This window comes from Chrysemys picta, chromosome 1 (assembly GCF_011386835.1).
Source record: "Chrysemys picta bellii isolate R12L10 chromosome 1, ASM1138683v2, whole genome shotgun sequence".
Classification (NCBI taxonomy): domain Eukaryota; kingdom Metazoa; phylum Chordata; order Testudines; family Emydidae; genus Chrysemys; species Chrysemys picta.
The window spans coordinates 39,494,147-39,566,235 of record NC_088791.1 but is presented as its reverse complement, the minus strand read 5'-3'; the positions used below and the strand labels follow the sequence as shown (position 1 = coordinate 39,566,235).

At 44.6% G+C, this 72,089-nt stretch overlaps 1 protein-coding gene and 1 long non-coding RNA gene across 7 annotated transcripts; both read right to left on the bottom strand.

The window, feature by feature from the left end:
- Positions 1 to 26,165: 26,165 nt before the first annotated feature.
- Positions 26,166 to 52,834, bottom strand: PANX2 (pannexin 2). 6 transcript variants are annotated; one of them, XM_065555113.1, is made up of 5 exons: positions 50,630 to 50,974; positions 49,802 to 50,123; positions 41,875 to 41,945; positions 30,202 to 31,653; positions 26,166 to 28,017 (listed from the first exon to the last, which is right to left on the bottom strand). In XM_065555113.1, the coding sequence occupies exons 3-5, from the start codon at positions 41,885 to 41,887 to the stop codon at positions 27,656 to 27,658; spliced, it is 1,827 nt and encodes a 608-aa protein (XP_065411185.1). In that variant the 5' UTR covers positions 41,888 to 41,945; positions 49,802 to 50,123; positions 50,630 to 50,974; the 3' UTR covers positions 26,166 to 27,655. The 6 variants fall into 6 exon arrangements, with proteins under 6 accessions (XP_065411185.1, XP_065411190.1, XP_065411197.1 ...); XM_065555118.1 differs by having other exon boundaries at positions 41,875 to 41,942; positions 50,630 to 50,663; XM_065555125.1 differs by lacking the exons at positions 49,802 to 50,123; positions 50,630 to 50,974 and adding an exon at positions 52,788 to 52,834.
- Positions 39,271 to 39,950, bottom strand: LOC103306437 (uncharacterized). Its single transcript, XR_010589942.1, has 2 exons — positions 39,811 to 39,950; positions 39,271 to 39,364 (listed from the first exon to the last, which is right to left on the bottom strand). It is a non-coding gene; the product is annotated as an uncharacterized LOC103306437 (long non-coding RNA).
- Positions 52,835 to 72,089: the final 19,255 nt, after the last annotated feature.

Here is a 72,089-nt window from a genome sequence, read left to right as displayed (position 1 = left end):
GAGGATGGAAAGGGGAGTGGCCAATGCTCTGTATACTTTGGAACAGCTCATTGCTAGCTGGGGGGAAGCTATTGGAAATTAGAGCAGCCCCTTTGGACTGTTGTGATTTATGTACAACTGGAGGCCACAGCCTTCCCCCAGAGCAGTTGAGAATCTGGGAGGCTGAAAGGTGGAATAAGCACAGAATGTGGCCCCAGCAATCTAATCTCTTTGTTGGCCCAGGGAAGACAGCCGCAGTGCCTTTTTATATAAACCAGTATTTACTGGTATGATTATATTCTGTCCTAGTTAAATGTTAGGCTCACTGTAAAACTAGGAGCCCAATCAACAGTTCATTATGAGTGAGGAAATCAGTAAGATAAAGTAAATACCATAACTCCAGGATCCATTCTGGGGGGGAGCTGCTTTTCAGATTGTTTATCTGTGATTGAGAGCAGCACTGTCACTGGGTCTAGATAAAATTTGACACCCTCACAAAAACTGGAAATAACATTAATTCAGATGTTTCTTAGTGAGGTTTAAACTCACTAGGAGAGTCATCCAGGAAACACCCCAACCTTCTGTAGTGATGAGGGGAGGTATTTGAAGGCTTGGAGACTGAAGGGCAGGGGCTGTTTAATTAGCAATAGGGGATATGGCAGGCAGAATTTAATTAATCATTTAATTACTTCTGAAAGTAGACCCTCTCCAGTTCCAGGGGGAAGTCACTGGTCACTGCCACCCCAACACACCCACTTTGCTTTCCTCCTGCCAGGGCAACTGAAGGGGATTATTGTCCCCTTGGGAACTAAACTCAAACAGGGAACTCAGGATGAGTTGTGTTCTCCCAAGAAAGGAGAACAAATAGAACTGTTTTACCTTAAGGCCACTGGAGCAAACAAATGAGTCCGATAGGCTAGGAAAATATCTCCCAGAAGAATGGGTTACAGGATACAAGAAAAACATCATCGCGGGGACAAAAATCTAGCCTGCTAAGTTTAATAACCTTTTCATAATGCCCTTATGTAATGTCTTCCTGATTCATTGTTCTTTTCTATATTTTCAACAAACATGTCACTTAAAATGCATAATTACAAGCCTCACACACATCTTATTTCTTTCAGAATCAACAGGATTTCACACCTGACACTACAAAGCTCCCTGTGTAAAGGACAGACAAACCAATTGTTCACTTACCTCCCCGTCATTTCATTTCTGTACAGAATGTCTTGTGTGTTTTGTAATTTTGGCTCTAGGAAAATGTTTGCATTGTGACAGAAGCTTGAGCACTTGGCAGTGATATTAGTGACATTTCTGGCAACAGGAATGGTATGTCTGTATGTCCCACTCCTGCACATCCTCACACTGCATGGAGGCACTATGGTGGTTCTGTGAATACAGTCAATGGCTCCAATTAGCAGGCAGGTCTGCTGTGGCATAGAAACCTTTCTGTATTGGTTGTGATTCAGGGGCCTGAAAGCTTTTTGAAACAAACTACATTACTATTTGTTGTTATATACCTATCCAACCCCCCAAAAGGCACAGGACGATCAGAGGTGGCACGGACTTGACATTTGAAGGGTATAGTTTTCTAAAGTCATATGAGCTGGAACTATTTATATAAAATTTCTGAGCCTGATACATTTGCTGAAAGGTAAAAATGAACCCCAGGCCCGAAAGACAAGTGCACCCCCCCACACAAACGCAAGCAGGGGCGTGGGGGTGAGGGAAAGCAAGAGCCACAAATAATAAAATGAAAGTATAAGAATAAAACTTTAAAACACTGACATACATGGGGTAGACAATGCACGCTTTGTTTTGTGTGGAGCTAGAATACCCTTTTAACTCCTTGCAGCTGGGGAAAAACAGTTACACAATTGGGTAAGATTTTAAACACATATATTGTATTTTATTCAACATCTTGCTTATTATGACATTCAACTTCTGGCTTCTTCCTTTGATACATAGTACATGGTACAGATTAAGCAAATTGGGCCTGATTCACCACTGAGTCACTCCAGTTGTACATCTTTGAAATGAATGCAGCTGCAGTGTACTACTGTAAAACTGGTATAGGAAGGGGAAGCAATATAGTCTAGTGGACTGGGAATTAGGAGACCTGGGGTCTGTTCCTGGCTCTGCTACTGAAATGCTGTGTGACCGTTAGCCAGTCATTTCACCTCTGCTTCCCTTTTGTCTGTCTTCCCTATTTACAGTAGAACCTGTATTGCATCTTAAAGGTAGGCAGATCTACCTCAGGAATGGAGGTTGTCTGTAACTCTGAACAAAGCGCAGTTTGGGCTCCAGATCCAGCAGCTGACACTCCAGGCCAGGCTTCTGAGCTCCCTCCTCAGTGCAGGCATGAGTTTGGGCAGGGGTGGGTGTGTGTGTGTGTGTGTGAGAGAGAGAGAGAGAGAGAGAAAACAGTATATGTGTCCCCCGGCAGGGGTGGGGGTGGGGGGTAAAAACAGCACGTCCCCTTCCCAGCCTGGGGAGGGGCTGTGAAAGTGATCAGGGCCGGCTCCAGGTTTTTTGCCGCCCCAAGCAAAAAAAAAAAAAAAAAAAAAGCCGGAGTGCCATTGCCAAAGCAAAAAAAAAAAGTGCCACCCCAAAGGGCTGGAATGCTGCCCCTTGAAAAGTGCCGCCCCAGCACGTGCTTGGGACGCTAGTGCCTAGAGCCGGCCCTAAAAGTGGTGCAGACCCCAGCGCTGCTCCTGCTCTGCTGGCTCCAGCTGCCTTGGGCTGGCAGCCCCAGCATCTTGCTGTCATTGGCTGCCCTGCATGGGGGTGGGGGATAAGGGGTGGGGAAAGGCAGCCCAGATCTGCCCACCTTTAAGATGCAATACAGGCACAGTACAGTATTTGCTTTTCTTTTTTCTCTGCTGCTGCCTGATTGGTTACTTCCAGTTTCACGTGGTGTCCGGTTGACTGGTCAGTCCGTAACTCTGGTGTTCACATCTTTGAGGTTCTACTGCATAAGTTATTTGGGGCTGGCAGTGTTTCCTGCAGAGTGCCCAGTACCTAGTACAATGGGGATCTTTTGAGGGGCCTCTCGATGCTACTGCAACACAAATAAATAATAACAAACAATCAATTAGGCCCATTAAGTCCAGCAAATGATTCAATGGCCCCCTAAAGAGTGAAGAGTCAGAGCTACAGGGATTCCGCAGCCAACAGTAGATTAAGGAACAGAACTGCAGATACCATGTAATAACTGATGAAATAATTCACAATACTTGCAATTAAATTAGCCTTTAAAATAGACTCATACACATGTAGTACAACGAGCTGAACTGACAGCCTTGGAGACTAAAGGTCTCTGCTCTGTTTGTCTAGAGAAGAGGTACAAGTTCTTAAAGGAGATTCCCATACATACTTGTGGGCACACCAGGACCGCTGACTTTGACTCTTCCTGACTGCTAACACCATAAAGCTCTCTGAAAAGCCTGTATTACAAATGCTTATTATAAGCTGAATCAGAATTTTTTCTCCATGAACTGATGGCTCTGTAATGCTGCACCATAAGCATATTCTTGTTTTAATGACCTTAGGGCTGATAAACGGCTCCAAGAGAAAGACTCTGAGTTCATGATTCACAAAATCCTAAAGCTGAAGACAAAGACACTATTAATGTCAGGAAATTTTTATGGCTGCCATGCTTAAACATGACTGTGTAGACCAGGGGTGGGCAAACTATGGCCCGCGGGCCGAATCTGGCCTGTCAGGCTTTGGATCTGGCCTGCAGGATTGCCACCCCCATGGCACCGTGGGCCCCGCACCGCTCCCAGAAACGGCCGGCCCCTCAGGCCAATGGGAGTTTCGGGGGAGGTACCCACAGGTGAAGGCAATGCATGGAGCCCTCTGGCCCCCCTCCCCCAGGGGCCACAGGGCTTCCGGGAGTGGTGCGGGGCAAGGGCAGACAGGCAGGGAGCCTGCCCTGGCCCGGTGTGCGCCACTGTCACCCTGGAGCCACTCCAGGTAAGCCGCACCGGGCCGGAGCCCGCACCCCGAACCCCTCCTGTACCCCAACTCCCTGCCCTGAGCCCCCTGCTGCACTCCTCCCTGCACTCCTCCCTGCCCCCCTGCCCTGAGCCCTCTCCCGCACTCTGCATCTCCTCCTGCACCCCAACTCCCTGCCCTGAGCCCCCTGCCTCACTCCTCCCTGCAGTCCTCCCTGCCCCCCTGCCCTGAGCCCTCTCCCGCACTCTGCAGCTCCTCCTGCACCTCAACTCCCTGCCCTGAGCCACCTGCCGCACTCCTCCCTGAGCCCTCTCCTGCACTCTGCACCTCCTCCTGCACCCCAACCCCCTTCCCTGAGCCCCCTCATATACCCTGCACCCCTCCTCTGCCCCAACCCCTTGTCCTGAGCTCCTTCCTGCACACTGCATCCCCTCCCACATCCTACACCCCCACCCCAACCCCCACCCGAGCCCTACATTCATGGCCCTGCATACAATTTCCCCACCCAGTTGTGGCCCTCGGGCCAAAAAGTTTGCCCGTCCCTGGTGTAGACTGATGAGGTTTCTTATTCAAGTGAAACTCATGCAAAAATGACATAAAATATTGCCATTCCTAGCATATTTATGAATCTACAGAACATGGGCTTAATCCTCCAGCCTCAGGGCTCCCCATATTATCAAAATATGCAATCATACTTTATGTTACCAGAAGTTAAGATGGTGGACAGGCACATTTTGATAGAGGGCCCACGGAGACATGACGTGAAAAGCTAAGATTTGAGATACTTGCCCTAGAAACTACAGGGACGACCCATGCCACTGTTGATGCAGCCTCTGGCAAAGTCCTTCCAGTTTTTGTGCTTGAAAAATAATCTCTGTTATCTCCCTCTTTAGAGCCAATGAGCATACACGATTTTTGTCCGCTCAAAGAACAGACAATTTTTCTTATCTGTAAATGGTATTTCTCCACTAGACAGGGTCAGCCACTAACAACGTTTGTTTATTACAGCTGAATGATGTTTTAATGCATAGTCTCATTTTCTGCAGTGCTATTCATTTAGATTTAAAATAATAATAATAAAAAAGATGCCTATCCATGGCTCTGGGCACCTTAGCACATTGATAAGTTATACAATACAACGAAATACCAGCAGCATGAAATAATCATTCAGACAGGAATTAGCCAGACAGACACCTACTGAGACTCCATTCCCTTCATTACTGTGTGAAGCAAAACCACAACCCTCTCAGACAGAGGCAGCATGTCCGGAAGGTCACCAAATTCAAGCTATTTCAGAGGCAAGGGAGCAGTAAGCCCCAGTGTCTCAGAGCCCTCACAAAGAGCACCCTGCCACGGAGAGGGATCCAGCCTAGGCACCCCTGCTGACCACAGCTGTGGTGGAATTGCTTGGGGAGAGAGGTAGTCCCTCAGGTAAACCAGTCTCAGTCCATTAAGGCTTTGTAGGTCATGACAGGGGCAACAGAAGCTCCCTAAAGGTGGGGGGGCACCAGAGCCTGAACCGTGGCCCCAACCCCTGCACAACCCCTTCCCCCGGGACCCTGCCCCTTCCTCCCAAGATCCTGCCCCCTGCTCACTCCTCTCCACCCCCTTTATCCCCGTTGCTCACCCTTACGTCAGGTAAAAAGTGATGGGCCATGGCTCCCTGCCCCCCATCCACCGTTCCAGGGCCCCTGGGTCATACTCACCACCTTAAACTCCACCAGAGACCAATGAGCAGCTCATGCAGATTCCAGAGTGCTGGGATTATATGCTCCAGCAAGATGCGCCGATTAGCGAGTAGGGCACTGCCTTCTGCACCGGATTCAGAATGATTTTAAGGTGCAACCCCCCAAGTAGAGAAATGTCTTGCTCATTGTCCCAGTGTATTTTCCTTGTATAGTACTTTTTCTGTTTGGATAACAGGCTTTTCTGTTTCATATGACTCACGTAGGGGTCTTTCTGCCTTTACATTTAACTTCAACCGACCTTTCCATCTCAGAGATAAATATCTTCTCTTTAATGCTCTGGCTTTTCTGGTACAAGTTAAAGCAGCCATGGGGCTGCCTAGTACGGTTCCTTAGGGTCTTTTCCATTTGCTGATGTGACCCCTAGGAATCCCTCATTGTTCTGTAGCCCCTGACAGGCCAGATAAGCTCACAGCACCCAGTACTTTGCTGGCATACTATTTATGTCATGTGAGAGCTTAAATGAAAGCCAGGATCCTCATAATGATTGTGTGAAGTACATATGGATGACATTTAAGAAGTTGTGTATCTGTATTAAAACATATGCCTACATCAAGGCAGGATTGACAAGCAGATTTTGAGTCACACAAAGGAAGTTGATCCACCTGTTTCACTAGCAGCTATGTAAATTAAGCACTGTAGGCCAATACAGTGGAAGCGAAATCTGCATAGGGAGTAAACAGGAGGATTGGAAGACAGTGGAGGCTAAATCATAGGGAGTTATCCAGACTCTGGGGGCAACACAATGAACTTTGGGGATATAAAGAGGCAGCAAAAGGACATATCTTTATACAACACTGAGGGAACAAAAAGGACAGCACTTTTCACATTCATGAGACTGATTTAAGTGAGAAACTACTGTAGACAAAGATTTTAGTCTAAGTTTAAACTCTAAGAAGCATGTTATACTTTTTGTTTTATATGTAAACATTTCTGTTTCCATTATCCTTATTCAGTATCTCTTAAAACTTAGTCTTTGATAATAAGCGTATGATTGTTTTCACTATAAATGTACCTCAGTGCTGTGATGTTATAGGATGTGATCCTGAGCTGTACAAGTCAAGCTGTGTGTATACTGTTCCCTTACGTACAGCAAATGTGGTAATTCCTGTGAGTGTCCAGTGATGGGGCCTGGACACTATAGGGGGACACGTTCAGAGGGGCTCAGGGTCTGGGTATACCTATTGCTGACAGAGCCCTGAGGAGATTATTTGGATGGCTAACTGTGAGGGCCTGTAACGTGGTTACTCTGGGCTCTGACCATGGGATCAGATCAGAGCAAGGGTCATGGTCAGGAGTCATGCCAAAGATCACAGCCAGAATTAGAGTTAGAAGCCATGCCAAGGATTAAACCAGAGTCAGAGTCATACCAAGGGTCAAGCTAGAATCAATAACTGGATTTAGGGCAAGGCAGCAGTAACAAGGCCATAGACAGGAACTTGGTCTCAGAAGTCTGATCAGCAAGGCCTAGAAATTAGTTGTTCAGACAAGAGGTGTGTCAGGAACAGGAAGCTTTGTACTAAGAGGTGTCCAATCAGCAGTCTGCTCTTAGGCAGCTGATCCTGCTGAGTCAGCAGTTGTAGCCCGTTTGTGGGGTATCAGGAGCAGTTGCCTTATCTGGGCTTGCAGCACAGCGGGTAAGGCTTTTGCTTAGCAACCATGTAACCCTGCATTCAAGTCCTGCTGCACTTAACACTAGCAGACTGGTGGTATCAGGGAGCTGACATCCTGCCAAGCCCAAGCAAGTCTCTCTCTCACTGAGTCAAAGGGATTAACAAGGTGACATGCAGTCCTTGGCATCCTGAAAAGCTGTCACAGCTGGGTATTACAGTGTGTATCATGCTCCAGCCACTTAGAGGGGGCCAGGCGGGATGGGTATTTAGACAGCTCAGGATTTCTTCACATTGAGGAATCTTGAGTTTCCCTTTAGAGAAACACAGTCACTTTGAATCACTGGTGGAACAAAATGACCTTGATGAGGCTAAGGATTTGGCCCACAAAATTCAAGTGCTTACGTGCCACAACAATAGGGTCCATAGAAATTGTAATATATAACATATAATGCAGGACACCAGCTCTATTCTTGGCAAAAATGCTGTAAGATGTGAAACCACAAACAAAAAGAACAAAGTTAATTGATGAGCATAGTACAAAAACCTAAACAAATAACTCACTTGTGCCTGTTTATCGGCAGTCTTAGAAATCAGAGTTTAAAAGACAGATATTCTGCTGCCAAAGTTAATTTGTTGCCGATTCTTTGTTAATATGGTACTTATATAGAATTTCTACAGCAGCTATTCCCATGGCAGCAAAGTGCATTAAATGCAGAGATTAAAATTAAATCACCAGAAAACTGATAATCAGAAGCTGAAGGAAATAAACGTGCCTTGTTCAAAACGTCTTTATTATTAGTTACATTTGTTAAATGTCCTATTACGTTTGATGCACTGGAAGGCAGATGTTGAAAATATTACAAGGGGAAAGAGCAAGGGACCCCGCCACTTACCAAAGGATGGTTAGAGTTCTGTCGTATTTTTCTGCAACAGGTGATGCTAACCCTGTTTAGAGCAGTTCGGCATGACTAAGAAAAAATAAGCTATTTCTAAAGCTTTTTTCTATTGTTAGTTGAGTTGCTGCCAAATTTGTACTGGCTAAAATGCAATTTTACCATTTTGGCTTGATCCTGCACCTACTGAAGGCAATAGGAGTGTTGCCATTGACTTCAAGGGATCCAGGATCACACCCAAAATACTAGACAACATTAACTTTAGCATCAGTCAGTGATTTTAACACTTCCAATTTCTGTTTGTACATTGATAACTCAGTTCTGCCTGATAATGTTAACCACAAATTAAAACCAATTAAATGTTATTAAAGACCCCTAGCATGCATGACAAAAGGAAAGTTGTTAATCCTGTTATCCTGGCTAAATTTCAGATGGTGTAATTACATCCTGATCTTTCTGTACTCCCCCTACAGATCCAAGTAGACACAATATTGTCTGTTACTGTAACCTCTTAATCAGCTGTTGCATCCCATTCAAGGTGGTTGCACTTCAGAAAGTGTAAAGTGATTCCTATATGGGTAGGGTTGCCAATTTTGTAATCACACAAAACTGAACACCCTAGTCGCGCCCATTCCCTAAGGCCATGCTCCCTGCCCCACCCCTTCCCCCAAGGCCCTGTCTCTCACTCACTACATTCCCCCTTCCTTGGTGGCTTGCTCTCCCCCACCCTCACTCACTTTCACTGGGCTGGGGCAAGGGGTTGGGGTGTGGGCTCTGGGGTGGGGCCAGAAATGAGGGGTTCTGGGTGTGGGAGGGGGCTTTGGACTGGGGCAAGAAATTGGGATGCAGGAGGGGCTGACTGCTCTGTCTGGAGGTGCAGGCCCTGGGGTGGGGGATGAGGGGTTTGGGGTGCAGGAGGAGGCTCCAGGGTGGGGGGTGGGGCAGAAGGTTTCAGGATGTGGGAGGGGGCTGTGAGTTGAGGCAGAGCATTGGGGTGTAGGGGAGTGAGGGCTCCATCTTTGGGTGTGGGCTCTGGGGTGGGGCTGGGGGTTTTGAGGTGCAGGAGGGGGCTCTGGGTTGGGGGGAGCTCAGAGCTGGAGGTTGGGGCTCAGGACTCGGGCACAGGCTTACCTTTGGTGGCTCCCAGTTAGCGGCACAGCATGGGGGCTAAGGCAGGCTTCTTGCCTGGCCTGACTCTGCACTGTGCCCCAGAAGCGGCCAGCAGGCCTGGCTCCTGAGTCCTAGACAGAGGCACAGCAGGTGGCTCTGCACACAGCTCTCGCCCACAGGCACTTCCCCCGCAGCTCTCATTGGCCATGGTTCCCAGCCAATGGGAGTGCGGAGCCAATGCTCAGGGCGGGGACAGCACGCGGAGCCCCGTGCCCCCTCGCCTAAGAGCCAGACTGGCTGGCTGCTTCTGGGGTGCAGCGCGGAGCCAGGTCAGGTAGGGACTAGACTGCGTTAGCGCCGCAGCACTGACATCCAGTCGGCGATGTTGACAGGAGCCACCAGGGTCCCTTTTTGACTGGGTGTTTGGGTCAAAAACCAGACACCTGGTCACCTTATAATAATATGCGGCTTGCAAAATGCTTTTGGATGAAGGATTTATATAAATCACAGCTGTTACTGTAGTCATCTTGGATACTGTGAAATAAAAGTGTTAATCAACTAAGGAATAAGAGACAGGGATGGAGAATTAAAATTGCGTGTGCGAGAGAGAAAGCCCTCACTGATGAAAGAAAAAGTAAAATATTTCCTATTTTCCCAAGAGCCACCTTCTTTCCCACTCTGTGACTCAAATAACTACTACTATATTGTTTTCATTGCAGCACTATAGAGAGTACTTTAAATCCATATAATAAATTAACCTATGTATGATATGTGGCAATCTGGAAATTGATTCCCAGTCCTTCTCTTGCATCATTAAGGTTTATATAATGAAGCTGTAAATGAAGTATCAGAAAACAGGTGTAGATGTATTATAAGTGACTTCTGAAAGCAAAGGTGTCAAAACCTCACCACCACCACCTGCTGAAAGAATGTCTTTGTTCAGAAGACTAGAACTAAGTTTGTTTAGTAAAACCAGAATTTCTGCTCTGACTTTCACTGAGAGTAATTCAGATCTTATTATAAAGACACAGTGAAAACAGGTTTCCCCACTTCTGTCATTTATAGTTGGAAGGGTTTTAAATTTAGCTTTAAATTCTTAATGTTTTCATTTTATTATAGATTATGACAAAACGATTACTGATCTTGAGATATGCAAAATCAGGTTGCCTGGCATACATAGTTTCTATGGAGTATAACTAGATGGGAACATGAGCAATAATTTCATAGACAAGCATGAATTCCAAAATATAAATTAAGTAATCAGTTCTGAAAATTACTTGTAAGTTCAATGTTATGATTCTCCTTCAGCAGTAAATTGCATATAGGTAGCTTCAGATTTCAGCTATTAGTAATATTTTAACTGATAGTTAACTCTCTGCTTTCTTCAACTGAGGTTTATTATTTTAATTGGTGTGATTGTGCCAAAGTAAATATATAATTAGTCCTTCTTAGAAATTATTTAGAAAGGCTGTTGTTGATATCAGTCTCTGGATACAATAGCCAGTAGCTAACAAAGATTGCAACACATACAAAGAGACAGTCCTTGTTCATGATTGGCTGAAAGTAGCTGTCAAATGGGTTAATGTGTGTCAATGTTTTATCTTCTTAAAGGATAACAATAATGAAATTTGAAACAATATTCATCAGTTAGATTGCACATTGAAATGAATATATCCATACTGGTTTATAGTGTAGCCATTGAAATCACACATGGAAGTATCTGCTTTCTGAATTGTTCAATAGAGGTAAGTTCCTCCCATCCACCTTAACCTTTAACTTTATTACCCCTTCAAAACAGTGGTTTACAATCAATTACAATTTTGAAGTTAATTGACATAATGGAGATATTTCTACATATTTCTTATGCAGCTTCTTTCAACAATATTTACTTCCCAGGTTAATAAACCATGTTTTGTTCATCAGAATCTTGTTCTTTTCTTTTCTTCACTACATTTGTCAGGCATGATGCTTAGAAAGCCTTCCATATTGCTAGCAGTTTTAGATTAATGCTCAGACTGTTTTCTAGCTTAAATCAGGTTCCAAAGAATTCATGGCCCTGAAAATAAGCAACCAAGCCTACTTTCAAGGCCTTGGTCTCTAACAGAAAAAGATGCCTTACCCTAATGTTACACCAGAACAAAGAAGTGCATTTTAAACAGCTGTCACTTAAGAACACAAGACCTATTAAATGCCCAAACAAGTGAGTAAAAATAAATTGCTAGGCTTGGGAACATGACTCTCTCTTTAAATGAGCTATGACTTTTCTACATGGGGGTACAAGTTGTGTGCTTAGACAAGATTTTGGCTTTCCAAATAACAGGGCGTGGAAGAGCACAGTACAAATATTTCTTCAGTGGAGAATAGACATGCAGAATGCTTCCCTCTGAAAAAGCATACAGAGGCACAGTCTGCTACCCCTCATAGCAGGTTACACTCTAAGGCAGTAGTTCTCAACCAGGGGTACGTGTACCCTAGGGGTACGCAGAAGTCTTCCAGGGGGTACATCAACTCATCTAGATATTTGCCTGGTTGTACAACAGGCTACATAAAAAGCACCAGTAAAGTCAGTACAAACTAAAATTTCATACAGACAATGAGTTGTTTATACTGCTCTATATACTATACAGTGAAATGTAAGTACAGTATTTATATTCCAATTGATTTATAATTTTATAATTACGTGGTAAAAATGAGAAAGTGAGCAATTATTCAATAAGTGTGCTGGGACACTTTTGTATTTTTGTGTCTGATTTTGTAAGTAAATAGATTTTAAGTGAGGTGAAAGTGGCCTTGCATGAAAGTATGCAAGACAAATCAGACTGCTGAATGAGTAGATTAGTCTGGAAAGGTTGAGAGCCACTGCTCTAAGGTGCTTATACAGCGCCCCCATTGCCACAGTATCTCTACTGCAATCACATCTCTGACTGCAGTGTAGACATGCCCTAAGCAACTTGTCGAAGATCACACAAGAAGTCTTTGGCAGAGTAAGGAACTGAAGCCAGGTCACCTGAGTCTCTGGATAGTATCGAAGCCTCTAGTGCAGGGGTAGGCAACCTTTCAGAAATGGTGTGCCAAGTTCACTGTAATTTAAGGTTTCACGTGCCGGTAATACATTTTAATGTTTTTTAGAAGGTCTCGCTCTATAAATCTATATTATATAAATAAACTATTGTTGTATTTAAAGTAAATAAGGTTTTTAAAATATTTAAGAAGCTTCATTTAAAATAAAATTAAAATGCAGATCTTATCAGTTTAGTGTGATCCTTGCCCTCGCTTTTCCTTGCTGAGTTTTCCAATGTGGGCTACAGCAGGGGGTGACTGACGAGCGCTGGGTCGAGGCCAGGAGCAGAGCCCTGGGCTGGCTGCCGGTACCCCAGGCTGGCAGTGGGCTGAGCGGGGCTGGCTGCCGGAACCCCAGACCAGCAGAGGGATGAGCCGCTCCGCCCACTGCCAGCTCGGCTCAGTCCGCTGCTGGTCTGGGATTCCAGCAGGAGTGAAAGTAACTTAAATTTCTTACAGGTACTGTCATATTGCAACCCCCCTGGGAGGGAGAAGCTCAGGGGCTGGGGATGTGTGGGTGTGGGGGGGAGCACTCAGGGCAGGGGGTTCGGGTGCGGGGGGCTCAGGGCAGGGGGTGGAGATGTGGATGATGTAGGATTCAGGGCTGGGTGCATGGGAGCTGCAGGAGTCAGGGTTGGGTGGCATGAGGGGCTCAGGGCAGGGGGTTGGTGTGTGTGTGTAGGGGGGAAGTCCTGGGGGGGCGGGGGCAGGGGCTTGGGGCTGGCCTGGGACAGTCCCGGTTGCAGCCGGGTTACCTGGATGGTGGATGGGTCCCTGCCCCATGCTGTTCCTATTCCTGCCAAGGGAGCTGTGGGCCAGCTGTGTGGGGGCACTGCATCTGCAGACAAATGGGGGGCCTTCCCCTTCCCCCCCCCAGGGGCCGCAGCTGTGCACGCCGCAGGGACGGCACGTGCCTGCAGTGCCCTGGTATCCAGGCACAGTGGCGAGAGAGGGGCAGCAGGACAGGCTGGGATGCAGACACCTTCACCGCACCTCCCGCCGGCCCCTTTCAGTTTCCTGACTGCCTGCTGCTTAGTCCGGTGCAAGGGGCTGCCAGCGCCAGCCTGCAGGAGAGTTCCGGCAGCCAGCAGGACCCCAGCTGGGAGTGCGCCACACGCTGTGCCTCCACCCGCAGCGAAGCACCCCAGCATCGTCCGGCTCCGAGCGTGCATGCTCCGCCTTACTTTCACTTCTAGGTTCCAGCTGCCGGACCCTTGCCAGCTGGGATCCCAGCGGCCAGGACCCCAGCTGGCAAGGGGCTGGCAGCCGGAACTCCAGAGCAGCGGCGGGCTGAGCGGAGCCGGCAGCTGGGACCCCAGAGTGGCAGTGGGCTGAGCGGCTCAGCCCGCTGCCGGGCTGGAGTTCCATCCGTCGGCTCCTGTTAGCCGGGGTTCCAGCTGCTGGCCCCGCTCAGTCCACTGCCGGCCTGGGGTTCCTTCCATTCAGGCCAGCAGCAGGCTGAAAGGGACTGGCGGCCAGGACCCTAGGCTGGCAGTGGGCTGAGCGGGGCCAGGGCTGGGGTTCCGGCCACTGGCTCCTGCCAGCCGGGGTCTCAGCTGCCGGCTCTGCTCAGCCCGCTACTGGCCTGGGGTTCCCTTCACCCAGGCCGGCAGCGGGCTGAGCAGGGCCGGCGGCCAGGACCTCGGCGTGCCATTAAAAATCAGCTTGCGTGCCACCTTTGGCACGCGTTCCGTAGGTTGCCAACCCCTGCTCTAGTGCCTAGTAGCCATTTCCTGTCTACCAGCCCAACGCTGAAGGGGATGAGGACATTGGCTAGTTGTGCGGTGAATTCAGCAACTGCTTGGATGAGCAAGGAAGAGAAGGAGGGGCATTAGTAGTTTGGTCTTCTATTTTGCCATTTAGTATGGAAATATCATACACCTACATGTATCTGTTTTACTTGCTGAGAGAGCAAGTGAGTAAGTTTCTTACAAGGATTGTTAAATAAACAATATACAAGCTGGCTTGGTGCTGTATTTACAGAATGTTAACTTTGTTATTTGAAATCCACAGAATTTTTTAATGAACGTGGTCTTTCCTCTAGTTTTGCAAATTTCTTTTCCTGTGCAGGTGTCTGGTATTGTCCTTCTACCCCATATCAGCATTTGCACCGGAGATGTAGATGAAACATTATTTGGATTGAAATATTTCAGACATGAATCTTTATTTAGTAATTTTTTGGTTTGGTGCTTTTTTTCCTCCTGCCAAAACCAAATGTATTAACTGAATGCAGGGCCGGCTCCAGCGTTTTTGCTGCCCCAAGGGACTGAGGGACCCACCACCAAATTGCCGCCGAAGAGCCGGATGTGCCGCCCCTTTCCGTTGGCCGCCCCAAGCACCTGCTTGCTGCGCTGGTGCCTGGAGACAGCCCTGACTGAATGAGCTCCCATTTATCTCTAGGTAATGTTTAAAATCGTTGTTAGTGATTTACAAAAAACATCCTCGTGGTTCATGAGTGAAAAGGTGTTTTACTGGGTTCCCATCTGAATTCCTGTGTTCTGTAATTAAGGGTTCAGTTATGTCATTTCACTACAGACTTTTGCAAGGGGTGGTGCCTTGGTTGACTGGCTTTGCTGGACAATGCATAGGGGGATGGACTAATGGCCAGGAACCCCCAACTTACTAGTGAGTGAGTACCCCCTGCCATCTCTCCACTGAACACTCATATATGGGGGGGAGGGATAGCTCAGTGGTTTGAGCATTGGCCTGCTAAACCCAGGGTTGTGAGTTCAATCCTTGAGGGGGCCACTTAGGAATCTGGGGCAAAATCAGTACTTGGTCCTGCTAGTGAAGGCAGGGGGCTGGACTCGATGACCTTTCAAGGTCCCTTCCAGTTCTAGGAGATGGGATATCTCCATTAATTTATTTATTTATTTATATGGGACAGGCAGAATATGGCTCTTAATGTTCAGTAGATCATTATTTGGCAGTATAGCACCAATATGTCTAGAGTTACACTAGCCCAACCCCATTGATTTCACTAGGACCGGACCAGTGTAAGTGAGAGAACTGAACCTGTCATATTTTAAATTTTCACTTATGAAGTTCCTCTCTGAATTATTGAATTGAAAGAGGAGGGATACATTTAATTGACATATGTGAACAAATAGATGCTAACATTAGCAGATGCTTAAAATGGGTTTTGAGAGGAAAATATTTGAAGAGGATCATTTAGAGGGGATGTATCAGTTCCCACTGACAAACAGCGGAGTAAACAGTATTGTTGTTGTTTGTGGAACAGAATGAAAGACTGTTTTTAGCAAAAAAACATATTGCTAATATTTGCTAAATATTAGGGACTGTTCCCCTGGGGGTGAAAAGGGGCAATTGGCCCTATATTTACATTTTACTTAGTGGACAGGTGAACTAGCTTAGCTGATTACCAAGTTTCTATCAGCATCAATGTTACATTTTTCATAAATTTGCTGCGTAATTAACATTTTCACTTATGGAAAAAACAGCCATAAAATACCCTATTTGCATTCAGTTATAGCTATTCCTGTCATAAAACCTTTATGTATCAGCCATCCATGCTAAACAAGTCTTATCAACGTGCCTCAAGAGCCAAGCATTTCTGCTTTTGTATTCCTGCTACAAATCCACAGATGTAACATCATCAAAGGGAGCTATTTGTGGAGGCACTTGCTATGCCCAGGCTGACAGGCTGCTTAGCACAATTACATGTTATTTGGACACATCTGGTGTCACTTATCAAACCATCTTTGAATATCCTATGCATGTCCCTCCTCATGGTCCCTGTTATCCCCCCCTCACTTCCTACACATCCCCACACACAATTATTGCAGGCAGTTGAATCTCTCTGACATCCCCTGCTGCTGTCTACATATATTACAGGCTGCAGTTTCATATGCCGCTCTCTCAATGGATGTACAATCAGGCCTATAGAAGCAATGCAGTATCTACCCTCTCTAGTACTATGATACTGTTTGTTCTCATAAGCCAATCAAATTTGGGCTGGGTCAGTTCTTTACCTCCAAGGAACACCTCCGTACCACAAGAATCGTCAATGGAGATTCAGTAGGTGCTACTCATCCTTTTGAGTTATTCCCCAACCAATGGGATGGAGGTGCCATGTATTTGTCATTCTTTGTGACGGAAGGTGCCATAAAAATGTATAATCATAATGTTCTACAAAGTAATGGCACAATGGGGTTCTGGTCCATGACTAGGGTTCCTACATGCTACTACAATCCAAATGAATATTAATAATAATAAATACTAATAAAGCAGTTTGCCTTATAAGAATGATGAAAGTCTCCTGTTTCTCATCTTTTCATATGCAAGCTGTACTTCTTGTGTCTCAAATTGTCTAATGGGTTGCTAATAATTGCAAAAATTAGATAATATTTCATGGGTTTTCCTTTAAATTTGGTTGCAATGCTTAGGGTAAAAAAGCAGATATGGATTACTGAAAAATGAAATAATTCATTTTTGCCCAGAAAGTCAGTACCACTCAAGCACAACATGATTTTAATTATTAATATATGTATGATCTGTGGCCAGAAGCTCCAGCGTGTTAAGAGCTCTCCACTCCCTCTATTGGTGAAAAGGAAAAAGTGCTGCCCAAGAGAGCTGCTTTTCCCTAGGCTACCTACCAACAGTTCCTCTAGTGGCATTTGTGTCATCACCATAATTATAGGTGAACTTGAATGTTTTTGGGGGGAGGGGGAAGTGAGCTCCCAGAGAGGTGCAGGGAGTGGACAGTGCTCATTTCCAAGCAGTCAGGACTATTCTGAAGGGTCCTAAGTGATCTTGGCCCCGCTCCTGTGAGAAGCAATGCAGACAGATGACTTTGCCATGAGGACTGTCACAGACTAAGGACTTTGCAACAAGAGATGACCCAGAGGACTTCAAGGTGAGAAATGATGCAGTGGACAGCAGCAGAGCTGAGTGGACTCTGGTGAGCCACTGCCTACCCAGCAGCTTAATAAAACTGATTCACTGACCTGGGCTGAGGAGGTGGCATCTCCAGACAGGACAAGGCAAGCAACTCCATTGTGGCTGGAGACCAACCTGCAAAGAGACACATGGGCCAGTTCTACTCACTGACCCAAATTGTGGGTGGGGTTTGGTGGATGGGTGAGATGGTGCAGCCAACAGGGTATTACCTGTGGAACTTTCTCGCCAGCAGCCTGCAAAGTACTTAAACTCATGCTTAAGTTTTAAATACATGAATAATCCCATTGACTTTGATGGGATGATCTGTGTTCTTAAAGTTAAGCATGTTAGTGATTTGCTGGGGAGGCCTAAGGGCTATCAAGGACTGTTATAGGAGGGTAGACAAAGAACTGCCAAAGTTAGCAGAAGGGGGTATTTTATTCTTTGCTTGCATATCTATTCTTCTGCTGTTTTCCCGAGGTTATGACTGTGTTCACTCTCCCCTAATAAAGGTTCTTTTGTAGAGTCTCCCAGTGCCTGTCAGTAGGGAAGTTCTGCTTGTTAAGGGTATCTAGGGAGCGTATGTTTAGTTTTTCCAGGTTCCTGGGTGGGGGCTGGAGCCAGTTTAGTTATCTGTCAAGAGGGACCCCTAGATACATTGCACCCAGCCCTTTTTGATGCTGTTAACCACCTGACAGAAGAGTTACATATGTGTTATGTCAATATGGTCAAATAATTTTAGTGTGAGTTTTGTATGTTAATGATATTTGTTTTATATAGAGGATACGTTGAAAGGACTTTTTGGGACAATATGCATGACATGGATTTCCTAGGAAATACCTGGGGATGAGGGGAATGCAAAGGATCTACTTCAAATCCATCCTTTTGAAGCTCTGCTCTGTGGAGAGAAGTCAATTGATTACCGATTACCTGCTTCTGAGAACTCCAAAGATCCCACCCTGTATACAAGGAGGAACTAAACTTTTCGTGAGCGTGCCAGTCCTGAGCTAAGGTTGTTATGACCTTGTGACCACAAAAAGAGATCCCTTTGGAGGGGTTTGAAGAACTCAGCTGCTAAACCCTCTATTGGAGACAGTAAGCTTACTAGCATGTGTGTAGATTCTTTCATTTTTTGTTAACGTTTTCTCTGTAATGCTTTTAGCTTAAAAATAAAAGAGGCTTGCACAGGAAGTGCTGAGTGGTAACTTATAACTGTTGGCAATTACACCGTATACCCTCTCTGAGCAGTGGCAGATTAGCCACTAGGCCAATGGGGCCCATGCCCAGAGGCCCCAGCCAACTGGGGGCCCCTGGAAAAATGGGTGCCCCCACACCCCAACCTGCTCAGCACTCCTGCCGGGGGAGCAGGGGAAGTCCCCATGCCCTGATGCTATCAGGAATGCAAGACAAGCAGAGAGGGCAAGCTCCCATGCCCCAACCGCTTTTCCCCAGTAGGAGCACCAGAGGGGGGTGGGTGGCGGGGGGACGACACCTGCAAGCAGAAGGGGTGGGGAGGGCCCCCCCCACTTGTTTTGGCCTAGGGCCCCATAAAACCGTAATCCATCTCTGTCTGAGGGGAGACATGAAGCAGGCTGCTTATGCAGGCTGCCTTTTCCTGGGCACAACACAGTGAAGGCAGGGAGTAGTTGAGCCTGGAAATACCCCAGCTGGGGGTGGGGGTGGCGGGGAGAGAGGGAGAGTTCTCTCTCTCCATAGATATATATATAACAGTTAGGGGGCCAGAAGCCTGAAAGTGGGTGCCATTGCTGGACCACTAAGGGGAAATAAGGTGCAGTTGCCCTGAACTGTGACACCCAGTAAGACCACATGTATGTTGTGGTCGTGAATCTCTCCCTGGTAGGGCACCCCCTTTAAGCTATGTGAGGAGTGCATGCACAAGTTCAATTACACCAACTCCACCCAGCAGGTGCCACAGGGCATCTTCCTAGCAGGGCAGTGCTCACCTTCCAGCCATGGCCTCTCAACAGTATCATCCCCTAACTGCAGCCCCAATGATGCCACCAAACAACATAATCAGCAAAAGGGGTTAAACAAAAGAAAGGCAGAAAAAAACCCTGTAGGCAGCTCCTTCCAGGATATGGGCCTCTCTCACTTCAGAGGGGACCTATGAATGTCAGTGTCCACCTCAGAGCTCACTGGTTTTGGTACCAGCCTCAGGTCTTTTCCCTTCAGCTCAGGGGTTCTACACTCTCCTGCTGCAAGGGCAGAGGTCTGCAAGTTGTCAGGCCTCCCTTCAGACTGGAAGAGCTTCAGCAATTTGTTCCCTTCCTAGGGCTGCATTCAGCTGAGTGGAGTTCCCTCCTTTTAACTCCTACTCCAGCCCTGGCATGATTTGCAGGTGTGGCAGAGCAGGGCCACTCCAGCCCAAATCAGCTCCTTTACCATCTCCATGATAGTGTGGGATTTATGTACCCCTCACAGTTGCCAGTTGGATTGAACAGAGAGTTCTGTCGGCCCTTAGATTTAAAGAAAAGTGCTTCTCGAGCCAGCAAAGCCATTAGATCGGGGGCAGGCAAACTTTTTGGCCTGAGGACCACATCGGGTTTCCGAAATTGTATGGAGGGTCGGTTAGGGGAGGCTGTGTCTCCCCAAACAGCCAGGCGTGGCCCAGCCCCCTATCTGACCCCCCCTACTTCTCACCTGATTGCCCCCCCAGGACTCCTGCCCCATCCAACCCTCCCTGTCCCCTGAGGCCCCCCTGGGACCGCTGCCCCATCCACCCCTCCCTATCCCCTGACCGCCCCCGGATCCCCCACCGCCCCATACAACCCCTCCTCTCATTCCTGACTGCCCCCCCCCCCCCGGGACCCTTGCCCCATCCAACCACCTCTTCTCCCTGCCCCCTGACCGCCCCCAGAACCCCTGCCCGATTGCCCCCTGCCGCCCCATCTAACCCCCCCCTCCTTCCTGACTGCCCCCCCTGGGATCCTTGCACCCATTCAACCCCCCGTTCTCCACTCTCTGACCACCCCAACCTCTATCCACACCCCCACCCCCTCACCACCACCCCGACCTCCTCTGCCCTTTATCCAACCCAACTCTATCCTGCTCCCTGCCCCTTTACTGTGCTACCTGGAGCACCAGTGGCTGGTGGTGCTACAGCCGCGCCGCCCAGAGGACCAGGACAGGCAGCTGTGCTGCCCGGCTGGAGCCAGCCACAGCACTGTGCAGCACAGAGCACTGGGTCAGGCCACGGATATGCAGCTGCGCTGCGCAGCAAGAGTTTGCAGCCCTGCCGCCCAGAGCATTGGGCTGGCAGCGCAGTGAGCTGAGGCTGCGGGGAAGGGGGAGTAGCGGGGGGCGGGGGCTAGCCTCCCAGGCCAGGAACTCAGGGGCTGGGCAGGAGGGTCCTGTGGGCCAGATGTTTGAAAACCTCTCCTTGAAAACCAGCAGGAGTTCCATCTCCATTGAGTCCTTCTTTCAGATTAAGCTGTCTACGGCTCTGGCCATACTAATTCCGTAAGAGAATTAATAAAGCAGTAGGGTTCTACTTCTTTCTAGATGCTGAACACCTGCTGCAAGGTGCTGAGCACACTCAGTCACCACTGAAGACACTAGCAGGGGAACAGCATCTCTTAGAATCAGGTCTGCAGAGGGCAGAAATTTCTATTAGTGCAGCCGACTCATTTATCATCTTTTCTATTTGCATACTTTTGCAAAGTGGCTCGGAAATGCTTCTGAAGCCATTCAGAGGGCAGCAGTCACTGTAAATTTGCTGCCAAATGGCCTGTAAAAAATAGAAATAAAATGGCTTTCATGTCATTAAATTCTGCTTACAGGCAGACTGGAGAGTCTTTCTGAAGATGCCAAGAAAAAAAAATTGGACAGCGGATGGCTGCTCACAAAAATAAATGTCCCTTTAAAAATCCCTGAAGTATTTTGCATATTATATTTTATTTGCATGTTTTGAATACCAAACCCTTATTTCTGTCAGTAAATTCAGTCAGTAACCAATTTTCCACAAATATTTCACTGACCTAATGTTTTCTAGAAGAAAAGCAATTTATTGATCAGAGCATCATGCCTACAGATCTAGATAATCTCAATGTACACACCTTCTTATAATAGAAACCAGGACAGTGCAATGGATAGTGCATAGGGCTGGAGTGGCCAGGAGACCCCCATGGTCTATTTGTAGCTCTCTTACTATGTGACCTTGGACAAGTTGCTTCACTTCACTGTGCCCAATTTCTCCATCTGTAAAATAGGGGCCATAGTGCTTATGTACCTTTAGACAGATTACTGAGCTCTGTGGGTGAAATGTGCTAGCTGGAGTAAGTGCGCGGCCTTATTAATGATCTCTCCTCAGTTTGTTTCTATTCCAGAGGACAAATTTTATTTTTCCTGCATGAAATGCTAAATGAAGAGCAGTTAGGGCCCAATCCAGCTGCTACTGATGTCAACGGCACAATTCTCATAGACTTCAATGGTGCAGGATCTTTCCCTTTAAGATTAAGAACTCAATTAAGGGGTGCGTTATGACTCCTTTATGCTGGTGTAAAGGTTCTGTAAAGATTTCCTAAAGGCTACAGTAGGAATATAATCAGTGCAGAGGGAGTCTTTAATAGGTGTAGGGCTCTCACACAACTCTGCATGAGCCCTGGGTAGAGGTGTGGTGGTTTGGGTATCCCTAAGCTATTGGTCCGAAAGGACTGTTATTATCTGGGCACCAGTTAAGGTAAACTTCAGGCTGCTCTAACCTGCATCAAGAGACAACCTGAACTTTGGCAGCCTTTTGCAATGTTCCCTTTAATTTTTTCCACCCAAGTGCGGAATAAATTTTGTTATGTGCACTAAGGTAATGTGTGGATGTGTACCACCAGTGGAAACAAAAAACTTAGATATAATTATATATTTTTAAAAAGTTACCATAGGGATAATTACTCCAGCTAGGATAAGTTAGGCATTTTAGAACTCACTACTCACAGAATTAAATTTAAGTGTAAGAGAGAAATAAAAATTATGAAATTCATAAACCACTCAAAACACTAAAATAACACTTGGAAAGCATAAAATGAGTGAGAATATATGTGCATTGCAGGAAGTACGAAGAAGTAACACCACCACACACATGTGTTGGGAGATGTGTGACACAGACAATGTGCGTGACACAGAGACTGAGAGAGAGACACACACAGAGACAATATGAGTGTATGTGTGACACAGAGTCTGTGTGCGCGCTGGCTGCTGGGGAAGTTCTTGAGAGATGCCATCTGCTGTCTCTTTAAGGCACTAACTGAAAGCTCTCCTCCTCCTGAACCATGTCCCTCCTTCCCCTCTCTGCAGAGATGGGGTACATGGGCGGGGGGGGGGGGGAGGGAGAAGAGAGATTATGTGTGCTAGCTGCTGGGGAAACCTCAGAAACCGTGCACGCTCTCATTAAGGCACTCACCAGGCTCGTTCAGACCTTAGAGCTGCTCCAAGTCCTGAGCCCTGTCCCCTCTCCCCTGCTCTATGGAGATGGGGTACAGTGGCTTGGGGAAGGGGGACACCCTGACATCAGCCCCCTGCTCTGCACAGCTAGCAGGAGGATCCCAGGAGCAGCTGCAGGAGCAACATGGCTGCAAAGCAGCAGGGGGAGGGGGCAGCTGAACACACGCTGCGGATGTACGCGGCTCTGCTAATCAAGTGCACGGCCCTTGAATCTCTCCTGGGCGGCTGCCCAACTGCACAACTTAGAGGGAACACAGTATAGAGGCAGCACAAAGGTGGTGTAAAGTTACTGGTCCCTGCACCAAACATTACCAGTGTAGGGATGAATTTTTCCCTTAGGTCCCGAGATCCTGCAAATGTTAATTACAAGTGCATTGTGCTCAATAGCGTTTCCAGGATTGGCCCTCAATTCACAATTTGAAAAGCTAACAAGCAATGGATCTGATTCTGCAAGGTGCTGAGTGGCTTCCATGAGGTGCTGAGCACCTGAAAATTCCAATAAAGCTAAAGAGATGTACAGTAAACTGTATGATTGGGCCCAATGTCTCCTACTGTGAAATAAACAGAGCTCATTATTCTCAGTTATGAAACTGAATATAGGAGATGCACTTACACTGTGAAAAAAAATCAGCACGGCCAAATGTTGGAAGCATCAATGTTCAAAACACACACACACACACACACACACACACACACACACGCTGCCAGATGCAGAGTGCTGGCCTCTAGCTGGGAACAGGGGAGGGACAGGATCTAAAAATAGCACAAGAGATGCTTCTGCTACAGTTGCCTTTTCTGTTCCAAATTCTCATTTCCATTCTGTACAAGTGAGAAAAAAAAAAGAAGAAAGGAAAGAAAAAAAGGTTTCTGTGCTCTTTTAGGGTGTGTCTACATTGCAATAAAACACCCTCGTCTGGCCCGGGTTAGCAGATTTGGGCTCAGGCTACAGGGCTATAAAACTGTAGACATTCTGGCTGCAGCCCAGGCTCTGGGACCTTCCCCCATCCAGAGTTCCCAGAGCCTGGGCTCCAGTCCGAGCCCGAACATTTACACGGTGATTTTATAGCCTCACAAGCCTAAATCGGCTGACCGGGGCCAGCCATGGGTGTTTTACTGCAGTGTAGACATACCATGAGGCCGGGTCTGATCTTGCTCCCAGTGCATTAAATAGCAACCCACCATTGACTTGAATGAGGCAGAATCAGGTCCTTAAAGCATGCCGGTAGACTGGTGTGGCAAATTGAAGACACTCCACCAGTTAGTGGGCAGATACAGAGGCTAATGTGATTCATAATTAGAGGGAAATTTTAAAATGTGGATGTTTTTCGTGTTTCAAATCATGTAGTGTGAGACTGGTGTTACCACAAACCCTCTTATGGGACAGCCCATTGGTTGTTCTCCCTTTGCTACAGAGAGGTAATCATTTATAATTGGTCCAAACTGCTACCTGCCCTGCCTTGAACCTGTCAGCTGTAAGTAACAAGTGAGCTCCATCCACTGCCCGCCCACAGGCTCAGGAGAGTGGGAGGCATGGCACACAGCCTGGGCCACAATCTGACCCCTAAAAAGGATCCCGCTCTCAGTGGGCTCAATTGTGAGCTAGCCTATACATTCAGCATCTTCCACACCAGGAAGAAGGCTGGTGCAGCTTACTTCCCACACGGTGCAATGGGGAAATATGATCTGAATTGTGACTCTGTGCCAGAGATTATTCCCTGTTCTGCTCCTGGGGCAGCATAGCTAATCGCTGCTGCTTCTTTCTCAGGCAGATTGCTGGATACCTGTTTAGCCCATTGACAGTCATAGGAATTTTTATATTAACGTCAACGGGAGTGGAAGCAGATCCTAGGTTAGTAAAATATGTTTTCAGACCCAGTGACATCACTGAGAGTTTTGGGTGTGCACAAATGCAGACTGAAGGGATACAGTGGCTGAATAATATGGGGAATTTGCAATATTCTATTGTTACAATGTGGGCACTTCAGTGGTTTGGGGTTTTTTAAATGATCAGAGTCAAAATGGACTATGTACACTTGTCCTGCAACCTAGTTAGATTGTCATATTTTAAGTGTGAGAACTGAGAAGCCAGCAAGCACACACACACACACACACACACACACACACACACACAGAACCTCTATCAACAGTCACCTGTCTTTCCAATGAGGCATTGTAATCCCACTTCTCCTTTTCTGAAAGCTGTATAATAGAAACACATGTGCAAGTTATGTAGGAAAGTTAACACTTTCTCTTATGCAAGAGCATGGATGGAACTTTTTATTTTCAGATTTTCTTAGGCAACAAGAAAATACAAAAACTAAGTTGATGAAAAGGTAACACCTGTCAATTTCTCTGAAAATTGGAACATCTACCAATATGGACTGATCATGGCCATTCCCAAATAACAAGGGGGAAAATTAATTACCGGTACATTAAAAAAAAAACCTCTTTATGAAATATGTAGATACATATCACTAAAGTCCCAAGCCCACATTCCTTGCCTACTGAAAATCCCCTCCAGTGAACTTGCTGGCCCTTTCAGGTGTGTCTGGAATGTTGGGTCAGGCACTTAATTTTTGTTTAGACATGGTACACGAACACCTTTTGACCAGAGGCTGACAGGTTTGACATTCCATTCAATATTAGGTATCAAACTAATCCAAAACATCACAGAATTTTATGTGTGTGCATAATACTGTCATCTAACCCGTGAACATATGGGAAGACATTCATTTTGCTGGTTAAGTAGTTGCAACTCGAGTGACTGCAATGATCTCCTTAAATTGGTTGTGAATTTGGCCCATGATGCATTCTTTGATTGTGTGTTCATTAATGAATTCTGGATCTTTTGAGACAATGTTCCATAATTTCTCAAATTCTTCACTGGCATGCAAGACCCAGTGAAACTAGAAAGATTTTAGTTTGGCTGAAAAATATTCCTTTTAACTGCTACCCACTGTATTGCATACATCCAGCAGAATGTGCCTGCAATGCTGATGAATATAGCAAAGCAGTGCATTTGTACTTACCAGGGAAGTCCTGATGTGCCACTGATTTCAGCTGTATGTGAACAGAATGCAGCAACTCAGCAGATAGAGTGAAGAACCAGCTTTGAAGTAGTCCCCAATTAAGTCCCCATTCCTGTACAGGTAAAACTTCCTATTGCATCAAGTTTTACCTAGATAAGGGGTTCAGAATAAGGTCCTAAATATGCAACTGGACTTTTATTACTTAAAAACTGCAAACCAGCTTCTCAGCCATCAAGTCAGTAAAGTCAAATGTGCAAGGTGGAATGGGGACATCCACATCAAAATCATATTTAATAGATTTACTAAAACACAGGGGATGGCTAATTTACATCCTCTATCCACCAACTGTATCTAGTTTCGTTTTTTTCTCATTTTGTGGTAGAGGTGGGTCATTTAGCTATAAAATACTACACATTAAAGATATTCAGAATAATGTTTATTTATATTCAGTGCTATAGTTCATTAAATACTGGTATCATATATCCATGTCTGAGGTAATATAAATTAAAAAATATATTCAAGATTTCAGTCCCATACTTGTGCTCTCTCTATTTTTTCTACCATCATACAGAATTTTGAAGCAAACATAGTAGTTCATAGTTTTGAATGCAGCTGTGAATATCATTTTAATATAGTCTTTTCTTGTCTGACTATACTTTTGAGGAGAATGGTTATTGCAGGATACATTTTTAGTAGATTTTTTTTCTTATATTAGAATTTTCTCATAAAATCTCACATGTACAAGTTATAGGATGAATGGGTATGAGGATGTACTTTGGGCCAAGGAAGACAGACTTTGAATCAGAATGACAGCACATGCTGCAGTATTATTGTCCGTATACATTATGGCCCAGATCCAGAAAAGCCACTTAAGCATGTGCTTAACTTTAAGCATGTGTGTATTCTCAAGTGACTTCAGTGGGATTACTCACGTGCTTAGTTAAGCATGTGCTTAAGTGCTTTGCTGGATCAGAGTCTAGGAGAGACTGCAAACATAAATTAACAATCCTCTTTAACTCTGCATTGTTTGAAAACATTGCTGGTTTTACACTGCATCACCACTGTAGGATTTTTTCATATCAGTGAAGCACCTGTGAAAGTTTCTAACTTGGTTCATAAATAGACTATACAAAAATAAGCTGCTAGACTGACCCTCTTCTCTCCATTTTGATAAAAGCAAAACCTGATTTGAAAAGCTATTAAAGTAATTTTTCAATGGTAAAATATATTTAAGAAAATAAACTCTTCATTTCATCATCTTCCATTGACATATAAGCTTGTTAAAGGGCAGGGCATACCTCTCACTCACAAATTCAACAGACAGAAGCATTTCAATCCTTTTTGCACTATATGCTGGTGTTAGTAAGCCCTTATCCTAAATCTCCATCAAGCCCAACAAAGAAACAAAAAAAATATATGTTTCTTGTATATGTCTTTTTCATAAAGTCCATGGAGAAAAAATATATTTTCCTCATTATTAAATTCTTATTTAACTCCTGCCATTAAAATAGAAGATACACCTCACCAATATCTATTTAACTTTAACTAGCCATTGTAAATACAAAGGATACAAGTGCTCTGTAAAAATCACTGTGACATGCCATCAAACTCTTTTAGTGTTTCAAAAGTTGTATTGATCCATATTTAAATTGATGAAGCTAAAGCTAACTTTTTGTGCTTGGGTGCTCTTGGAGGTAAAGGTGTACTTTCATCCCATTTTTTTTTATTATTCTATTTTGCAAACTAGTGACAGTGGTGATGATACGATCCTGAAAAATCAATTTGTAGTATTACCAAAGCCTACGGTCTGTATTAAAACTCTCCATGCTCATGCAGTGAATTGCATTGTTGAGGGTTCCATTACAGTGGTACTGGATCTGACCACCAGGTTATATCCATGCAGCACTATATCTTTAGTACTCCACAGAACTCACTATTGCCCTTGGTTCTTCAAATGTTGCCATCATTATGTGCTTTGGGGTAGGTATGGAGAGTATTTCCCCTGCTTCGGTTGGTGAATGAATACTGTTGTCTGTAAGGTTGGAAACCTCTTCCTCGTGATCTTCATACAGTGTATTGACGTTCAGCAGAGGGTGAGTAGGATTACGATTCAGTGCAGCTGTTGGTTCTGGTTTGACATGGCTCAGGGTTATATTTGTTGCAGCAGCAGTTGTTGCTATATGATTGTGATTGCAGGAGAGGTAAGCCCCAGCAGCAGGGACAGTTCTGCATGTCTCAGAGGAGTATAGAATCTCTTTCTCATGATGTGGGATGACTGAAAGAAAACAGAATATAGAGTAAATCACCGGCTAGTCTATTTTTCCCCACTAATCCGCCACATAGCTGTATCCTGATCCCATAGAAGTCAATGGGAGTTTTGCCACTGATTTCAATAGGAGAAGAATTGGGCCCAATACACAAGTTTTAATTGGACTCTGAGAAATCTAAGACTACTTCTTCATGCGAGCTTTGACTTTTGAAAATTCTAGTCCTAGAAGCACATTACAGTGTGACTAATAAGTTTTGTAAATATCACTTAAAGCTACATTTTTAAGCATTTCCTATGTGCAGGGCCGGCTCCAGCATTTCTGCCGCCCCAAGAAAAAAAAAAAAAAAGCCGCAATCGGTGGCGGCAGTTCAGCGGCAGGTCCTTCACTCCTAAAGGGAGTGAGGGACCTGCCGCCCCCGAATTGCTGCAGGTGCCGCCCCTCTCCCTTGGCTGCCCCAAGCACCTGCTTGTTAAGCTGGTGCCTGGAGCCAGCCCTGCCTATGTGAAATCATCCTCATTACACACATCATAAGCCGCTATTCTAAATGAAATAGCTCAACAATGCGTAATCAATAAATGTTTCTTTCCAGAACTTGCTCACTCAAAAGCATTCTTGGGTGGGGTTTAAGGTGGGCATAAAAGCAGCTGTTGTAATTATTTTGTACTCACAACTTAAAATATCCAAACACTTGTTTAAATAAAGATAATCGAGACCAGAAACCCCTAGTAGCTTCAGGGAGTTGGAGTCAGAACAGGCTACTGGATTAAGAATGCTTTGGGAAGTCCTGCACACATATACTGGGGAGTTTGAGGACTCCAAAAAGGAGCATAAGGATTTGGAAATGACAGAAATTTTTAGAGCTCAAATCACTTTTCTGCTGGGCAGGGAGGACACAGTAGCTGTCTGTCTGCTGAGGTCCAGAAAGGTGTGTGGGGGGGAGGTCTTTGCTTATAAGGAACCATATCTTTAACACAAAGTTTTCTATAACTCCAACTGCACATTTCATCTTTTATATTGGTCACTTATAGTAATAAATAAGTAGATATCTAGCTATGGTGCCCATCACCATAGCATCTCAGCTCCTCATGATCACTTGAAATATTTGTTTTCACAACACCCCTCTGAGCATAGGCGCTGACTTTTATTTTTCCCCAAGGGTGCTCCACCCTCGCTCTGCCCCAAGGTCCCACCTGCAATCCACCCCTTCCCCTAAGGCCCCGCCCCTGCTCTGCCCCCTCCCGCCCGCTGCTCTCCACCCTCCCCGAAATGCCTCCCCCATCCCCCAAACAGCTGATCAGTAGCACAGCGAACAGCTGTGGCTGGTGAGCAGTCACAGAGTCGGCCCCTATGCTTCTGAGGTAGGGAAGTACTATTATCCGCATCATACAGGTGGGGAACTGTGACTTGTCCAAGAACACAAAGAAGTCTGTGGCCAAGCTGAGAAATGAACCTGAGTCTCAAGGGGTGCCTTTCACACAGACCAGCCTTCCTTAAAGCCAAGTAAGACAAAGGGAAATTTAAATTTATATTAAGGATTACAACTCAACAATAATCTGAGTTTTGGAATCCTCAAGATTCAGGGCATAAGCCAGCCTCTAACAAAAGGGGAGTAGGAAGAAACTTTCCTCTGGGCAGACTATGCCGTAACTGCCTTCTGCACAGTTTCATGCACCTTCCTCAGCAGCTGGCACTGGCCCATCATACACAGATACTGGACTAGATGGAACACTGGTTTGATTTAGCATGGCAGTTCCTGTGTTACTGGAAAATGAGTGATGTCACTTACAATGAAGTAGAACTGAGAGATAGGAAAGGGTGGGGTATCCTGGGAGCCAACTCTTACCTCTTTTCCCGGCAAAAGTGGTGACATTTTGCATAAGGCCAAATTCAAAATTATGTGGAAAAATCTATCAATACTACAAAAAATATCTGCAAAGCAGAAGGACATGTTGCATAGCTCGGCCTTGCCACAGATCTACTACTCCTTATCACAGACCTATATTGAGAAATTCTATCTAACCCATTTAAGAAGCCTACTTGCCCTTATATTATCAGCTGCTTAGAAATTTAACAAGATAGAGCAAACAGATCAGGTCATCTTTGAGTTCAACCTACAGCAGACAGCTACTCCAAATTCTGGCCTGTTCAGTTTATCACTGTTGAGATGGTACTGCAATGACATACTGTACCTTTGAGAGAAGAGGTGACATGAACTACGACATTTTCCTCTTGGTTTAAAAATCCACCCTCTTGGCTTTTGGATGTAGGCATTGAGGCAATGGCTTGAATCTCTGGCTTGGGTTTTTTACTACTAAGTATATATGGGTGAACATCCAGGGAAAAGTGCCGTGTATGTTTTTTCTCATTGCCTGTGCTGGAGATGGGGTTTGACTCAGTTTTATGAGATGATGATTGCTGTGAGGTTTTTGACGTGGACTCTATCAGAGGAGCGATAAGGCTATCAGTTGCTGTTTTCCTGCGCACTGGCTTCGGCTTTTCAGGTTTGTGGTTTTCAACCTTCATAATAGCTAACTGCTCTTTGAATGGCTGAGGAAGTGGATTGCTACTTGGGATCCATTTCATTTTCTTCCTAGGTCTCTTAATGACGAGCTGTTCATTGGCATCAATGTCTGCTGGATCGACACTGGGGTCTATAGTCTGAATCCCTGAATCGCGCATGGTTGGTGTGACATCATGATTAGACTGGGCCAGCGCCGCCAGCAACTGGCGCACCACATTATCATACATCAGATCACTTTCATTTGTTATAAAATCCAAGCGATTCAGGGATTTTATATGGTCCCGATTTTCATTGCAAAACATAGCTAGAATATTGATGTCACAAAACTGAGACTTTTGCCACTGTTTCTTGGTCTTTATTCCAACCTTGTTCAGTTTATCAAATATGAAGTTAGACTTGCGGAATATGAAAAGGTGAACTAAGTTGATGAGAATGATCAAGTTCATAAAGCAGAGGAGGACAATGTCTACTCCAGCTATTATCCGTTGCAGCTGGACAGCTGGCAGCTTGCAGTTCACCCGGATGTGCAATTTGGAGCTGCTCGTTTTGTCAGGAGGCTCTCCTAGTGCACACGTAAACTCATTTTGCTTCTGCGTAGCATAGTAGGTGGATAAGTATGTAATTGGTATAATGCTTAAAAATATGATAAATAAATGTCTCGCAAGGTAAAGCTTAGCTAAAAAGTTACTTCGCCCTCTTCGTTCCAGGTATTTTTCAAACAAATTCTGCTCAGGGCTTTTTTCCTTTTCTGCATTCTCAATTATTTCTCTTTTCTCCCTCTCTGTGATCCCAGGGCCTTTGGATTGTATTTGTTTCTCTATTTTCGGTGCACGCCCTTCTGCTGCACGGTGGTAGCAGTTATCAATCTCCTGAAGCAAAAAATTAAGCTCAGAAGTCAGTCTGGTGGAGGCCAGAAACTCCCAGCCAAGAGCTGGAATGTACATTATGCCAGCAAAAGCCAGCAGTGCATAAGGAAGGAACTTATGCTCAAACAAGGAGGGCCAATGGCTGGCATCAACTCCTGGCAAGGCATCTATTAGTTCTGTCCAACAATATCCTCTGGCATACAAGGCTTGGTCACGGGTGAAGTTGTGGGGTGTGTAACAGTATATTGGCTCCTCTGTATAACAGAGAGAAAAGTCACTGCTGTGCATTTAACCTACAAAAGGAGCTCTGTAAAATAAATATTTCAAATGATATCAATGTTCTTTTACTGTTTCTTTACATGGCCATCAAGCCCACAAAGATTTAATATTAGTTAGTTATGACCCGCACTGCCCACACCCCAGGCAAAACTATCTGCTTGAAGAGCTTTAATAAACCTCAACTAGAAATGTTAAAACAAAAGTTTTTATAAATTGCGTTGGCTACCACTTCCAATGTAGAACTCCACACTGAACTCTGGACAGCTAATGAACAGGATATCCTTAACCACTGTACAGTAGCTGAGACTGTAATATCAAAATACATGGCTTCCCTATAGAAATAAGCATAATATATGACTCACCTTAGTGAAATATTTTTTCATTAATAAAGCCAAATTAGTTGTAGTTGAAGTCAATGAATCTAATCCTGTGCAAACTCACAGTAACAAGGACTACTGTACTGAACATGACAGAGAAAATTTAAACTTAATATCATCTAGATACTGGGTCAACTTCATCTCAAGTGTCTCTTTGATTTCAATGGCGATACGCCAACAATCTGTCCAGTTAACAGTCTCTTTAGCACTGTAAATATTTAGTTTTACCTTCAGATATTTACTATTAAAGATTTTGCAATAAAATATTCTAGCAATAAAATATTCGATAAGAGTCTAGTAAAAGTTGGAATATTGTTAGTTACTCACAATGACGACCTTGACCTAGACATGCTCTTAGAGGAGAAAGCATGTACTACATCCCTGTCAGCTCAATTCTATGTCTCTGGAGATTACTGGATATGGAGTAAATTTTAATAGTGTTCTGACAGGCATTACAAGAAGCAGTTGCTAAATCAGACCCATGTTAAGTAAATATTTTTCTTCTTGAACGCAGAATATGCCAAGAACACCAAGCTTGTTTCCATTATGTACACACAACCTGGACTCTGGGAGCAACAGGATTAAAGGGTTTTTAAGGATCAGTTAAGGCTGCTGGGTCTTTAAAAATTGTAACATTCCTTGGGAGTTGTTTCATTTGGTAGCAATGACTAACAATTTCATCTACGTGTTGAAACCCTTCCCCATAAATCACATGTGCAAAGAAGCTCTAATCTTTGCTGCAGCAGTAGGCAAAAAAAAAAAAAAAAAAAAAAAAGACCCCCACCTGCCAAATTTACTGAGCTTTGCAAGGGAAACCAAACAGTTCTCTTGTACTGTGGAAGTATCCAAAGGCACATGCACATACTGGGTCTTCATGTAACCAAATCAGTGTAAGTATCAGGGTTAGTTCTTAAGTGTTTTGTGGGGGGCGGTTTGTGGGGTTTTTTTTGAAGCAATTTACTGCAATAAGGATTAGTTTCTAAAGTACAACTAATCTGGGTGGAACAGTTACAATACAATAAATGCTACTAAACAACAATACAAAGTCAATTCATTTGATAAGCTTAATTAATTAGAATTAAGTACCTTTACAACAGAAAGTAAAACAATAGCTCAAAATGATTCAGTTCCAACCTTTCAGAGAGGGCAGTTTGAGTATGTTAACGTTACTCATTTTTAAGTGCATTTCCACAGTCTCTTTTCTCGAGTATCTTTTCTGTTTGCATGAGCCCCAAATTCCAGCAATTAGAAAAAAATCCCAGCTGCAGTGTCTACCACCTGCTTCTACTAGGAAAATGCTCATTAGCTCCCTGGTTTTCGGCAATCATATCGCATCCCATTACTGATCATGGGAGATATGTGCCAAGAAATTCCAACTCCTGCCATCAGGGGGTTGGTTACTGTTACTACCTTACTGTTAAGGTTTCCCTAGAGATCCAGTAGGTTCCTATGGAAGAAAAATTTCAGTTAAAAAAGTAGCACAGACACTTAATGCAGTTTCTTATATCCAGAAATATATTAAAAGATCTTTCATGCGCTAAGCCACATCTGTCAACTCCAAATTAAGTTTCAGAGAAAAACAATTTCTCTTGTGGAAAAGTATCTGATCATTTCTCCTAGATCACAGTACGTACTGTACCAGAAACATGCAGTCAAGACTGTATACAATTGCTCGCACAAAGCAATTGCATTTATTCCGGATCCATGCACCAGCTGGTGTTATGAAATAAATCAGGAACACTGGTTTTTTGTTTTTCCACTGAGGTCCCACAATTAAGTTAACTATTGCAATATTTCAACACAGAATTGCAATTCAATCAAAACAATCTCAATTAAAGGTCATATACTATCTATGTGCCTGCACCATGGATTGGGCACATATTTCAAACTTGGCACAAGGAGTGGTATACTTTGGTATAATCATTTAAATATACTAACTGTATAACCATGTATAGCACATAGGAGAGAACGTAGAGAAAAAGAGGGGGACTGACCATAATGACATTTCTATGTATTTCAAGAGTCATGATGGATCAATATCTAACTGGGCTCAATCCAATTTAATTGGGCTCTCTGGAGTTTGTTAACTTCAGTGGGCACCGGAGCAGGCGTAAAGTACTCTACAGGAGCAAATCTCTATAGATTATGTATAGGAATTCTTACTCTACAACCATTTCATTCACATTGGTCAGAGATAAAAATCTGAAGAGTTGCACTTTGATGTTTGAACCGAATAGAGTCTCATTTACTAGAGATGACTTCAAATATGATTTTCTCCTGTCGAGTAAAGAAAGTTAAAGTTCTCCTGTGGAAGTCTGCTAGCTCTTCCACTGTTAAATGTCTGTTTTTCAGCTGCTCTCACTGTATGGTGTGAAGTGGGAGTTTTGTAGTTCATGACAGTTATTGAGCACACTGTACTATTTTTAACTGGTGTTTTGTTTATTGATGTTATTTATTTATTGTTTTGACAGGCTTGCTATGAATAGTGCTGTAGCGTTTAAATAATGAGGCACAACACACACTCATGGTGAAATCCAGGCTCAACTGAAGTCAGTGGGAATTTGCCATTGACTGCAATGGAGCCAGCATTTCATCCTCTCTGTGTACATTTTTAGCGAGGAATAAGCTATGTATACAACCTACAGAATGTGATTCTTATAAATGTGTTTCTAAAACATAAGAGCCAAACTCACCCCTAGTGTAATGTCACTGATTTCAATGACGTTACTTTAGGAGTGAATTTGGCTCAACATACTTTACTGACTTAGAAAATTAGTATTGATTGACCGTGTTTAACCTATATAGACATATGTAATCAGGCCATGATAGGATACATATCCTATGGGCCTGATTGTTCTTTGACTGAAACAGGAGTAAATCAGAGATAACGGAGAAAAATCAGGACCTTATAATAATCTCAATAACTACAAAGCTAATGGTAACGTCTCTAGATTGCAGTATGATATGATGAGGATGGTTTGAGTCAACCCCAGTCAGTTCTTACATCTATCTGGCTATCATTTAAGCCACGAGGGCTGAGTTTGCACAACGAAGATGGAACAGGCTGCTTTGTGGGCCTGCTGAAATTGCCCAGGCTCAGCTATTTTTACATTTTCAGTTTTAAAGTGCTTTCTGGGTAGGTAAAAAGCATGAGCCCTACAAAAACAAACAAACAAACAAACAAAAAACAGCAAGAGTGTTAAAATCCCAGCTCCAACATTGGAGATACTTACAAACCTAGGTTATTGGGTTTTAACTTTGTAATAACAATAATCTTCTTACATTTATATATCAACTTTCATCGTGAAAGTTCCCAAACCACTTTAAAAAAATTCCCATTTCACCAGTAGTATAGTCAAGTATAAACACAAGTAAACAGTTTACTCACTTCTCATTTGGTGAATATGGAGTTTAGTTAGGTTAGTTTATCCAATTCTTTTTTTTACCACTATGCCATTGCTTTTCATGTAGTCATTCCAGCCACCAGTGAAATGCAGTCCCTTCTGGGATGAAACACAGTGGCAGCTTAACTGCATACAACAATACTACACAATCATTTAGGAAAGACAGCAAAGAAAGATGCTGAACCCAACTGAAATGTGGTCAGGACACCAGAGCCAATACACTCCTACAATGGTGAAAAGTGTCATGGGATCTTTAATGACCCAGGGTGATCAGAACCTTGATAGTAAGTCTCATCCAAAAGACAGCACCTACCTATCACCATTGATGGGGCACTAATTCACAACTGGCACAAATGGAAAAATGCTACTTCCATATATGCTTGATCCCACACATTTTCCTGTAGCACCTGCATTTTGGTGGGAGTGGGTTTTTTTGGGTGGGATGGGGAAAAAGGCACCTGTTTTTGGGGGGAGTGGTATGGGATGGTTTCCCATCTAGGCACTGACTGAGCCTGCTAAGTTTATATAATTGGATAAGACAACTTCATCAACTGAAATGCCAGCAGTTGATGTTGAACATAATTGAAGATCTAGGGCCAAATTCTGCTTTGATTACACTCACAAACCCCCTTGTTGTCACTGTAGTGTTCCTTTAGGACAATTGTTGATAGAACAAATAACACTGTGCAAGTACCACTGTAAGTGATCTTACTGCAATTCTTTATTTTAATACACTGTATAGTCTGCTAGCTGCTAAGATTCAGTGTCCTTTTCTTCTGATATTTCCTAACAAAAATATCCATATAACTTTAAATTCTTCTGTATTTTGACCACATTTACAGCAACTCCACCTTTGTCCAATTCAACTCTCATATGCAAATAATGGGTCAAATCCTGCTTAACTTACTTATAAGTAACTTTGAAGTCCATAAGACAACTTGCACAAATAAAGTGAGCAAGATTTGGTCTGAATTACTGAAATTTTCAGTCAAATTAAAATAATCAATGCAGAATTGTGTGTTGGTATATGTACATACAGGACTATGTAATACTATTAGTTAAGCTACATCACTTAAGAATTACAAATTCTTGACAGCTTAAGCTAGACTATAGTTGTCAGGCTAGAAATGGTAAGCAAGAAAAATATTATATGTGATCTTTTGTAAATAATAAATCCTGCCTCTACGATATACACAAATAGCAACTTTAATCTTGGAAGATCCCTCAGTACTTTCCAACTCTACATTCTGTAATCATTCCCCATTGCAGAACTCCCACTGATGACAGGGCATGGCTCCTATTTGTACAGGAATCACTTCATCCCACCACTGACACGTAGTCATTTGCACTAGTAACACTACACAACAGACTTTAGGAGAGGAAGGGAACAATAACAACTTTCTTTAAAACTTTAGGTAACAAGAATATAATCACCCAAGTTGGAGTTTGGCTCAAAGCCCAGGAGTTAACAACCCTACCCTTGGAAAGAGTATTGCTGGAACCTTCATGGCATCAGTATTACATATGTAATAAAAAGTGACCTGGTCTGCAGTACATTGAGAAGACACTGTCAAGGCTGGTAGGCTCTCATCTTTCTTTCTTTGCTTTTGTAGCTACTTGCAAAGTTCATGCAGTTTTTACAAGGTTTTCTTCAAAAAGAGTGAATTTCACCTAAATTCACATGCTGTTTCTTTTTTTAAAACCCAATATTTAATATAATGAATACTGGCATCTAAACACTCATGGACAACTACCCTGTAAACAAATCAGGCCCTGCTCCTGAAAAGACTTAGGGTACGTCCACCAATGGCGGCAGCATGTAGAGTATGTGTAGCTACACACTGTTGTGAAAAAGAGGCTGCATCCACATTGCGATGTGTACCTACATGCAGCAATGAAAGGCTCGGCTTGTCCCCACCACAGGGAGCTGCCGGAGTCTTTCCCCGTTGTGGGAGCCTTTCCCTGTGGTGGGGAAAGACTCCAGCAGAGGAACATTATACTGCTAAAAATAACAGTGTAGATGGAGGAGGCACTGCTTGAGCACGTAGAGAGCTGTACAGTGTACATACCCTAGGACAGGGGTCAGCAACCTTTCAGAAGTGGTGTGCCGAGTCTTCATTTATTCACTCTAATTTAAGGTTTCGTGTGCCAGTCATACATTTTCACATTTTTAGAAAGTCTAAGTCTATAATATATAACTAAATGATTGTTGTATGTAAAGTAAATAAGGTTTTTAAAATGTTTAAGAAGCTTTATTTAAAATTAAATTAAAATGCAGAGCCCCCCGAACCGGTGGCCAGGACCCGGGCAGTGTGAGTGCCACTGAAAATCAGCTCGTGTGCCGCCTTCGGCACGCGTGCCATAGGTTGCCTACCCCTGCCCTAGGGATTCAGGCATGTCTTTACTCTGCTCACCTAAGCACTGCCTCACCACCTACACTGCTATTTATATTTATACTAGGGAGGTGGGAAGTGCATGTACGCTACATGCTGCCTTAATGAGTGTGCAGGAGTAAGCAAGGGGTTAACTATGCACTGGACAATCCCTTTGAAGCCAATGGGATTACTCATAGTGCATGAAGTTAAACATGTGCATCACTCTGAAGGAATGTGGCTTTAGGTCCAGATTCAGCAAGGTGCTTAAACATGTGCCTAACTTTAAGCCAGGAGTTGTTCCACTGCATTCAAATGGACTTGCTTGATGTTAGGAATGGTTGAGCACCATGCTGAACTGGGGCCTAGCGTGTATGGAGCACACAGAAAAAAGGTATTATGTAAGGAAATCCGGTTCCATTTCAAGCATCTAAGAGGTTATAAGAAGCAATAATCGAAAGCTATTTTTAATAAGTATGGAAAATGTATGGATTGTGCTTTAGTATTTAAAAGAAAAAAGGAATTTAGTAATAATTTATCACTGTCTGCATAAAAGAACAAATAGCCTTTTATACCTGACTTACACCCCAGCTAAATGTACTGTACTCAACAAAAGCAGACTCAGGACCCTATTAAGGAAGGATTTATACCCCATTTATGTTCACGTTTTTGGAAGTTACGCTGTAACTTGCATAAATTCACATCCTTCAGTAAGGATTCAACAGTGGGGAAGGGATCAGACAATTCAATAATAAGGAGAAATAGAAAAATGCAAAAAGGAATACAGTGACCAAGAACAAACAATTTCAAAATGAGAAAGTCAGCTAAAAGTTGTTATCCGTGCTAGTCTAGACACAGGTAGGCGGCACTTGTACAAATAGCTATTTTAGTGTACAATTTAACAACATAGTTATACACATTCATGAAAGTCCATGGGAATACTCACATGCTTAGCATTATGCATGAAAGCCTTGATGAATCAGGGCCAGGGGGCTTAAATCTGCAACGTGCTGAAGTCCGAGAGAGCTGAAGGCACTCAGCACCTCCACAGATTGCTTAGCACCTTGCAGAATCAAGCCCTTCTTAGGCAATGCTACAGAAATGTATTCCACAATACAATTCCCTTAGGCTTCAGGGAACACTGTAAAGATCCAGTGTTTTAAACAGACATTAGTCACAATCCAGATTTACACATATGCATTAGGTAACACTGAAACACAGGCTCCTGTTAAATAAACCAGATGAGAAGCTTCACGAGCTTAGCTAGTACAGAACACTATCATACACTGATAGATCTATCATAATGCAGTAGAATACCATGCCACACCCACAGTGCATCCACAATACATCACAGTATTGACATACGTGCAATCAAACAGCCACAGGCATGCATCATCCACACTAGGTATGTAACTCAGGAATAAATGCGCAATAAAGCATGTAACCAAAGTATTTTATTTTAAGAAAACTAACTAATTGTGGGGTTTTTTTAAAGTAATGTTTAAAGGAAAATGGCTCTGGATCCTCTTCTCTCTGGAAAAAAAAAAATCACGTTACTCAGGTTAAAAAGTTCAGTCTAACGAAAAATTCTCTTACCTAACCAGTACCAGATCTGCCTTCCCTGTCAATATTTTACAGGGAAGTTATGTATACCTCTATTACTTCTGATATTATTGAAACAATTATTGGGTGAAATCCAGGTTCCATTGAAGTAAACGGCAAAACTTCCATTGACTTCACTGGGGCCATGAGCTCGACAGCAATATTTGAAGAACAGTTATGAAAATATAAGTTCCACATAAGGACCAATTCCTGCAACAACTTACACACACACACAAGTCTGATCACATATGTAGTCTTACTTAACTCAGTGGGTAAGATTATGCACATGCATAAGTGTTTGTAGGATCAGGCCCTAAGCTAGATCTATAAATTTAAGTATTATTACTATTAATAAAATAAAAAGACAATAACTTTACCTTTATTTAGGAGTACTGTCCTTCACTTCAGAATATAGGCTCCACGCCTGATGATTCAGTTTGTCTTCCTCAGGCACGATTTCCCCCACGATGAGAAAGCCCAAGTACAGACATTTATTCTCCTTTTTTCTAGATCCAGTTGGCCTGTTTAAAAGAAAAATACTTGAAAAAAAAAAATCAAGAAAAGGGACTACCCTATTGCTAATAGTTCGTAAGGTCCCAGATTCTACACGCCTTACCCATAACTATGTATGATGAACATAAGCAGTCTTTATGTTTAATAGCCAATGGGCTACCCACACAGATAGGTACAGTTGAAGGTAAATAAGGGTGGCAGAAACAGGACCAATATTTATAATTGTGGGTATCTTCTCGTGCAGTGTTGATTCTCTATTTACATACATTTCCAGTCCTACAGCATAGTCCTACATTATCACTACATAATTAACATTCCCAAATAATTTTGTGTGTGAGTATTTGCTACAAAATATTAACTACATATAATAGACATTACCTTTTCTAAAATTAACTACACAGCACATGCTAAAATTCACTTACCAGGGAATGAGGCGTAAAGGCCTCAACAGTGCCTTGTAATGCCTCCCCCAGGGGAAGAGAAATATTTTTATCTGGGTCCTCATTGAAACGCGGAGGCCCAGAGTGAGAGAATTAGTTCAGATATAGCAACTGTTGCGGTAAGGGGTGTCAGAAATTCCTAGTTGAAAGCCCCTAGACTGCTTCCTATGGGGAGACATTTTTTCAACAATGAGCTATCATCCAATATGCGATGACCATGTTGCAAGATGATAATATCATTGTACAGAGATGTTCCATAGTGATGTACTGCTGCATCCCGCTTCAACCGTTTCCTCCTGTGCTATACAGAATTCTGTGAGGAAAAACAGACATCTGGAGGGAAGTGACACGGCTTACCCTCATAACCACATGTGTTTCTGTACTGTAATCTTGATTTCCATGATGTATAGCTTTAAGGGACAATATCAGGTCAGTTAGAAGAGAAGTTTAGGTTTTGGAGAATGACCAAAATGTAATCAGTGAAATTCATCCTACACACAGGGCCCCAAAGAGAAACCCGTGCTCTGTTTAGAAATATTCCATGAAATAAAAAAAAAAAAATCTGAAGGCAGCGCAGAAGTGAGGGTGGCAATCCCACAATACCCCTACATCAGCTTTGTGACCCCTGTGATGCACTTTTGGGTGGGACCCCCACAGTTACAACAGTGTGAAATTTCAGATGTAAACCTCTGAAAACGTGAAACTGACCAATTTAAAAACCCTCTGGCCATGAACTTGATCAAAATGGACCATGAATTTGGTAGGGCCCTATTTACTTGGAAACTATCTTTAACCTTCAGGTGAAATTCCCCCCAGGGCAGAGAGCCTACAAAAGACTCTATGTCTATGTACCATTTATATCCTGCGTAAGGCCCTGATACTACAAAACATGTAAGCATGTGCTTAAACCCATTGCTACTCTTCTCATCCTATTTGCTGAATCAGGGCCTAAGAGTCTGTTCTAAGTAGAACTTAAGTGGGGCCAAAACACTTGTGCAAGTCCTTTGCACCTTTGGGCCTATGGACACATTTCTGCCCTTAATTATGCCTTCATGTAACCAAGACAGAATCTGGCTCTGTACTCTTAGCAGTAATAATAAAAAAAATAGTTTTTTGCACTTTACTGCTATATGCTGCTCTAGGTGCAACCAGAGAGAATTTTGAAAATAAACACTTAAAATTAAAAGCCACTTTATACATATGTCAGATGACTTGAGTATGTGTAACATGCTGCCCACATCTTGAAACAAGAATATTAGTAAGAGAAGTTGATCAGAGATACTAAAAAAGAGAACCTTGTTGTGTATTAAATAAATCCTCAACAAACACAATTTAAAACATACTGTAGATAATGAAATGCCTCAAGAGACATTGAACTCATGTAGAAACTGTACTACACAGTGAAATAAGCATCATTTATGCAGAAATGATTACATATCAGGAATTAAAACATAAAACTTGAACTGACTCATCAGTCATTTAACTTACTGTCTCCTTCCATTACTTCCTCATGAGAATTTTCTAGCAGAAGGGTGGTAGAGGGCTGAGCTAGGTAACTGCTAAGAGATATAGAAATACAGTATTTGTGAGCAATGTTTGGTATTTGAAGGCATCAATTTATAAATTTAATAAGAAGGCCAACAGCAGAGCTTGTTTTTTTGACCAAAACGTAAATCAACTGGCTGCCAACGTTCTGCTTTATTAGAAGTATTTAGCAGCTTTTGAGGGGGAAAATGAACATGTGATAGTTGACTGTGATATGAAAATTATCATTCACTGCGACTGGAAAGCACTGGGTAGTGTACATTATAAGAAAATTAATGTGATTTGGCAATTCTCGGACTCCATCATTAACCTAAAGCTTTCTTTGATCATTCAGAAATCAAACATTTCAACACCGTGATATTTAAAATGGAACGTAACACACACAATGCATTCATTCCCTTTGGAGCCTACGCTTCAGCTCCTTACTCAGAAAATCTCCCACAGACATCAATGAGAGCATTCTCTGAGTAAGCAGCCCAGCACCGGACCTAACCTGTACAATGGAGAATTTTTCTTTATAATAAAGAAACCACTTAGGAAAATAAAACAATACACACAAACTAAGCAGTTAAGAGCAAGGACCAATTCCTCCTAATCTAAAGTAGGCTGAAGAACTTAGTGTCTGGGAGGATGAGGCAACAACACCATAAGTATCCTCACTCTAACTGCAGAATCACTTCTCCTAACAATCATATCGCAGCTACCCACAGAACAAACAACTTCAGCACCTGCCAATGAAGAAAAGTATTCTGCACAGATTATCCTCTGGGCATGTACATTTCTACTTCGGATGACCTATTTGTGGGTGAGGTTCAGGTCCGTGGGTTTCATGGCTAAAGACAGGAGGAACTGAAGGGAGAGTTAAAACAGCACTGGAGACAAAATGATGCACTTCAAAGTCAGATTTAATGTTGTATATGTAATTCAAGCTTCCAACACTTTGATTCTAGACATTGTAAAAGGGACCTATATATGGAAATGTGCCTGTAGCGCATCCAAACTTTTGGGACTCTTTAGATCTAGATCAAAACTTCACAGCTCTGGCCTGTCTCTAGAATGGGAGAAACAGAACATCAAATCCAAAACAACTGCTAACTTTGGGGTAGAGTGGATTTGGGTTTGATTCTGGATTAGAACTGCATGTCTGTCCTGTGGTTACTGTACTAATGTGCAATTAAATGGAATTTTGTGGTGGCTTATCATTTCTTTACACATTCTTCCAAGAAGGATGCAAAGGTAGGAGCAATAAAATTCTAGTTCAGTAAGAAAACATTGAAATTGTCACTTTAAAAAGAAAAATTGAAAAACCCCTAGTAATATGAACATACTAATCCAGTGGGCTCTGACATTTCTAAGATTGAAGGCCACCAATAAATAATGTAAAAACTGCACAAGTGACACCATAAAATTATAGGCTCACAGCTTGCTTCTAGGCTGTCTGGCACCTTGTATAGTCATTTTCTCCTGTACAAAGTGAGGGTACATTTCCTCCATTCACACACCAGTGGTAGTGTTCTAAACAAGAGTGGTGTACTGAACACTGTATTGAAATTGTAAGCTATCACTTGAAATGCTCAGGGGTTTTCCTGGTCCTGCTTGCAGGATCTGTACAGAAGCATGCGATTCTGAACCTAGTACCAACTGGTTTGCAGGCAGCCAGCCCAGTGTAAAGAAGCCTGAATTGTGTCTCTTTGTTTTGGGGGACAGCCTGCTTTCTCTCTGGTTTTGGATTCTTGTGTGTTATTCTGAATTTTAGGAAATAAAAGTAGTGTTACATTGCCACTCTGCAGCAAGAGTATTTATGTTTTTATTGAATTCTCAGTGTGTATGCCATGAGCATATAACAAGGTGCCAGACAGCAAAGAATCAGGCTTGTGTGTATGAAACATTAAGGAATGAAAAACAGAAGGGTTTCTGACCCTTCAAAGGGTCATGAACAGACATGTACCATGCAAGGAGATGCATATGAAGTTGACTGTGCGCTGGAGACTGGTGTATTAAACTCTCTTATTAACATGACTGGGGCATCTTTGGTATTTTGACAGAAATACAAATATCTTTGACAATAAAGGAAAGTGTCCAAATATGCACAGATGGTAGCTTTCATGTTAAATTAAAAAAAAAATCATCCTTTTGTTGTCCTTAAGTTTCAGACAATAATTCCTGAAGGAAAACACTGAATAAAAACAAGTAAATTCCTCTGGGCCTACCAGCTTTGTGCATTTGGACTTGTTATCCTCTGTGTACTACCTTCAACACCACTGGAGCCGACTCCTTGAGACCTGGCTATTGTATGAATCCTTGTAAACAAGGCTTTAAGCCCTGAAATTTTAGAAAACAAAACTTGGGTTGCTTAAATTCAAATCCGAACCCATTCAGTCAAAGAATTATAGGCCAATCCTGCTCCCATTAAAGGCAAAATGCCCACTGATTTCCAATGGGAGCAAAATCAGTGTATGAGATGCAATTTTTCTAGGGCTGGGGTATAGAGGTCAGAGATGGGGAGAGGGCTCATGCCAATCCCTTGGACTCTCTGTCAAGCTCCCAGATTTTTTTGCTAGTGCAATAGCCGAGTATCTTTCTTAGAGGCCTTTGTACCCTCGCTGTGGTTATCGTGTGCCAACTATAAACTTGCTATGTATAGCTGTTGACTCACCCTCTAGGGAGCTTGCTTTCTAGGAATCATGCTATTTTATTTCAAAAAACATTAAAAAACTTGCAAGTTCAGAAACAACACTGTAAAATAAACTATATGTGAGTAAGTGTCCACAGGTCTATCCTGAAAGACGTCCCGAAGAGCATAAGCAAAGGGTGAATTTCACCTCTTTGCAGAGGGTCAGCACAAGGACCAGGGTATGCCCCATGTAAGCTTTAACGTATGCCCTCAGAGTGAAATCCTGGCTTCAATGAAGTCAATAGCAAAACTACCATTGAGTTCACTGTGGTCAGAATTTCACTCTCAAAATCGTATTGGGCTTACAGGGTACAGAGGCCTCATGGTGTGTCTCTGCACAGGGGTGAATTTTACCCAAAATGCATTCCCATCTTGTAGTCAAGTTTGGGGAGGAAATTATTTTATCTCTCAACAGATTTTGTTTACATTACAGTTTCTTATATCTGGCAAATATAAACTGAGATGACAATCTATCTCTGACACTAAGTCAGGAATAAAAGTTCATAAAGAGTGACAGCAAAGGTACCTCTGATGGAAGGAAGGCTCTTCCATATTTAAAGCAACACGTAAAATATGAAGCTCACCTATACTGTGGTCTTATTCATAGAGTTAACAAAAGACTTGGTTCAGTGCCTGGTGAACTACTAAATCCTTCTTTACGTGCTAATATAATTATTAAAACAGTAAATCATATTCTTAATTTCTCAGTGGTGATGTAAAGATAAAAGCACTCGGGTACCGGGGCAATCAGTGTGGAATAAACTGCCTAGACAAACAAAGAGAAAGTTATGTTAACTTAAACAAGCATTTGGCTTATGAAATAAACACAGTAGTAACATCATAAACTAACTCTCTCTTTACTTTACTCATCAGGGAAGTACAGTACACGTTAAATCATGCTACAGAGATAATGATCTTTAAGACCAGAGATGGATTATTGCCTTTTAAATAATTCTCTCTGTTATGACATTTTTTGTTTGTCTTGTTATCTAAAGCAGTGGTCTCCAAAGTGGGATGCGCAAGAGGATCCTCAGGGATGTGCGGCAGGAGGAGCGGTTTGTTTGTTTTTTGCTTCGGCAGTTCAGGCGGGAGTCCAAGCAGCTTCTTTTTTTTGCTTCGGCAAAAATGGTAGAGCCAGCGCGGCAGAGGGTGCGTGCTCAAAGTTTTTTTACTGATAGAGGTGCACGATCAAAAAAGTTTGGAGACCACTGAGCTAAAGTATAATTGTGCTTGTCTATATTCATTTTCTAGGCCAAGGAGGCATGGGCTGATGCTGGGAAACAAGTTTTCTCCTGGTGTATTCCCTTTTCCAAGTCACTTGTATAGCACAAGCAAGCTGTCCAGTCAAGTGGATGCTACTCCACATGCTCCACTGGATTGCACAGACACTGTTGACTCCTATTTACTCCCTGCTTGGTCCTGCATGCATAAGTACTGGGGTAGAGAAGGGATATGAGGGGCTTAACTGCACACCACATACTAGTCATAGAGACCCTTCCTACACTAAGCAAGATATGTTGCAAGAAACCATTGCTCTGAGCTCACCCCACCATACTTGTATAACACCCTTAATTACATACACTGCACTCAGTGTTTTACAAGTACTGGTTGCATAAGCCTGGATAGATCTGCCCATAGGTTTCTTTTTATTTAGGAAGATTACATTGGCTTTAAGTGGCTTTCCATGGATATTACTATTTACAGGAATTAGGATTCATAAGAAGTATCAGTTCTTATTGTTTATTCTGACACAATAACTTCTGAATTCAAGGGCACAAAGCAGCATTTGGGAAGCTGCCATGGTATTTGCGATAAAGATACAATAAAAAAAAATCACCCCATTTTTGCCAGCAGAGTTTGCTTTTTCTATATCTACTATCTAATTTGCCAGAAGGTATGGAGAAGCATTCAAAGCGAAGAGCATAGCTAGACTTTGGAAACTATAATGACAGTACATGGGTAAAGCATAATACAAGCATCAGGAAGCAGGGTATGTGCTAATAAAAATCACTTAGCAATAAGGCATGTATTCAGCAGGACGAACATCATTAGTAAACACAATGTACAATCTCTCTGAACAAGTGTAATTTCACTAAGAAGTCTGAGTAAACAGAGCCTTGGTAATAAAAGAGCTAGGGTCTAATCCTGCTCCTATTAAAATTAATGGGAGTTTTGCTACTGATTTCAATGGGAGCACGACTGAGTCCTTAGTGATTAGAAGCTCTGATCCTGAGTTGTTAGCTCCCAAAGAGAAGACAATTTTGTTACACCAAGTCCATGCTGAGCTTACATTATAGTTTTACTATCCACTCAATTATTTTTTTTTCATCCAGAGTGTCTTTTATTTCCCCCCTTCCTTTTCTGTTTTGTTTTTTCTGAGTTTTGGAGCATCTGATCAACCCAGTGACATCACTGGAGAGCAGAATGTGGCCCATTTTCCCAGTATAATATAATGGTGTCCTTTGTGCTGAGAGGCGAGGTTTGTCCTATCTATGCTTTTATCTTTCTTTGGACCAACTTCTGCTGGTGGAAGATACAGGCTTTCAAGCTACATAGAGCCCTGTGTAGCTAGAAAGCAGTACCGCCCACCAACAGAAGTTGGTGCAATAAAAGATTACCTCATTCATACCCTGGGCTCAACACGGCTACAACACTGCAAAAATTGCTTTTAGCATAAGCTACAGTTTCGTGATCCCAAGGTGAACTTAGCATATAGAGCAGGAGTTGGCAACGTTTGGCACATGGCTCGCCAGGGTAAGCACCCTAGCGGGCTGGGCCAGTTTATTTACCTGCTGACACGGCAGATTCGGCCGATCGCGGCCCCCACTGGCCGCGGTTCGCCGTCCTGGGCCAATGGGGGCGGCAGGAAGCGGCGAGGGATGTGCTGGCTGTGGCTTCCCGCTGCCCCCACTGGCCCGGGACGGCGAACCGCGGCCAGCGGGGGCCGCGATCGGCCGAACCTGCCGCGTCAGCAGGTAAATAAACTGGCCCAGCCCGCTAGGGTGCTTACCCTGGCGAGCCGCGTGCCGAACATTGCCGACCCCTGGTATAGAGTCTGTGACTAGGCTCAAATGATTTTGGTCTATCTGAAAAAGTTGTTTGACTCTTAAGGATGCAGACTGCCCCTTCCACATATAGATCGTCCCAAGGGTAAAATATGTTCCTCAAGCTGCAGAGATAAAGGCAGATTTTCCCTTGCTGGGAGTGCAGTTTAAGCCAAAAGGGAAAATGAAGGATTTATGTCAGTAAAATCAGCAGCTCCACTAGATTCACATGCACTTATTTGCTTCTCCTTGCAGAGTGACATCCAGTCGGAGAATCTCTCAGCCTCCCCTCCCTTAATCACATGGTTCCCTTTGGAACTCTTTCTCCGAAAGGACTGTAGACATGGAGGTAAGTTACTGCTCCTTTCATCAGTTAAGTCATGGATAGATTTCTACTGGGAAATCCACATTATCCAGAGGGAAGTTATCAAACTCCTTCCCCTTCCTCAGAAGGTTACCTCTAAGACCCACAAAGCCTGCAGATGTCACACAGAAGGGCACTTGCAGTACAGGAGGAGCATGCTACAGGTAGGGTTCCCCCTTCTACAGGGCTAGTTGAGGTTCTGCCCTATTTTGCTTCTCTCCACACCAAGCAGAGGAAGAGAGAGAGTCTAAAGCCCTTAAATTCTGTGGTGATGATTTTCAAAAATCACTAGTGATTTTGCATTCTCAATATGAATGACCTTACAAGGGGCTAATTTTCAACACATTAGCACTCAGCACTTTCTGAAAATGAGGCCCCTTCAAGGTGTCTCAGGTTGGGCATCCAAAAACTGAGGCACTAAATATCACTATTCATGTATAAAAATCTTGAGCTATAAGTTTTTTTTAAAAAGTAACTGGTTTAAAATTGCTCTAATTTGTAACATTAAAATGTCTTCCATTTAAACAAAATAATTTGTCAAACGGTTAATCCTTCATATGGTTTATGAATATTTAAAAATAGAACCAAATAGGATACAGAGTTGTAAAAGTCAGCCCCAGTGCATACACAATAAGGGCTTGATTCTGTCACGCTTGCCTGACAAAACTCCTGTTGAAGTCAACACTACCTACTAACGCTACTAGCTGCAGACTGCACAATCAGTTCCCACATTTTTTGAACACAAATTTAACATTGCTTTTTAGTAAGCAGCCTTAGATCACTTGTGCAGTGGTCAGATTAATACAATAAAGGCTTAAGAGCTCCATTCATCAAGTCCACATTTCACAACCTAAGATATGTTTACTTGAGAAACTAATTACTTCAAAACACCCACAACAATTTATGGGTCCCTAGTTTTCGAAGTTCAATATGAAGGATTGATTTCATAGACCATAAAGGCTTTGAAGGGGATGCTATGGTCAATCTAGTTGAAAATATAATGTTTACCAGTGTCTGAATACAGATTTTCACAATAGACAGTAATAACCTAGTAGGCAAATAGTTATTTTCATAATCGCAATTGGGCCTACCACAATATGGATGTAGTATAGATCTATAAAATTACTACTGTTCACCTAACAGTGCAGTTAAACATGCACACAATCCACTAGTAAATTTGTATAATACAAGATATGTTTAAAAATCATTTTTGGTAGATCAGCATAGCTTCTGTTTAATAAATAAACAAACATACTCAAGTGGCTGCCTCAGCTCATTTTCACAAGTGCATCCACCTGCAGCATCATAGCAATGGCGGAGTAAACTCCCTTCAGCCCCAGCAAGTTCCCCAGAGATCAGAGGTAACTGATCAGAAGAAATCACTGCCTTGCAAACACAGGGTAGGCTTGCAGTCCTATTGGTTTAAAGCAAGCTGCAGGAATAAAAAGAGTGGAACTGGGCCCTGCATATTTCTCCCTTGGGGTTGCCAAGTTTGGTTGGAAGTATTCCTGGAGGTTTCACCACCTCACAGAATCTTTAATTCTTGGAGAGTTCAGGATAATCCTGGAGCGTTGGCAACCCTACTTGTTCCCCTGTAGAGCTTTATCTGTCCGCAGAGAGCTACCAATCTGTAGGCCCGCTACCCACAGAGAAAGCCGCACAATGATCGCGCCATCTGCTGCCCCTTCCCTCCCGGCTTCGCCCACCTGCGCTCTAGCTACCCCCTCCCCGGGTGGGGTGAAGCGCCGAGCGGGGGCATGCTGGGGGTGGCCGCCCTGCTGCCCTTACCGGCGAAGTTCTTGGTGAAGACCAGGGTGACGAGCAGAATGGGGATGAGGACGGTGCCGATGGTCACCACGCGGTCGAAGGGCAGCTCTAGCTTGAGCTGCAGCAGCAGCGCCGCCAGCGAACCGGCCTTGTCGTCCTGCTGCCCGGGCAGGATCAGCTCCTTCAGCTTCTCGCCCGCCAGCAGAGCAGTAGCCATGTCCGGGTGGTTATCGATGATGTGTTGCATAAGCAGCTGCAGGCGGGTTCACGCCGCACCAGGCTCCCCGGGGGGTGGCCGAGCTTCGCCTGTGCGTGACTCTCCGGAGGCGCGGGCGCTCCCAGCCTACAGGGTGACACTGACAATGAGAACAGCCCATGCAGATGGGAGCCGCAGCCAGGGACCAGGGCAGGTGGGGCAGCGGGCCGGCGGGCGTGCAGCAGTAGCACCATCTTTAGCTCGCAGGAGATGCTGTTCCTACTGAGACTGCGGTCTGCCGCCCGGAAGTTATCCCGGGCATGCTCCGCAGCTCTGCGCTGGAGAGCACGCACCGGCACCCAGGGAAAGCCAGGCAAAGAGGGCGATGCAACAGAGCTATATGATCGGGGCAATGATGCAACCAGAGCCGCACGGTGAGAAATCAAAGAGCAACACGGGCAAGGCAGGGAGAGCTGTGCAGTAACACTCAGGGAAGAGCCCTGCAAGAAAAGGCCGTGGGAGGTGGGCAATCAAAGGCATTCAGTGCTAAGAACAATGCAACGAGCTCTGCAATAACCAGCCATATAATAAAAGCCGGCCAGAGCCAGCTACCCCAGCTAAAGTGATGCAGACACAGGGAGGAGGGCATTTACCTTGTAACTTTGGTCTCTTCAGCTTCAAGCGGATGGTGTGAGCCAAACGGTGACGTTGTAAATAACTGCAGAGGCGAAAACAACTTACCCCCTCTCCCGCTGCCGGGAGGAGGAACCGCACCTCCCACAGTAATACAATCACCCCAAACTGGCGTGGATGGGAGTGGTGGTGGTGGTAATTTATCGGTGCTTGTTATTGCCGCTGCTGAAAGGCTCTTGCACAGAAATTTCCATCTGCCCCGAGCAGCAGCAACGTGCAGAGCAATTCAAGAAGGGGCTTGCAGCGGCGGGAAGGAGGCTGCAGCCCGGGAATGAATCGGCTGAACGCAAGAGGTCCTTTTAGTTGTTAAACCCAACATCTGGAGCCTGCCTAGCTGGAAGCAGCAGCAGGGGGAGGGGAAGCTGGGAGCGGCGCTGGCTGTTACCAGGCAGGCACAGCACACGAACGGGCTGCAGTGGTAGCGCTGCCACGCGCTGGGGCTGTGGCGCCGCAGCACGGCTCTGGGCTGCAAGCAGCCGGATTTGGTACGGGGCTATTGCCAAGCATGCTCAGTAGCCTCGCCTGAAGGGGGGCTGCCCTACCTGGGCATCCTTGCCCTCAGAACCGCCTTCCTCAGCTGCTGGTGGGAGCAAATCAAGGGGAGGCACAGGCAGCGTTTGTGCAGGGGAACACAACATGTCCAGAGGAGGGAGTGGAAGGAGGGAGCCAGATGGGCAGATTCAGGGACGGTGCAGGAGATGAGGCTGAGAAAGGAGGCGATGGACTGACTGCAGGAGGAGTGGCGGAAGCTGGGAGATAAGGAGGGATCGAGGAGAGAAAAGTTAACAACCATGGGTTGAGCAGTTTACAGTGATGGCCAGAATAGGGCAAGGGCAGCACAGAGGTTGAGTTCCTGGTTGGCTGATCTCAGCATCCCCTTCCCAGGCTGGGCTGTTAAAGGCAGAGGGTAGCTCAGTGCCTAGATAAAGCAGCTCATTATCTGAAATGACCTGCCAAAAGAGACCTAGCTCAATACAATATTCAGGCTCTCCAGCTCTTGCAATTTTTTACAATCCCAGCTACAGGAATCATAATCCTATTACAGGAGAGCACATCTTTCATTTAAAATATGACGTTTCTAGCCCTCCTGCTTTTAGACAAAAGCTTGAAAGGTGAAGCAAGTGCACCCTGAAAGCCAACAGCCAGAAGGTGGATTTAACAGAGCCCAACGTTTTAAAAAAAATCATTTACAAACAAATCTCATGATTTTTGGGAGCCAGACTCTTTTTTTTTTAAAGATTTGTGGAGTTGGCAATACTGAACATTTTACACACACACACACACACACACACAATCATACATATTTTTGGCATTAAAAAGAATTGTTAGTTTACATAGGTGTAGTATGTCTGCAGGTAGCCTCATATCTGTTCACATGTGTCATGTTTGCTGATCTGATTGCCTGACTGTTCCTTGTCACTCTGCTCAAAACATAGTTTCACTCCTAAAATGCATTTGTTTAAAAAGCAGTATTTTTTATTTCTTGTCCTTAGCACACTATCATATTTCTTGGTTAACATTGTACAGATGGATGGTGTGTTACTTAATTTATGGATTTAATAGCAAATAATCACAGAAAATAATTCTAGTAGTTAAGTAGTCACCTCTCAAAGTGTTTTGTTGTAAAATTTCCCATGTTCTTATTGTGATTTTAATTTATAATTTTATATTTAGCTTCTTTTGTATAGCAAGTTTATTCTTTGCCATTATACAGCAGAACCTCAGAGTTACAATCACCTCGAGAATGGAGGTTGTTCATAACTCTGAAATGTTCGTAACTCTCAACAAAACATTATGGCTGTTCCTTCAAAAGTTTACAACTGAACATTGACTTAATATAACTTTGAAACTTTACTATGCAGAAGAAAAATGCTGCATTCCATTTATTTTTTAGTAGTTTTTGTTTAACACAGTACTGTACCTACTTTCTTTTTGTCTCTGCTGCTGCCCGATTGTATACTTCCAGTTCCAAATGAGGTGTGTGGTTGACTGGTCAATTCGTAATTCTGGTGTTCATAACTCTGAGGTTCTACTGTATAACTTCAATGCTATCTGATTTTCTGGGTTGTCATAAGACTTTTTCCTACTCATTCTCTTTGATCCACGTATGAGAACTACCTTTCTCCCACTGTTACTTCACCTTTCTCCAGCACCAGGTCACCACTTGCGTGTTGAATTTACTCCTGAAATTCATGAAGGGCCCAATACTACCTTATTTGAAATACCTCCGCAAACCAAAATTTCTACTGAAGTTTTTACTAAACATAGATATGTTTTTTAGCTACCTGGACTCACATGACATTGATATCAATGGGAATATCTGTATCACAAAGTTAAGCACTGGTTTAATTTTTTTTCTGGATAGAGGCTTTAGTTTGCATAGTGGTACTGTAATCACTGAGTCACAGTTACCTCTACATATCTGAAATATTAGGTCATACCTATTACATGCAGTAGTGGTTTGGTCTTCCAGTAATATGGAATATTTTTCTTTTATTAAAAAAAAACAAATCTTATCTTTAACTAATTCCCCAACTCTGCATAAACTTATATGCAGGCTTCTTCAACTATAAGCTTGAAAAGCATGTATATGTTTTAATAAAGGAACTCACAGTATAATTTGATAATAGAGAATTGTTGCAAGGGCCCTGCTCCACCCCATCTTCTTACCAGCAGAAACTACTCAGAATCCTCCAAGTATACTCTCAGGAAAGCTTTATTTTCATTTCCCTTTACTAATATAACCACAGTCCCCCATGCTCCCACCTATTTACAGTGCTTGCTAAGGTTTAAGCATTCTCAGCAAGACCAACAGCCTCCCACCACAAAAAGATTTCTTTTTTCCTTTTGTGCTTCCTTCCTGTGCCTTTTATCAGCCCTGGACTGATGGGCCAATTGAGTTCATTACCCTCAATCAGCTTCTCCTAATGCACTAATTAGCCACCAGGTGATCAGAATGCTGACTCATCTTTTGCAGCCACCCCATCTCGGGAGCTGCTACTGCTGTTACTCTTCTGGAGAAAAAAGAGTTGCTGCAGCAGCAGGACTTTATGGAGCAGGTACTGCTACTGGTGTGAGTAACTATACCATTTTTGTTATCTCCTGGGCCTGTGGTGGTGGTTGTTGCTGTGGGAGTAGGGATGAGCAGTGCAGAGCCCTCCCCCAAGTCTATCCACTACCAGCACTGCCCCCTTCACTGTTCTCATATATTATGTAGGACTGCCTCCACTCCCCAGCCTAGGTGCTTGCTTTGACTCTGTTTCCAACTAGGACTTCATCTGCAGTAGCAAGTAGAGGTTTGTTGTCCATAAGAACACATGGGTGGCTGTGCCCCCTTCCTTGGACTTGTCCTTTCCCCCAGCTGTGCTTAACTGGTGCCCCCCCCCCATTTGGCCAATGTACCCTGAAGTAGCCTGCCACCTGCCACCTTCCCCTCCTTACTGCCCACTGCATCTTCCCCACTGATGCTGGTTTATTTGTCTCTCCTGCCCCACCCTAGCCCTTTAGTTGTGGTTTTTTTTTTTTTTTTTGGCTTGTTTGCCTTTCCTGCCTCCCCCTGCCCTACCTAGGCCCTTTTTAAGTTGGCTCCACTCCCCTCCCACCTTGTGTGCCCATGCCTCCCAGCACTTGTGAACCCCCCCTTTTCTGTTGATTCCCCCATTCACTGCACCCCCCAATGTTGCTCTAGTCCCCTCCCTTGCCCAGTGTAGCTGGAGGAGCTGGTCTGCCCACCCTGTGCTGGTTATTGTGTCCTGCCCCTTTTCTTTCCTTGTTGGGTGCTCCCATGACCCCTTCTTGCTGGCACCATCCTCCCCTGCCTGCAGCCTAATGGGAAGGCATGATTAGTTACCCCCCTTTTTCCTCCCTTCACTGCTGTCCTCTCCGGGGTTTGCTCCTGCTCCCTTTCCTGGATGGCAGTAGAAACTGGGAAAGAGGGCCCCCTGGCTGACCTGGTTACCCCCAGCCCCCTTGGTTTACTCCCCCATGGCCACCACGCCCACCACTACAACCACTGACACCGGATTCATTGCCACTGGCGGCAGCAGGCACAGGTAGAGACTCTACTACTGCTTCCACCTCCACTACCTTTGAGGGAGCTCCCTCAGCTGGCAGAAAGAGCCAGGGGAAAAAGAAGAGCAAGAGCTTTGCAAGGAAGGTGAAGCCTCCTGTGTAAGGACCACTCCTCCTGCCGTGGCCCTGCCATTGACCGTGAATCCTCCTCCCCTTGCCGTTCCCTCCACCAGCTTTGGGGGTGCCCATCTCTCGACCCCTAGCGCGTACGTGACATCCAGGTGGCTGCAGCCTCTCGCTCATCACTTTCCCATCTGCCCCTGCCACTTCTCCTAGTTCCATCTCTGGTGGCCAGGGCCCCTTCCCCCACCCCGACCAGGAATCACAGGACCCATTGCCTCCTGGTGTCTGCCTTGCCCCACGTCAAGACCTACATGCAGGCGTTGGTGCAGATGGTGAGGCCTGTGGACATTGTGGCAACCTCCAAGATGTACAGGAAGGCTGTCTTCTTCCTGGCAGCAGAGGCCACCAACCAGGAGGTGGTGGAGAAGGCCCTCGTGATGGGGGGGCCTTTATGTCCCCCTTAAACTGCTGGAGGACCTGGGTGTATGGGTGGTCCTCACCTGCGTCCTGTTGTTCCTCCCCAATACTGTCCTCCTGCCTTTCCTCTCCACCTTGGGAAAGCTCATTTCTGTTATAAGCCTTCTCCTGTTGGGCTGTAAGGACCCCACCCTCCATCACTCCCTCTTGTTCTGCTGGCAGTTGCAACTCCAGCTGCTGCCACCGGCAGCACATGATGGAGAGGCATTCAAGGGGTCCTTCCTGGTGTCCTTTCAGGGGGTCTAGTACCAGGTGCACTATTCCTTGGGGGAGGTTAGGTGTTTCCTCTGCTGGGTGTGGGGTACATCCAGAGGGACTGCCCCTAGCCTGACACGGAGGGGTGCCAGAGACCCCTGAGACCAGGGAGAGTGCCTTCCCTGCCATCACCTGCACCCACCAGCATTCCTATTGCTGTCCCTCCCCCCCCCGCTCCCTTCTGCCTATCACTGCTTCTGCTCGGGCCCTGGGGGCAGCCCCTGCCCCTGACAAGCAGGTGAACCCTGCTGCCTCTATATGCAGTCAGGCAGGGCCCATGGAGGAGAGAGCGCTTGGGCTGTCGCTGGGTTTGGGAGAGACCACACCCCTGGAGGAGGCTTCTCTTCCCCCTGTTGCCCTGTCCCTGCCCCCCTGAAGCCCTAGCCCTTGTCCCCCGACCTGCCCCTGCTGGCCAGCCCTCCACCACTACTACCTTGGAGGGCTGCTCATTCAGGGGAAGCGCAGTAAGCAGAAGGCATGGGCTCAGCACCTCCCCCTTGGCATGGAGGGGGAGGAGGCCCCCTATAAGTCTATGAGGGGAGCCACTGCTGTGGAGTTTGCCACATTGCCTCCTGCCGCAGTCCAGCAGGTGGAGCCAGCCGTGGTAGCTGTGTAAGGGCAAGAGGTGGGCGTGTGGGGGGGTGAGGAGGCAAGTGGCAGGTGAGGGGGTCTTGTGTTGGGTGGGTGGGGGTCTGGTGTGGGAGTGAGAAGGATGCAGTGAACAGCGGGGGCCTCATGGTGGGCAGGGGGTGAGGAGGGACATGGCCAGCAGCAGAGGGGTGGCCAAGTAGGGAGGGGGCAGGAGTGGAGCCTGGGGCAGAGTGGGGATGGAGTGTGGGCGAGGCTGAGGGCAGAAGAGGCAGGACAGGGAGCTAGCCTCCCGCAGGGGAAGATTCTCCTGCCACCCTTGAGCACATGGTATGACAATGAAGGTAAAACACTAATAAGGGCATAACAAATCAGATAATATAGTGTATAGCTGTGGCATGTAGTACAGGTGTGCCATGATATGAAATAGATAGTGTGTCTGACAATTCATATATACCATGCATTCAAAAAAGAAATAAAGCAATTGTCACTGAGAGAAACAGATTAAAAAAATTTAAATCCAGTTATGAAGTGAAATATTTAGTTAATTATAAATTTCTTTCCTCTCCCAACAAACAGGGAAACCCACAATGGGAGTCTGGAAAACTAAATATCTAATACACAAGAGAAAACAATGGGCACAACTGTGGGTCACTTATCCTAAAAGTATTCAATATATAATTATGATGGATTTTCAAATAAGTTTAAATTATTATAATTAGTTTGCAGAAATATAGTTGGAATATAATCACATCTGCCGTGTGCAAACCATACAGAAGAGACTAAATTTGTAAAAAAAGAAAAACCATTATTCCATTAATGAAAGAATCAAGGTAGATGGGAACTTAGACATTCTTGATGAAACAAGGGTACATGGGAAGGTAAACAGGACAATTGACATGATGTCTTATCAGTGTAGTATAAATACGGTGTAATGTGGCTGGTAATTTGTCTAAATTGACTGATTTTATCCACTACACATTCATTCTCTCCTACTTAAGTTCTGCCATCTCCCTGGCCATCTCTCTATTTCTCCAACTTGATTGAACCCGATGTCCTCAATCTCAGCTTCTTTTTTGCCACCGTTGACTCATTTCTCAAGCCCTCCCCTCCTGCATCTTCACCGAATCTCACCAATTCCTTCCAAGGGAAAGTTGACAAAATACAATGTGACCTTTCCTCTCCCCTCAGCTCACCACTTCCCTTCTCATACACTCCCTCCCCCCCCCCCCCACCTTCCTGGTCACAGATGTAGAAGTTTCTCATCTGTTCTCTTCCTGTAACCCCTCCACTTGGCCCATTGTCCCCCATCCCATCTCCTGACCTCCCTTGCACCCACTCTCCTCCCCTCTCTTACTCTTCTCCTTAACCCCTTACTATACTCTAGCTCTTTCCTCTCACAATACAAACATACTTAAGTCTCTCCCATCTTAGAAAAAAAACACTCTTGACCCCACTTGCCTCTCAACTACCACCTCATTTTCCTTCTCCCTTTCATTTCCAGGCTCACCAAACATGCTGTTTACAATCAGTGTCTAAAGTTCCTCTTCTCCAATTCCATTGCTGACCCTCTCCAGTCCAGCTTCTTCCCCTTGCACTCCATTAAAATCACTCTCCCCAAAGTCTGTAATCACCTCTTCCCAGCCAAAGCTCAGAACCAGTACTCCATCCTCCTCCTGAACTTGTCAGCTGCCTCCAGCACTGTCATGCTGTCTGGAGTGGCTCATGACTGAGTGCCAGCCTCAGGGCAGATTCAAAAAGCAAGGCAGACACCTCAAACTGGTATTATATTAATAGATTTCAACAACCCAGTAACAAGTGTGAACTCTTGGATTACTGTAACATTCTTACCATGGAGTCAGACAGTCCCCTTGCGCACTCCAGTCTATCTTGCCATCCAGACAAGCTGGACTTAGTGATGAATGGTCAGTTACACCACAAATCACAAAATATTCAAGTTGCTCCCAGTCTTAAGAGACCAGTCACTTACCCCAGATCAATTGGTACCTTAGATGTCATTTTAAAGACTATGCTGGTAGCCAATCCTATAGTAAACTAATTAAGGATTTATTAACTAGGAAAAGAAAAGGGGAGAGTTATGTATAGATTAAAGCAGGCAGTATATACACACAAATGAATTCAGTCTATGGTTCCAAAAGGTGACAGAGTTGTAGTAATCTGTCAGCTCTGAATGTCTTTTTAGGGCTAACCCAGGTTGACCCTAAAAAGAACATGGGTATGTGTGGCACCTTTTAGGCTGCGTCCTCACTACGGGAGAGGGGGGGGTCGATTTAAGATGTGCAAATTCGCGTAGCTGAATTCGACGTATCCGAGCTGACTTACCCTGCTGTGAGGACGGCAGCAAATCGACCTCCGTGGCTCCCCCATCGACAGCGCTTACTCCTACCTGCGCTGGTGGAGTACAAGCGTCAATTCGGGGATTGATTGTCGTGTCCCGACGAGGCACGATAATTTGATCCCCGAGAGATCGATTTCTACCTGCCGATTCAGGCAGGTAGTGAAGATTTGAGCATAAGCTTTCGTGGGCTACACCCCACTTCTTCGGATGCATAGAATGGAACATATATTGAGGAGATATATATACACACATACAGAGAGCATGAACAGGTGGGAGTTGTCTTACTTAATTGGCCTCTCAGAGTTGGTAAGAGGAAAAAAAAAACTTTTGAAGTGATAATCAAGATAGCCCGGTACAGACAGTTTGATAAGAAGTGTGAGAATACTTACATGGGGAGATAGTCAATGTTTGTAATGGCTCAGCCATTCCCAGTCTCTATTCAAGCCTAAATTGATTGTATCTAGTTTGCATATCAATTCCAGCTCAGCAGCTTCTCGTTGGAGTCTGTTTGTGAAGCTTTTCTGTTGCAAAATTGCCACCCGCAGGTCTGTCATTGAATGACCAGACAGGTTAAAGTGTTCTCCTGCTGGTTTTTAATGTTATGATTCCTGATGTCAGATATGTGTCCATTAATTCTTTTGCGTAGAGACTGTCCTGGGGATCTCTGCTTTTTATTTCTTAGCTCCAGCCCTTGTAAGACTCCAAACAACAAGGAAACAAAACATCATGTCATTTATCTTTCTTTCCCTCTTCTAGAATTCAAGCTTATGGGATGTGTTTTCTCAGAAGTAGCACCTTCCTGGGTGTAAGACAGGGGTGGGCAAACTTTTTGGCCCAAGAGCCACATCTGTGTATGGAAATTGTATGGCGGGCCATGAATACTCACAAAATTGGAGTTGGGGTGCAGGAGAGGGTGAGGGTTTTGCCTGGGGATGTGGGCTCTGGGGTGGGCCAGAAATGAGGAGTTCAGGATGTGGGAGTGGGCTCCGGGCAGGGGGTTGGGGGGGGGGAGGGGAGGGCTTTGGCTGGAAGCGTGGGCTCTGGAGTGTAGGAGGGTGCTCCAGGCTGGAACTGAGGGGTTTGGAGGGCGGGAGGGGAATCAGGGCTGAGGCGTGGGAGGGGCTCAGAGGTGCAGGCTCTGGGCAGCACTTACCTCAAGCAGCTCCCAAAATCAGCAGAATATCCTCCCTCCAGTTTCTACACGGAGGCACGGCCAGGGGGCTCTGCGCTGCCCTGTCTGCAGGCACCACCCCTGTTGCTCCCATTGGCTGCACTTCCCAGGGGAGGCGCTTGGGGTGGGGGCAGTGTGCAAAGCCCCCTGGATGCCCCTACACGTAGGAGCCAGAGGGGGGACATGCCACTGCTTCTGGGAGCCCCCCGGAGCTGCGGCACGCATGTGCGGAGCGGCCCCCAACTCCGCTTCCTGTCTGGAAAGCTGGAGCTGGGCAAGCCCGAGACCCCTCTCCCCGGCGGGAGCTTGAGGGTCAGATTAAATCGGCTGGCGGGTCGTAGTTTGCCCACCCCTGGTGTAAGAGGTGTATAATTGTAAAAATATCTGCTCTGAATTTTTAAACTTGACTTTGTGTTGTGTTCCACAATGGCCCATTTAGTCTTGATTGTTCTTCTGGATGGGCAAGAGTAACTTTCCTATGGAGGTTCACAAGTTCAGAGCAGACATTTTTACAATTATAAAGCAAATCTTACATATTACCTTATAGCATGGGATACAGACGTTACAAGTAAGATTAATGAATGCAGCAACTTTATAGTGCTTAAATGCTAAACACATCCTTACAACTTCCGCTCCCATCTTGAACAATATTAACATATAGGTGAGCTGGTCTGGTTTTCAGCTATGAATTTGTCAGTGCTCAGCTGATGCCTACAGCCTTGGCAAGAGTTGGCATCTGGTTTATCAGTGTCAAATTGACCTTGCTCTTCTTTTTGAAATCTTGTTCTCCCTTGGTTTCTGTGACTCTGTCCTCTCCTGTTTCTCCTCCAACCTCTCTAATTGCTCCTCCAGCATGCCTTTCTGAGGATCCTCCTCGTCCCCCCTCCAACTTTCTATGGGAATTCCAAAGGGCTCTGTCCTTGGTCCTCTTCTCTTCTCCCTCTACACCTTATCTTTTTGGTAATTTCATCCACAAACACAAATTCAGATATGGTGATGACTTACAGATCTACCTCTGTATTCCAGATGTCTCCTTTTGTCCAAACTATTGTCCTGTCTCTCTGACATATCTTTGTTGATGTCTGTCAGCTCAAGCTCAACATGGCTGAAACAGAGCTCTTAATCTCTCTTCTCAAGCCCTCCCCCAACTTCCTTACAGTGTGGACAACACCAGCATACTGCATCTTACTCAGACCCATAATCTCTGTGTCTACTTTGACTCAGACATCTCTCTAGGACAGGGGTTCTCAAACTGGGGGTCAGGACCCCTCGGGGGCCCAAGGTTATTACATGGGGGGGTCATGAGCTGTCAACCTCCACCCCAAACCCTGCTTTGCCTCCAGCATTTATAATGGTGTTAAATATATAAAAGTGGTCTTAATTTATAAGCGGGGTTGCACTCAGAGGCTTGCTATGTGAAAGGGGTCACAAAAGTTTGAGAACCACTGCTCTAGGACCTCAAAGCCAGGCTATGTCTAAATCATGCCAATTCTTTCTGCCTAACCTCTCTAAGATAATTGTCTCCTCTCCGTTGACACAGCTAAATCTCTTGTCCAGACTCTCAATCTCATAGACTCATGCTCCTGGACTTTAAGGCCAGAAGGGATTATCATGATCATCTAGTCTGACCTCTTGCACATTGCAGGCCACAGAACCTCACCCACCCACTCCTTCAATAGACCTATAACCTCTGGCCCTTGACTTAAAGACATAAGTAACAGAGAATCCACCATTTACTCTAGTTTAAACCAGCAAGTAACCCAGGCCCAATGCTGCAGAGGGCTAACCCTCTGCCCCAGGGTCTCTGCCAATCTGACCTGGGGGAAAATTCCTTCCCAACCCCAAATAAGGCAATCAGTTAGACCCTGAGCATGTAGGTGAGACCCACCAACCAGACACCTGGGAAAGAATTCTCTGTAGTAACTCAGAACAGTCCCCCTCTAGTGTCTCCATCTCTGGCCAATGGAGATATTTGCTAATAGCAGACATGGATAAGTTATATGCCACTGTAGGCAACCTCATAATACCATGCCTTCCTTAAACTTATCAAGCTTAGCCTTAAAACAAGTTCAGTTTTTTGCCCTCACTACTCCCCTTGGAAGAGTGTTCCAGAACTTCACTCATTTGATGGTTAGAAACCTTCATCTAATTTTAAGCCTAAACTTGTTGATGGTCAGTTTGTATCCATTTGTTCTTGTGCCAACACTGGCCCTTGACTTAAATAACTCCTCTCCTTTCCTGGTGTTTATCCCTCTGACGTATTTAAAGAGAGCAACCTTATCTCCCCTCAACCTTCATTAAATTAGGCCAAACAAGCCAAGGACCTGAAGTCTCCTCTATTAAGGCAGGTACTCAATTCCTCTGATCATCCAAATCCAATTTCTCTGCACCTGTTCCAGTTTGAATTAATCTTTCTTAAACATGGGAGACATCATCATCATCTCATATTTGAATTAGTGCAATATCCTTTTCTCTGGCCTTGACAAATGCAATCTTGTCCTGCTCATATCCATTCAGAATGTTGCTGCAATGATCATTTCCAAAGAGCATTGCTTTGACCACCTCACCCCTTTCTTTGCATCCCCCTACTGGCTCCCCTATCTCTATTGCATAAAACATAAGATACTTGACTCACTATTGGAGCCCTTCATTTATAGTTTCCAATATGTGCCCCAAAATAAAAATATTGGAAATTAGTAATTTTATTTTTGAAATAAATATGGCATTCATGAATAAGTAAAGATTACTCACCCTGTGCAGTAACTGTAGTTCTTTGAGATGTGTGTCCTTCTGGATGTTCCACTTCTGGTGCTCATGCATCCCATGCACCTTTCATTGGAGATTTTCATTAGCAGTGCATACGGCCTGCACATGTGTCCTACATACCCTTGTGCCCAGTGGTGAGGCTGTATAGGGTTGCATGGGCGAACTGTCCTCAGTTTTTTTTTTCTACCACAGAGTCCCACCAAGAAACTCCAAAACAGAGGGAAAGAAGGATGGGCAGTAGAGCACCCATAGGGACATGTATCTCGAAGAACTGCAGTTACTACACAGGGTGAGTAACTTTTCCTTGAATAGTGTCCCTATGGGTGTTCCACTCAGGGCCGGCTCTGGCTTTGTGGCAGCCCCAAACAAAAACAAACAAACAAAAAAAAACGGGGCAGCCAGAACGGCAAAGCAAAAAAAAAAAAAACCTGCGGCGCGGCCGGAGCGCGGGTGCAGGGGGACTGGCTTGGGGGGAAGGGGAGGGAGCGGGCAGGAGAGAGAGAGAAGGGGGCAGCCAGTGCTACAGCAGGGGCGCTGCCACGTGGCCCCTCCCGCTGCGCTGCTGCGAGGGCTCCACTCCGGTCTGCAGGGAGGAAAGGAAGAGGACTGCCCTGCAGGGTGCTCCGGCCCCCTACAGGGCGGCCGGAGCAGAACAAAAAAAAAAAAAAAAAAAGGGCGGCCATGCCGCCCTAGGATTGGACAGAATGCCGCCTCAAACAATCTGCCGCCCCAAGCACCAGCTTGCTCAACTGGTGCCTGGAGCCGGCCCTGGTTCCACTTAAGGTGACTTCAAAGCAGTATCCCCAGGAAGAGGGATCTTCAGAACACCCTATACAGAAAACAGAATTGCACTGCCCACTGCTGCATCAGGTCCAGAGGCATGGATCTAGGCACAGTATTTGGAGAAGGTATGTATAGAAGTCCACGTAGCAGTCCTGCAAATTTCAGCTACTGGAACATCCTAAAGAAAGGCCATAGATGTAGACTGCAATCTAGTAGAGTGGGCCTGAACCCTAGCAGGAGGTTGAATGTTGGCAACCTTATAGCTAGTGAAAACACATCCTGAAATCCATCTTGATAGACTCTGGGACCCTTAGATCTCTCTGAAATGGAGGTAAATAGTTTAGGAGCCTTCCAAAACAGTTTAGTCTTATTGAGCTAGAAAGCCAAAGTTTGCTGACATCTCACATATGGAAAGAAGTTTCCTGACTCGAAGTATGTGGTTCTGGGGAGTGGTAAATGTATGGTTTGGTTTAAATGAAACTCAGACAATACCTTAAGAAGGAATTTGGGATGTGGATGTAGGGAAACTATCTTTGAAAATACTGTTAAGGGAGGATCCACCAATACCATTCAAGCTCATGTAACAGCTGCTATAAAGTCCATCTTCATGGATAGGTACAATACAGAGCAGGGTGGCAGAGGTTCAAAAGAAGGCCCTGTGAGTTCTGAGAACAATACTGAGATCCTATACTGGAGAGGGGGCTTCTACTCGAGGGAAGAGGTTCCCTAGTCCTTTAATGAACCTTACAGTGTGGGAATACTGAGAACCCCTCCACAGTGGAGAATGGAAGGCTCATATTGCAGCCAGATGAACCTGACAATCGACAATAAGAGGAAGCAAGGCAGATTTAGGTGCAATTTGCTGGTATTCACACCAACAGCCATATCGCTTCTGCTTCTTAAGTTAGATTCCTTCCTGCTGTTTAATAACACCTGTTGTTCCTCTCCTGAAGTGGTGGACTCTATGCCTGCAAACCACTAAGGAGCCATGCCTTGAGGCAGAGAATGCTTATGTTGGGGTGAAGCACTCATCTCACATCTTGACCGAGAAGATGAGGGAAGCATGGAAGATTGATTGCTAGAAGAGACAGCTGAAACAGTTACCACACTTGTCACAGCCACCTTGGTACTATCAGGGTAACCTTGTCCTTGTCCTGCCTGATCTTGTTCATCACTTTTAGAATTAGAGGCACTGGGGTAATGCATAATACAGGCCCTTTATCCAGGGAAGGAGAAAGGCATCTCCCAAAGATTGAAGTCCTAGGCTTTCCCTGGAACAGAACAGTAAACAGAGCTGTAAACAGGGGAATTTGAGTGGGAGTTCTGTTGTGGAAGGGAGGAGGAAGTCCCTGGTCCTTAGGAGCAGTGATTTGTAGAGGCTGGTCGGATGCAGTGTGTAAGTTGGTGATACTATAGAGGGATCCAAGATTGCCTCATTAAATCAGAATAGCGACTCTAGACAGTGTTACTGATTGGAGGATACTCGACAACTTAGGTTGTGATTCCTTGACCGGTATCGGAAGGGAGTCTGCCACACACTTGATGAGGTTTTGGAATTGCTTAAAGTCATCAGTCATAGGTGGTGGAAGGGGCACCACTGCTTCATCAGGTGCTGAGGAGGAGATGGTGGTTTGAGGAGTGGCCTTCTCATCCACCCTAACCTCCCATTTTTCAGATGTCTCCCCATGCTGGGGAATGGTCTGAGGTGGTCGAGATTGAGTCTCCCTCTCATCCCAGCAGGCTAGGCTTGCAGCCCTAGCAAATTGCTGATAGTAAGTATCCCAGTGGAGCCAGTATGACCACTGGGGTGGGGGGGTCCATATTGGAGAGGTGGTGGCACCAGGGTTGATCCCAACACTTGTGATGTCTTGCCCTGGACTCTTCCCTGTCTCTGTGACCACATAGAAAGCATTCCTGTAGGGGTGGGTGGGGAACCCTGTACCATGACTGAGGCTGAATAGATTGAGTGAAAGTCCCCTTCATCCTCCTCCTCATAGAGCAGTGGAGGAGTCTCAACTGAAAATAGTGGTGAATCAGGCGGTGCCAATGATAAATGTGAGTCTGAAGACCCACTAGGCTCGGTATCAAGGGATCTTCAGTGTCCATGATCATCAGAGACTGTGGTTCCTCCACTATTGATACACTTTGAGTATCAAAATCCTTGCTGCACCAAATGGGGCATCAGTACCAGTATGATTGTCCTCCTCTCCATTGCTGGGAAGATCCTTGCTCACATCCTTTTGAACCGTCTCCTTCCTCTTGCCAAAGACGTCCTTCCAGAATCCCAATGTGGTTTCAGACCATCTCAGGGAACCACCAACATGAGTTTTGTTGCATGACCGATCCAAGAGAAGTGTAGAGAGCAACACCTGCCACTGTTTATGGCACTTATTGACCTAACTAAGGCAATTGATTCCATCAATTGTGAAGCATTATGGAAGGTGCTGTCTAGATTCAGTTGTCCAATGAAGTTCATTTGTGTTCTCAGGCTACTTCATGATGGGATGACTGCCACCATCCTCTGTAATGGGTTGGAGATGGACCTGTTCACCATCCATACTGGTGTTAAGCAGGGCTGTATTTATTGCCCCAACCCTTTTTTCCATCTATCTTGCCATAATCTTGATTCTTATTCGTGACCGCCTTTCTTCTGGAATTGGGATTGAGTATTGCATGGACAGCCAGCTCTTCAATCTGTGCTGTCTTCATTTTAAAACTAAAATCACCAGGACTGTTATTAACGGCCTTCAGTATGCCGATGACTGTGCTATCCTTGCACACACCGAGGCTGATCTCTTCTCAAAATCAAAAACTGGAATTTTCCCTCAACATTGGGAAGTCTAAGGTGCTCCACTAGCCTGGCCCCATTCTCCCACAAATTGCCATCAGTGGTGAACCCCTGGAAAACGTTGAGCATTTCCCTTACCTTGGTAGATACCTCTCCCAGCCAGCCAATCTTCTATCTGAAGATTGAACATAAGATCCATTGTGCCAGCGTATCCTTTAGAAAGTTGCTCCATCATGTCTTCATTGACTGAGATCTGCAGACGGAAACTAAGGTCCTGGTCTACAATGCAGTACTCATCCCCACTCTTCTTTATGGATGTGAGACGTGGGTGATGTACCAAAGCCATCTTAAGCATCTGGAGTGGTACCAATAGCACTGCCTTAGGAAGATTATCCATATCAGATGGGAAGACCATCACACCAATGCCAGCATTCTCTCTGCCACTAACACCAGTGTTGAGGCAAAGATTATGAAATATCAACCTTGCTGGGCTGGTCAGTGTGTGTGGCTGATACTTGTCTTCTGAAGCAAGTCCTCTTTTTCTGAACTTAATCATGGTAAGAGACCCGTGGGGGACAGAAGCAATGCTACAAGGACACCCTGAAAGTATATCTTTAGAGGGGAGGCATTGACCCCATGAACTGGGAAGAGCTGGCTGGCAAGAGACTGTAATGGCATCACATCATGCATCAAGTCTCAGGCTGTTTTGAAGAGAATCGCCTTGCTCAAGAGGCTGAGAAATGGCAGAGGAGGAAGGAAAGGATACAGCATCCCAGCCAGCAGCTGTGCTCTTTCCAAGCAACCAAGGAAATACCTGTAAAGCACAAATTGGAGTCCTCAGTCATCTTAAGTCTCATCAATGACTTTCTCCTGGCAGATATCATCTTACTATCAAGGGATAGCCGCTGCCACTGCCGATGATCTCTAAGGAAACTCAGGTACTGAGTGTTTAGAGTGCTCTGATGGAGGTGCCGGAGTTAGATGTTTAGATTTGTGTGGTATCAATGGTAATACCACTGGAAGAGATGTATTTTGTTTGAGGAATGTTTCTCCTTGTCGTCCCTGTTATGCCCAGTTGGTACTGAGGCTCGCTTGGAGCTGTGTTTGCTCTTGGTGCTTCTTGGGTTTTCGGCCCTGGCAGTATCAGAAGAACCTGCAGCCTCCATGGTACTGGAACTAGAAATCAACAATTCTGAGACTGCTGACTTAGTAGAAGACAGAGATCTCTTTGGAGCAGACACATTCTGCGGCAAGCCATAGCCTGTTTTCCTGGGACCTTGGAGGTCTCTGAGGTTCTCCCTGATGGGAGAAGAGAGGAAAAAAGGCACTCCTCTTACTAAAATTAATAAACACTAAGCTACTATTAAGATAAAAAAGATAATAAGACAAGGCATACTGGAAGTGGGCACACTATAGCTGTGTCTCAGGCCAAGGCGGTTGAGAAAGAACTGAAGGCAGTTCATCTGTGCAGCTTTATATAGCTTCAGCACGGGGCACGAGGGTTTGTAGGGAGCATGCACGGGGCGAATAGACATTGTTCACTACAATCTCTGATCAAAGGTGCATAGGGCACATCCACACCTGAAGTGGAACACCTATGGGACATTACTTGAAGACATCAGATTTCTCTTTTCATAGCCTTCCTCACTACAGAATCGTTATTTGATTAAATCATATTGATTTTGTAATCGGCTTGGAGAAATACTGCATATATTGCAACTACATTGATTGCCAAAAGGACAATGAAGATGGGATGTTGATGAGAAACAAAAAAATTGGGGTATATGTACAGCATATGGTAGGGTAAATAAGGAAACACAAAATGGCTGTCCCTAGCACAAGAACAGATGTCATGGTCTAGTACCCAGACAGTAGCATATAGACACAGACACTGTGGGATAGCCTAGATAATGATCATGCTTGTGGTGGTAATTCCATGCTAATAAAAATTTCACATGGTGCTGGTAGAATCATAGTTTGATTATAGAGCTCATGTATGTAGAAAGTGAAGATCATATGAATTAACTCTAGCAAAAATTCAAAAAAGGGAATATTTTATAATCATGTACAAGTTAATTCAAATATTTTGAATAATCCATTCTGTGTCATCAATTTTAAAATGTATAATTTTTCAATGGTAATGTGTGACTTCTGTAGGAGGTGGGTGGCTGTGTCCTGCTTTCTGGAGGGAAACAATCAAGAGATCTTAAACAATAAGGAGAAACAGTACATCTCTTCATAGAAGTTCATAGAATTGTGATATTTATATTGTAATGCACATATGAATGAATAACTCAGTCTAATCATTATTTGCTAAGAAATTGTCATTTTTAAATTATGCAATTGAAATAATGTACATGGGGAATAAAGAAAAAGCACCATTTAAAATTTGTGTGTTAAAATAGATGTTTATATGTATGTTTTAGAAATTGACATTTTTGTATTTACACCTTATGCTTTAATAAGAACTATTAAAATTAGTCAAATATTATTTTCATATTGTAAAATCTAAATTTAAATTTCTGAAATTAAAAAGCAAGTGGTAGGGGGTGGGGGAAGGTCAGGGTAGCAAATTCAGCCTGGGAGCTGTCCAGACTTTGCTACCCCTGTGCCTATGAAGAAGGGGATTCACTTTCTGAGAAGCAATTTTGAACACTACCTGCTGACCTAGGTCAGCTGTTGTCACAGCAGCATCTGCTTTCCAACATCAGCATCATCCCTGCCTTCCTGTCTGCTTGCTTTAATGTTGCTCTACTGAGCACTTCATCCTGTCCCACAGGTAAGTGTTTGACATTATAAAGGGCAGACAAAGGGCTGTGGGAGGCCGGAGGGGAAGGTGAAATGTGGCTGAGAGTCTGTTGGGCAGTGAGATGAGACTTTGTAGCTATCGGCAATGAGAAGTGCCCACTGGCCATGAGATGTTACTATGACACTTGCTGAGACAAGGCATTTGGTAGTAAGCTAAGGCTCTGAACCTACCAGTAGTGAGAAATGGCTATTGAAAATGAGATGTGACTGCTGATGAGATGTGGCTACATGGCATCTACAAACTGAATGTAGGTGACTAGTTTGCAGGAGCACACTCTTCAAAGAGAAGCTTTACAGCTCAGACCTCTGGAATCTAGTCGTTACCTGAGCGTTTCCTTCCCCCCACCCTCATCAGAACCCTCGTTCACTTATTCTTTCTTTGTGACTCTTCCCTGAGCTATGTTAGTTACTTGCCAAGTGGAGCTGAAAGATTTAAAAACAAATTCTGCATGATATACTCTTTTGATGGAGTAGATTTAAAATAGATACCAACAGCTGCATTGAGCATTTAGAGAAAGTGCACCTGCCTGAGACCCTTATTAATGTTTTTTCTTCACTTTTGTTGTTGTTTGATTTCCTGGTTTTACATGTTTTTTTTTGCAAACCACAAAAACAAAAGAGGACCATGTATGCATGTGGCTGGGGCCAGTCTCCTCCCTCTGGCTCCTGGTACTTTTCTGCTTCATCCTACGGAGGAGTCCCCAGCTGGAAGCACCTGATCCCAGCCTCTAATTCTCTGCTTCTCCATGTGAAGAAATTATGTGGCCTTGGTTCCTTCCCCCTGCACCCAGTCTCACCCCCCACCCCCAGTCTATGTTGGTCTTCCAGCATTGCAGAGGGGTTAAAGGATCAACTTCAAGTTCCTTCTACTCCATCTACCAGCAGTCTTTCCATTTGCCTTCCTCTTTGTTCTGTGAAAGGCATTGGGGGAAAAGGGAGACCTTCCTTGACCACAATCTTGGCTCCCTCCAGAGGTCGTGGGGTGGAGCGACACCCTTCCAGCCATTTCTGTACACAATGTTCTGCCTTCTGCATGGTGGGGACACAACCTGCAACTGCTGGTATGTGGCATTTTTAATGCTGTGTCGCTACAGGGTTAGTCAATATATCACATCCTGTCACTACTGCTTGGGGCTAGCTAAAATAAAGCTCAAGTATGGATGGAGTGTTAGGTCCCAATTCCGTAAATTGGAGTCAGTGGGACTAAGCACCCATATGCTTCAATGATGGGAGTCATATAACTACCTAGACAGATATGTCAACCTCTTCATGGGCCACCTTGAAGAAAAAATTCTGGACAAATGTACCATGAAACCAATGACATTTTCATCTTCTCTACAGTTGCCTTAAATTCCCAGATAGATTTCCACCACAACTTCAACAATAACCACCCATTCATTAAACTCTCTCTAAACACTCCCACACTAGCATCAACTTCCGGTACACCACCATCAGCTTCAACAATGGAACTCCACAGACAACTATATACAAGAAACCCACAGATCACCACATCTATCTTCATAGATCCAGAAACCTCCCGACACACACCAAGAAATGTGTAATCTACAGCCTGGCACTCAAATACCACCGAATATGCTCCATATGAGGAGAGATTTAAAAGACTGGGACTTTTCAGCTTGGAAAAGAGATGACTTAGGTGATATGATAGAGGTCTATACAATGTTGACTGGCGTGGAGAAAGTGAATAAGGAAATGTTATTTACTCCTTCTCATAATACAAGAACTAAGGGTCACCCAATGAAATTAATAGGCAGCAGGTTTAAATCAAACAAAAGGAAGTACTTCTTCCCACAACACCCAGTCAACCTCTGGAACTCTTTGCCAAGGGATGTTGTGAAGACCAAGACTGTAAGTGCCATTACCTTCTGCTGCCACCTGCTGCTGTGACCTCTGTGAGTTGGTCTCTTGAGATTCCACCCAGCTCTCAGTGATTTCAACTCTCAGTAGGGGAACCTCACTGCTAGTGCAGGCTGGGCAGTCTCTTCCACAGAAACACTGTCCCACAGCAGCTGTAAGTACTTAGACCTGATTATCAGTGATTTCAGCTCTAGTGGTCACTTAAAAAAAAACAAGAGACTCTCAATGGAGCCTAATGAGCCCTGTCTTTACACAGTGGAGTGGGGCAGGTCAAATAGTGCCTCTGAAGCAGAGCCCGCACCACCAAGCAAAACACCTGTCCCCTACACACACACACACACACTCACTCTCTCTCTCTCTCTCTCTCTCTCTCTCTCTCTCCACTGGGATCTGGCATCCAAACCTCCTGCTTAGTGAATTCAGTTCAGTTGAGGGTCACCAGTGCTTAATTTGTAATGAAAGAAGTTCCAGGGCCAAAGCAAGTTTTTACTTTCATAACTGATGTGGCAAGCCTAGAGGTCCCGGAGCTATGAACTGCCAAGCCTAGAGGTGCCGGGGCTCAGTCCTGGCAAGGCCTGGCACAAATTTAAGCACTGAGGATGACCCCCTCAATCAGGACAGGCTAAGTACAGTTCCGCTTCCCTTTACTTATAAGAATAACATTTCATTACCCCCATATTCAATACTAACGTGATTTGTAACCTAACACCAGCCAAAATTGATCACTTGGGCAACACAGCTCTATCTGCTGGATACCTAGGCAGAGTAGATGTGTTCATGTAAATACAATCTGGTCCTGAAGCTTTTCCCCACTACCCTTCCTCTCATCACTAGCTGTCAGGGGAGAGCTCATTCAGACCTTGCTTACAAATCATAATTCGAAATTATTAGGTTGGCCAACATCGCCGAAACGAAGGCGCCGACATTGTCATAAAAGCAACAGCTGTGTGAGGAAGCTTGTCTTTGTTCATCCTTTTCAAGTCTATTATGCTTGGTACAAGTATTTTATTGTATACTATATATGCTTTTAAAGTGTGTGTCAAGGCTGATTCCCTACTCTGGCACTTTGAGTGCAGAAGGTGGGGACCCGCAAGGATTCTAAAAATTAATACTAGCTACTCCAGGCTGATATTAAACTCCCAAGGTCAGAGAAAAGCTGTAGATGCTGCCACCACCCAAGTGCAAAACCCCTTTTAGAACCCAGGAAGGCACACTTGGGAATTCCTTCCTGTGGGGTACCCTCAAGCCCTTTCACCCTCCCTCCGGGGAAGAGCAGAGAAAGAAACAAAGGAAATCAGCTGTTGCCACCAGCTAATTAAACAACATTTGCACAAACCTCTTAGGACACAAAAATCCAATCCTGTTCTTAAAAAAGGTAAATTTGATTAAAAACAAAAAGAAAGAAAATACCTA

What these genes read in the sequence shown, in the direction of transcription:
- PANX2 (XM_005286104.5), bottom strand. Translation starts at nt 50,027, where the DNA reads ATGCAACACATCATCGATAACCACCCGGACATGGCTACTGCTCTGCTG. An exon ending in CTTCACCAAGAACTTCGCCG is followed by an intron (nt 31,654 to 49,801) that starts GTAAGGGCAGCA and finishes TCTGTTATACAG; the next exon opens with AGGAGCCAATATACTGTTAC. An exon ending in TGTCACCTCTTCTCTCAAAG is followed by an intron (nt 28,018 to 30,201) that starts GTACAGTATGTC and finishes GTTTTCTTTCAG; the next exon opens with TCATCCCACATCATGAGAAA.